The sequence below is a fragment of the Pinus tabuliformis genome, chromosome 1_1 (genome assembly GCF_031772625.1).
Source record: "Pinus tabuliformis cultivar Carrire ecotype Pingquan chromosome 1_1, CPIR1, whole genome shotgun sequence".
NCBI classification, from domain to species: domain Eukaryota; kingdom Viridiplantae; phylum Streptophyta; class Pinopsida; order Pinales; family Pinaceae; genus Pinus; species Pinus tabuliformis.
Window position 1 is genome coordinate 800,969,925 of NC_142297.1, and position 72,089 is coordinate 801,042,013.

General features: G+C 37.4%; 1 protein-coding gene across 1 annotated transcript; it reads right to left on the bottom strand.

Annotated features, from left to right (window-relative positions):
* Positions 1 to 23,596: 23,596 nt before the first annotated feature.
* LOC149216430 (TMV resistance protein N-like) lies at positions 23,597 to 28,735 on the bottom strand. The gene is made up of 6 exons (XM_089389953.1): positions 28,209 to 28,735; positions 26,997 to 28,098; positions 24,979 to 25,398; positions 24,686 to 24,889; positions 24,331 to 24,531; positions 23,597 to 24,247 (listed from the first exon to the last, which is right to left on the bottom strand). Exons 1-6 carry the CDS (start codon positions 28,733 to 28,735, stop codon positions 23,597 to 23,599), a joined length of 3,105 nt encoding a protein of 1,034 aa, XP_089246079.1.
* Positions 28,736 to 72,089: the final 43,354 nt, after the last annotated feature.

Here is a 72,089-nt window from a genome sequence, read left to right on the forward strand (position 1 = left end):
CTCTCTCAGCCTAACTGGATCCACTCCCCGGGGCTTTTCTCCCACCCATTGGGTCTACTCCCACTCCCAGGGGCTCACCCATTCGTTCCTTCTCTCTGAACCCTACTCGGTCATTGGTGTATATATAGTCATAACTCCATTGATAGGTGAACATACTAGGGATAAACACTAATGATCTCATTGCTATTACTTACATTACTATAATCATCAGCCTTTTCCGAGTACCAGCCTCACCATCTCGGTAGGCTGAGGTGTTGACCCAACAGCTACCAATGAATCTTGGATCTCCTAAAGCTTCATTAGGAATGGATCAATGTGTTTCCCCTTCTCAATCTCTGTGGATCTCATCTTCTACTCCAAGTACATCTTCCCTTATTCGGAGGATCCTTCATATATGGCCAATGCTTCCGACATTTGTCGGGTAGTATCCTAGCTGGAAATGTGACAAACTACATGATCTCTCACTCCATTGAGGATCAATCATTTAGCCTTCACCATTTCATCCTTGTACTTCTTGAGAAGATTTGAATCTACAGGTACATCTACCGCACTTTCGACATAGTTTTTGAGATCATGCTCATCCAAAAGGCATGAGATCCTTTCCTTCTAGATCACATAGTTGGATGCACCCTCCAACTGATCCTGATCTCGCAACCCATTAGTTGCTATCTTTGACAACGAAATGTCGAATTGCCTCCTCTCTCCTCTACGTTGACGTCGGGTTGGCCTACGCACTCCCTCGTCGGGTTGGCCTACGCACTCCCTGCTAGAGTTAGTAAATCTACTGCTCCTTGTTGTTGCTCAGCGAATGAGAATTCAAACTTCTTGGCTGGAAGTCCTCTAAGGAAGTATTTCCTCAACAGTGTCTCTCTTCTTCCTACTAACGTAATTTTTCCAGCAACTACTACAAAATATCTACATCCTAGTTGAAGATTTTCTCTGCAAGGAAAAATACTTTGCTCCCTTCTGCCTCTGGAGATCGAATTTATTTTTCGACTCACTCATAGAAATCGATTTCACCTCAAAACTTCGACCTTCTAGCCCAAGGACTACGCTTCCCGCTGGGGATTTGAATTGTTGGCTCTGCAGTAATTTCAAACTCCTATTCCTTTCTGCTTCTGAGCTCTTCTACTCACGATCTATGCTCTGATACCATGTGAAAAATTAGTTACCCAATTCCTACTGCAGCTACTGATGTTAATTCTTCTAATTGTTAATTTGTTTAGCCAATTTACTTGTTGTGTACCATGGAAAATATCAAATTAAATACATTGCAACCTACACAAATAAAAACCATGGAAAATAAATACAACACAAGAGAAAAATATACATCACAGACATCTACGCATTTAGTTTTGGACAAATGTCCCCGAAAAAACCCAGTGTGGGAAAACCAGTCCAGCAGCTAAGGGTTTGTATTATTAAGCAGTAGTTTTCTAAATACAATCATTGGATGCCTTGCTGGCTATCTAGTACAAAGAATATCACTCCCAGAATATCAGTGAGAAATACCTCACACTATCACCAACGATCCCAACTGATCCAGCCACAAAATGACTTGTCCCTTATTTCCTATGTGCTTTCTCTACACAGTCACTACGTAGGCCCAACGTCACAGCTTCTAGGGACATCATCAACCCTTCTGCTGATCGATTTGCTTCTGAGACTTCGATTATGTCCTCTCGAGCTAATACCCTGACTTCTGGCTTCAGAAATCAACCTCTTCAGCAAAAATATTGATCTCCTCAAAGCCTTGCATTGCCTCTACATCAGCCTATGCTACACAGCATGGCCTCTGCGCTGCCTCTCCCAAACCTTTCTCTGCCTCATCTGCTAAGTATTCTCAGATCAAGACAAATCTCCAACTGGAACTATCCCTGCCCTTCACTGCAAGAAATCACTTTGAACTTCTCTCTAGCAACTACCATGCTGCTCTCTTCAAAAATTCGATCTTTGATCTCTCACTCGATGTGTTTCCAAACGCCCATCAAGCCTTCTCTTATAATCCTTCTGTTGAGAACCAACGACCCATGTTAGATTCTAATCAATGGCTCAGATCATTTTGGCTTGATCCTCGTCTTCTTCTAGAAGTTTCACCCATAGTTAGATTAATACCCTTTAATTATTTTAATTCCCTAAGTTTATACTTAGGCACACATTAAAAAATAATTTATTATTTTAATAAAATCGATTCCGAGCGAAATTTTCCAAAACAATTTCTTGGTATTGTGGAATACATGTGTCCAAGCCTCCCTACAAATTTTGAGGCTTAGAGCACATTCAATATTACCAGAAATCAACACTTTATTAAGTACATAGCAACATGTGTCCTTAAATTTATTTATTTGTAATGCTCAAAATTTTAAAAGTCAATTTGAAAATGGTGTATATTTTTTTAATTTATTTCTATATAAAGTGTAATGAGTTTCTCAGTGTTTTATTTAATTAAGTTTTATCATTATGATGAAGCAATTTATTTATTTTTTTATTTGGAAAGTTTATAAATACTTTAATGAATGTACAATATTTTAATTATTATTATTTTTAAGCAAAGAGTTATAAATAAAAATATTGAGCCTTATAAATTAGTGATGGAGGCAATCACGAACAATTGTTTTCAATAAGTTGAAAATCAATTATTAAGAAGAAAAAAGTATTAGGACTTTACAAAATTATAAAATGCATTTTTTATAAAAATTTAGTTAACATGGTCCCAACCCAAGCAACACCATTCATTCAAATATGCCAAAAAAAAGTTTTTCCAAAAAGCACAAGTTATTGATTCTTACCCATATGAGTAATCATAAATGTTCCTTCTTTAAGAGTTTAATATTTCCTTTGAATGTGAATGTTCAAAAAATGTTGTCACTTCCTTCGCAAATAAAAAAACAAAATTCCTTTGTCATCACTAAAAAACGCCTTAAATTTAATATTCGTAGCTTCCATCATTAGGAATCCAAGCCAATAGGAAAAATAGAATACCATCACATGTCTCTCAAGGGTAGTACACAAGATCTACTTATTGTTCATTCTACCTTTGAATTTGAATGTTGTTCACCCAAATTTGTCACTTCCCTAGAAAATAAACCCACCATTAGATACAAATGTTGGGGGTGATTGATTTAGGTACAGACCAAAAAAAATAGGAACAACCACCATCTATAAATGGGTGGAATTCATAGCTTCATTGACTTGGATAGTAAAAAAAAATCAAGCTCCAATATTTACAATCTAAAAGAGACAATCCCAAACAATGCTCTTAGAAAAAAGGTCAATCATAAGCTCTTCATTATGCATGGATGAGTTCCTTGCATATCATCCCCTTTTATAATGTCTTCAAGCACCACCACTCCTTCGACTGTCCATTTTGTTTTCACTATTGCCCTACTCTAGAAGAAACCACCAAAGTAGAAGGTTTCTCTTTGTAATCCAATATTTTGTTTTTGTGATCCAACAATTTTTTTCCTTTTCTTGTAATAAAGACATTAGCCTCATTCGTGAAGTAATGTTGACTAGATGAATGGAATCTCCCATGAGGACTCATTGTGCAACTTGAGGAATGAACTCATTGTGCAACTTGAGGAATGAGTTGTTAGGCTCTAGGACCTCAAGGAAGATCAATCTTTATATAATATTTACTCTAGTAAAAATAAGAGCTTTTATATTTAGTGATTTAGTTTTTCAAAATGCTCTTCCCAAATCTTTTATTTCTTCAGTGTATCTTTGCACATTTAGTGGCAATTGCTAGTTTTTACTCATCTCTATATTAAGTAGTGAAGAAATTACATTTCTTCTTCATGCTAAAATGTAAATTATTTTTTTACTTTTGATTATTTTATATTTATATATAAAATTACTTAAAATTAAAGTGCAAATTGATGTATTTTAATATTCACCAATATTAATCCCCGGATGCGAGTGATGGCACGTCAGACAGGGACGAGCCACATGCCCAGCATGTGCCGCCCCGTGCTAACAACACAGCGTAATGGTTTTCCGCCACCAAGGGATATGGTTCAGCTGCCCAAGCTCTTGGCATTCAATGTCGAGCAGGGTGAAGCGATGGGGAGGCAAGACGCAGTTATTGCTTGCTCTTATCGAGGGAATGTTGCGAGTCTTCAAGGGGAAGGCGGAGCACTACAAGTTCATTGGTACGGTGAGGCAGGGGTGGTGCAGGATCAGAAGGAATCTGGACGGGTGGGCGCTCTACCACCTCACAACGCAGTCACAGTATACCGTCGCTGCAACTCAGGCGAATGCCTCAGGTGGGAGCGGCACTCTAAGGGCAATTGGGGTAAATTGGAGGCGAGGAGTGAAGATACCCACTCAGGCAAAGTCCGCTCTGAGGCTGTTATTCCTGTGCGTGGTCTGTGGCAAAGTTCGCTCTGTGTTTGTTCTTACGATTCATTTCAGATACTGCAATCCTTTAGCAGTCTCCACGGGGACCTCAAAACCACGAGAATGGTCCTGGAACAAGAGGAAGGCGACGGGGAGTCTATGGCAAAATTGCGAGAAAGGCAACCGAGCAGAAGGGGACCTGGGCGAGGTGCATCCTCACGCCCCCCTGCAGCAGATGAGCACCATCACTGCTGCTGCTGCTACTGCCATAGGAGGGCGAGAGCCACACCAATTCAGGCCGAGCAGTTCATGGAGGTTGGCAGCTCAAGTGAAGGAGAGCCAGTGCTTCCAGCATTCGGCTCAGTCGTTTTCACCTTGGGCAGCTCGAAGGATAATGCAGGTATCAGTGCTCATATCTCAGTTCTCTTTACTAAGGCTCCTGAGGGAAATGAAGGTGGAAAGCAACTAGTTGCGGCTGAGCCACTTCCAGAAGGCATTGGTGAGGAAAGTCCAGTGTTGCAGCCACCAATCGAAGCTGGCACCTCTGGGAAAGAGATCTAGCAAGCCCCTTCGGAGCTGGAACCTCAGGACATTGCAAAGGATCCTACAGACATGTGGGCAGGGGTCCCTGAAGGCCAAGGTTGGAGCTACATCATTGAGGAAGAGCCCGAAGACTGATCCCCAGAAGCACTCTCCGGCATACTCCTTTCTCTCTCGGCTCTGGTCTAAGTCAAAGGTCTCAGCGGGTATTTGGGTTCTGCTCGTTACTGTGTTTGTTAATTTTCAGTTCTCAATATTGTCATATTTATGTCAGTCTCGCGTCTGGACAAGGTTCACTGTAAGTTTTTTGATGGAAGCCCCTGCGTGGGCCGTCTCGTTACTGTTTAGCTCAATGTTGTTCCATGTTCTGGTATAGTCATGTCATTTTGGTCTTTGGCTTTAGTATGCTTTGGAGGAGTTTTGGCAAGTCCTGTAGGTGCTGCCCCTGCGAGGGAGCATTTTGTGTCAAGCTAAGCTATCCAAGGTGCCACAGCTGGCCCTGGATGGCCTGTCTCTCTGCATGTAAAGTTTACATGTAAATATTATATAATAGACTAGATAGTTTTTACCGAGAAAAAAAAAATATTCACCAATATTAATGGAAAGCCTCTTTGGACACAATAAAATAGATTTTCATCTACTCTATAATTTATAATATACAAAATCATTCCATATAGCCATTGGATTAATAATTTGAGTTTTGATTCAATGATATCAAATTATATACAACCTTATTCCATATAACCATTGGATTAATAGTTTGAGTTTTGATTCAATGATATCCTATTTAATAGAAAGCATTATAAGTTGGTGTTGGCGTTGTGATAAGAATATACGATCAATATTAAAAATGATATACAAAAAGACAAATAAGAGAGCATGTAAATATGTAAAGGGATTAAAAACTATACACACATAATATTTAATTATTTTTTTCCAAGTAAAGCATTTTAATATAATAAGCGATGTTTTTTCATTTTAATAAAAAGTTTTTCTATGTATCTATTAACTTAGAATAAATACTTAAAAATTAACCAAATAATCAATCACATTTATAATATATCTTAAATATAAGTAATTAATTCCGATTAATAAGTTTTTGAAAATGATCACATTTTTTAAAGAGTGAAAATCGTGTACAAATATTCAAGTCATACAATAATTAGTATATTATATTTAGTTATTCTTATAACTAGATTGTGCTATTATAAATGGATTAGTTCTTTTAAGTACAAAGTTACAAAGATATTAGTAGTACGTAATTTTAGTTGTTTAAATGATAAATTAAAAAAATTATATATGATAATTAGAAATATTATATATATAGAAAATTAATTGTAAATTTACATTACATTAATATTATTTTATTATTAATTTTGATAAGAATATCTATTTTTAAGGTCACAGTTAAGCCAGACACCAAATTGGTGTATGAGACTTCCTTTGTTTGTGGGACAAGGGACCCACTTCCGCACAGCGATTTTCCTTTGTTTATGGGACAAGGGACCCACCTCCGCACAGCGATTTGACTCCTAAGTCTACGAAGGCATACATACTATACCCCCCTCTTGAACCTGTGACCTCTTAGAAAGAAACACATGCTCTTAACCATTAGGCCCACTCAAGCTGTATAGATAAAAAGAAAAACTCTTTTATTATTTTTTATTATTCTATTATTTTTATAACTAAATTGTGCCTGCTTAAAAAAATTATTACCCACATATTAATTCATTTATATATTGTCTGTAATACTCTTAAAATGACAATTTGTACGCTATAAATAAAACTACTTTACAAAATTGACATAAAAACATATGTGATACAAAATACAGATAAAAAGAGAAACTCCTCTATTGTTTTTTATTACTCTATTATTTTTATAACTAGATTATGCCTACTTAAAAACATTCTTACCCACATATTGGTTTATTTATATATTGTCCATAATACTCTTAGGATGACAATTCATACACTATAAATAAAATTGCTTTACAAAATTGACCTAAAATGCATATTATTTGAAAATACATAAGTTCAAGTTTTCTTTTGTTCGGGTAATATGCTTTCACAAACTAACAAAATTGACATAAAAATGTATACTATTTGAAAATACATACGGCAAGATGAATGGGCATTATTTTGAGCTTCCTACCCTTTATAGGGAGGGGAGTTTGGTACCCTTTATAGCGAAGGGAGTTTGGTATTGGTTTTACAATCATAAAAATGTATACTATTTGAAAATACATACGGCAAGATGAATGGGCATTATTTTGAGCTTCCTACCCTTTTTAGGGAGGGGAGTTCGGTACCCGGAGTTCGGTACCCTTTATAGTGAAGGGAGTTTGGTATTGGTTTTACAATGCATTCCAATATTGAAAGTGAGAATATTCATCTACTAGATGAAAAACAAAAATTTTAGGCACAAGATATTTTTATATGTAACAAAGCACCTCACTCTTTAGCTTATAGACAAAGCACCTCATTTTTCAGCTCATAAACAAAGGTAAAATATTTCATAAGATGTTCTACAAAGCTCAAAATCATAAACTCAACCTATCATATTTGAACCTAGCTAGAAAAAATAACACTCAATTCTATCAATCACCTGGAATAAATACAATTTAGGAAACTAATTATACATATAAATAAATTTATTACATTTACACTATAAATAAATTTTTTACTCTGCCAATTATATTAACATCCTTTTCATATATATAATTTTTTCCCGAAATTCAAACAAACCCATTTGAAATTTTCTTCTTTCTTTTTATCTTTTATATTTACGCGTTCAATTCAAATTATATTAACATCCTTTTCATATATATAATTTTTTTTCCGGAATTCAAACGAACCCTATTCAAATTTTCTTATTTCTTTTTATCTTTTATAGTTACGCGTTAAATGAAACGAAGCAATTTCTCCAACTTTGAACGGACAGTTCACTCGACACTTTTCCTACAACCCTTCACACTTTTGATATCCCTTACATTTTCCGGTTTATTCATATGTTATTGACCTATGTTAAAAAGTTTGAACAAAGTGTGTGGGTGCATCTGTAATATATTCTTCATCCATCTGTAATATATTCTTCATCCATCTTTAACCAGAATAATATAATCCATGCTAACTTCCCACTGTTAGTTGTATGGTTGCTTAACCATTTTGAAACAAGGTCGCGATGCAGACGGCATACCTGCCGATAAAATAGTTATGAAGTATCCATTGAAAAAAGAATTTGACCAGATTCTGTTCAGACTCGGCGTCTTCTCGAATCAAAGTCTTTAAACCCTTCATTTTGATACGGGGCACTAATTTAACCAGATGAAAATTAAGTCACTATAATGGATCGGAATTACAAGCAAAACAATAAAACATCAAAAACCCATCTTAACCTGTTATATAACTGGCAATGGATCTTTATACCAACCTAAAATTGAATATCTTATTGTCAAATCCGCTACACAAGATCTCAATTTTAGGGAATGCCCATTTGCTTTTCCATTAGAAATAAACTAGCACAGAGTCATCTAAACCCTGGGTGTTACATGCACCTGGAGATTGTCTCCAGCCTAACACAAATGTGACTCAAATCTGGAGCAATTTGTCATAGCAGCTTCTCTCAAACCACACATTTATTATATACTGTCTACAGGTTATGTAGGGGTGCTTATCTTCCAATCTCTTACTATTCCAAGATTGTAAACTCATATATTTTTGTTGTTATGAATATGATCATCAGGTTGATTTGGGCTCTTGCAGCCTACATTCACCAAGATGGCATTTGATTAGGCCAAGTGGATACCTTCAAGCTTTGGATACATTCTGTTTCGCAGTCCCCCCTGTGTGCCCATATCACCATTTTTGGAGAGACATGGTGATCATAACTATCAAGTAATTAATCGTAACCTGAAATCCAAAGCAGGTATTAAATTTCAATAACTAGGTGTTACCTGAAACCCAAAGAAGGTATCAAATTTCAATAACTGAAGTGTTACTTGAAATCCAAAGCACGTATCAAATTTCAATAACTAAGAAAACATCTGGAACCAATTCACACTGCATGTTGGTTCTTCCAGGGCAGAAAACACAGACTAAAACTAGAATCAGGATGAAATAAGAAAATTTAAGGAGCTTCTAGAACAGTGTTACAAAACTTGTCCTAGTGAAAAACCCAGTGAGGCGAAAAAAAAAAATATGAGTTTGACTTGGACTCTAGCGTCTAGGAAAACTTAGTTTGATGAAAAAATTTAGTGAGCAAAAACTAAGAGTTTGACTTGGACTCCACAAATACTCAGCCAATAAATAAAAAGACTGAATTGTGGCTCATATAATGAGCGCCAACAAGATTTTTGATGGGTCCATGAGTCCAACTTGTTAACCCATCAAAAGCTTGCCAAATATTTGCAGGTTAGAGTTTGATCTGTGAGTAGTTGCAAGTCAATGTGAGTCAAACTCGCTGGCGCCAAGTCCATGTCAAGCCCTGCAGGTCTGGTAATGTTGCTTTATAGAGAGAGAGCCTCTTACAGTCGATGAATGCTTGAGGGCAGGTGCTGGAAATTGTTTCCAAGAAAGTTTTTGTCTGAAAACATTCTTCCTGTAAGTTTTTGGCATAAGGCTTAAGGGCATCTTTGTGTACATAATTATTGTTTACTCAATGGAATCATAATGCGGAGGGCTGAATACACATATTCATTTTTCTATCATCAATATATTTGATCACCATTTATGTCATTCAACATATCCAGTTATTGCCATGGTTCTGTTAACTATTAAAGACTTCTATTGACAATTTGTGAGATGCCTCTGCTGTTCTATCCCTTCCAAAGACTACACTCATTAGATAAGCTTAAGACGTAGTAATTTCCACTGTCATGAACTTGATTAAATATTGTCCTACTGTAAATGGATCTTTCTTAGCAGTTGCATGTGCGTAGCCATTTCTGCCATTCTCTTTCCTTATTTTCTTCCTTCAAGGATTGTATACTCATCTTTAACATAGTTTTTTTTAATAGATGTTTTTCTTGCACCCTGCACACGTGGAATAATATTGCCTACAACTAACATGCTGATTGCAAGTTCTTTTCTAGCTTTGGATAATTGCAACTGCTTCCCTATCCTTGCCTTCAAATCCCACTTCTTTAATTTCATGATATTTGGATTTCTTTTCCTTTCCCTTGATATTGTTCTCCACTTTTGAATCTTTTATTTTTGTTGTCATGTTGTGCACATCTGGAGGTACTGCCACTACTGCCAGTCCATAAAGAATAGATATTAGGATCTAATCTGCTTAATAACTTCTTCATTTTGTAAAGCAACTCTTAGGAAACCTTCTAAAAATTAGCGTCTGTTTCCAAACTTGCTTGACTTTAGAAAAAAGGGCTCCAATTTAAAATGGAGTATGCATATGCATATTCTTACCTGGATACTATAATAATATATTTCTCATAAATTGTAACCCATTCAAAATGTAATGCGACCCCTGGGAGTGTTGAAAATAACCGGAATTGAATACCGGGTATGACCTCTATAACTAAATCCCGAACACAACATCAAAATTCTGAGCTCAGCTAAGATTAGTGGAGAATCTATCAAAATCTAAACTGGAAACAAAATTTGTTTTTGGCTGTGCAGGATTGCCGATGAACCAAGGAGGCTTCTGTATTATTTCGGATACCATAAAAACCCTATTTACATTGATTTTGTTGTCAGAGGCAACAATTCTCATGCATGACAGACCATTCTCAAGACTCGTACTAATACTGCAGCTAGCAGGAATGGTTGGTCCTCGAAAGCATGGAGTGAAGTAGATATTCCCTATATATAAATGACCCTGTATATGATAATTTTTTGCTCTGGCACTAATTACTGCTGAGACTTTGAATGTCACTCTGTGGAATGGTGGAAAATTCTCATTGTATGATTTATGTTCTAGCGATTTCAGCATTTTTAAGGTTTATGTTTGTTTAGATTAAGTGTTCAGTATCTCTGTTAAATAAATGATGCATGTTATTTTAAACTCTATGATAAATGGTGATACTCTGATAATCTTGGTGGAATTGAAAAGAGAGTTCATTTTCGTTGCCCTGAATGATCAGTTTGTTACCAGAGCAGTTCTTTAGGTGCTATAAGAGAAGTCTTTTTTCAAATAAAAGCATTGTGCTTTCTTCTCTATTCTTTGTTCCTCTGGCAGCAAAGTTACCGCTCCACAGTTCATTGTAGAAAAATCATGGGAAAGGAAAAAGAATGAACTAGTTTAAAGTGGACAAGTCAAAGATCCAATAATTAGTCGGAGAAAAAACAGCGACTCCAAGAAATTAGGAAATTGGAGAGAGAGAATAAAAGCTTGCAGCCCAGGATCCAATAAGAAAGTTTATTTCCACCATGAAAGAAATCCTTTGCAATGATATAGACCCAGTGTGTTCAAGTTGCCCATCTCACTTGTGAAAGCATGAAGTGAGTCGAAGCAAGGTGCATACAATCCATGGAGAAGTCACAGACAAACTTGACTCCCAAGGAGTTGTTAGGTAAACTCAAAGCAAAATTGGAAAAGTTGCGGGAAGAAGAAAATTATACTGCTCAAAGGGATAAATAAGCAAGATGGGATGTTGGGACAATGATCAAAGGAACAAGGTAAGCATTTCCACTTCCAGTGTCAATTCCCATGGACATACTTCCTATTTATTTGAGAACTTTGAATTGCATATGAAGGGCTTTGGCTCCAAGATAATACAAAATATGGGATACAATGGTCAAGGGCTAGGCAAGGATAGCCAAGACAGAAAAGACCCTATTCAAGTTAAATTAAGGCCTCAATAATCTGGCCCTGGTTACCTTGGTGGAGTTTACGAAGGTGAGGATTCTAAAGAGGAATTTAAACTTCCATTTCCCTAAAGCATGCATAAATAAGGATGTGAGACCATTAATCAGAGGACTAAAGAAGAGTGTAAGGAACCTTCGAAGAGTGGGCAGCACTCTGAAGAAATGGTTCACTATCCCAGCAAGGAAGCAGCTCCAAAGAGTGCAAACAGCCAGTGCGTCATCATTGCAAAAGCCTTGTACAAGCTCCAAGATGGATGAATTAGGTAGCATCATGCACCTGAAAATGTCTTGCCACTTGGGAAACCAAATAAGAAAACACAAAAGCCTGAATGAAAAACAATAAAGTATGGAGAGCCTTTCTTTAAGTCTTTCCTTAGTTGTTCTCATAGTGGCAAAGGACAAAATTGTGTCAAACTGTTGGGACGTTCATCCTTGCATACACTGTAACAAGGGAAATCATAGGTTCCATTGTCTTGGAGGGAAAGCCAATGGTGAGTTGAAGCCCTCTAAAAAAGGTTCAAACATACAGAAGCCAAACCAAAGTACTCTTACTTAACTAGTGAAGACCAGGCACAGTTGGATATCACCTCAATAATGGAGCGAGTTTCACAAGGAGTTGAGAGGTATATATATCGTCAAGACTTCTCATGAAAACGAGATGGTGGGATATTTCTTTCCAACCTTGAGCTTGCAAAATGGCAAGAGAGGTAGAGACTTTTATTTTAGCATGCATGTATAATGTTGATTGGTCCGATTGGTGCATCACAGAAGTTTTAGCAAGCATATCCAAGATGACTTAAGCAAGGTAACGGTCGTAGTATGCATTTCTAGGGTCAATTTGGACTTGGCAGCAGTTGTAACACATCCTGCCTTGATTGAATTGATAGTTACAGCACCAAAATGAGTCGTGGCAGGGAGTTTTGACGCTTTATCATGAAGCAGAGTGATTGGAATCATGGAATGTGCCTAAGTTAGCCCCCTAGATATTGTATATCAACAGTTGGGAGTTTTGACGCTTTATCATGAAGCAGAGTGACTAGAATCATGGAATGTGCCTAAGTTAGCCCCCTAGATACTGTATATCAACAGTTGGAGCTGTAATTAGTAATTACCATTTTCAATGTGACTATTCATTTCCTTCACCAACCTTATTCAAACCAAGCAGGGTTTAAAAAAATTGTTTTTCAAACGAACGTTCTATAGATAATTTTTTAGGCACTTGACACAATCAATTCAAAAATTCAATCCCCAAATAGACCTAACCCACCAAGGACAGTAAATTCAGAATATCATACCCCAAAATAAAGCTAAGTCAATAGGCTAAATGTTAGATAATATTACTTACCTCATGTCTATATTCAAGGGAATTTGTGTGGTGCCTTGGAATGAAGGGTCCTAGTTTCGAAAGAATGATACTTCAACTTGGTCCTCTGTCTTCACGACCACACTAAATTCTCTACCTTCAATCCTGCAATCACATATTTTTGAAGTTCTGTTGCCGTTTCCATAATCGGGGAGCTCATTCAATCACAATTTAGGTTCAATACTGTAAACTTATGAATCAGATAGTAGTGGACCTCCTGGTTTGCTCCAGTTGAGATCCCAATACCTGCATTTACAATGATTTAAGGAAGACATTAAATGAGAAACACAACTCCTTTAATTAAGAGAAAATCCAGTTGAAATAAGATATTTTGGGGATTTGTGGACAATGATTGACATACTCTCAATGAGATTCGAAATTTATAGTCTCCATCATGTTGTCTCTGCTGCCATTTTCAATGTTAGTACCAGTTTTTGATAACGTGACTTTGACAGTACCATTGTCCCGAACATCTGTACAAAACCAACTAAAATCTTTGCTTCAAAATTCCACCAAAATTCAACTAAAGAAATGCGAACTTAAATAATCAGTATAAGTGACAAAGAACCAGGGAGTTGCTTGGTCAGTGTAAATACTCAAATTGACATCACTCGGTTCCATCTCCACCTAAATATGTGCAAACTGCAAAATTTTAACATAAACAAGGAGTTATCTTCAAGTCGATAAAAGTTCGATATGTCGATGGTGTTCCATGCTTGACTTGATATAAACTTATAACGGTTTAATAGCTTGGTATTTTCCTGTGGTCTGGACTTAAACGTGGGAGCACAATATATGTATTAGAAGGGATACCTATCACAATCTTGTGAACACAAACGGAATTAGAAAAAACAAAATGCCTAAGGAGTTGTTTATATGGAGGAAAAAAATGGAAAATTACATTAATTAAAAAGTTATTACTCCATCCTGGAAAAAGTACGTTGTTAACTTGTTTACTTATTCATTCTTGCACATAGTTAAAATGAAAAATTGTTGGAACTACTACACACCTACATGCAGACTCTTAGTTAGAGCATGGGATTGCATACAAGATTCCTTTTGCATGATTTACTCCTTGATTTGCTCCTTCTTTAACTCTGCAACTGACTAGTTATCTCCGGAACTTGTTGTAGGTGTTGAGTCTTCTCATTGATCACCACTATAGTGCATTACTTTGGGATCTTCACCCAGTAATGCTATATCATGAGCATTGTAACATATTTTCTAATGAATCATTCTTTTCTTCTTTCGATTTTCTTTTAGTGTTTTTTCTCTGCAAAGCTGTGTGTTCAACCTTTACTAGCTAGATTCATCTGTGCAGGTTTTCTAACACATCTACATGGTATCAGAGCCCACAGGTTGCTAGATAAAAGGCGCACCAATATTTTATTTTGCAGGTATTACAACTTGGAGATCGAAGATCGACAAAAAAATGGAGTTTCCCAAAGCATCGATCTTAACATCGTACAACTATCACGAATGGAAGGACCAAATGGCTCGATACCTTCGTCATAAAGGGTTGTACAGGATTACCATGGCTACAGAAGTGGAACCCACTTCAACCGTAGAGAAATCCAAGTACCTCAACTGTATGGATGAGGCCCACGGATCCATATGCATGTGCATCTCTCCAGAGTTACAGTTTCATCTATCTGCCTGCAATACTCCCAATGAGATTTGGAAAAAGGTTGAAGATCTCTACGGGAAACAGGATGAGATGAAAGGACATCTACTCGAAGTGGAGCTGCTCTCATTCGATCCACGGAACTATGACAGAATTCAAGACTTCTTCACCAAATATAATGATCTATTGCTGCAACTCAAGGGTTGTGGAATTGACAAATCCAAAGAGGAGAGTCGCCAAGTTCTCTCTGTTATGTCAAAGCTTGGACCAGAATACTCCGTCTTTGTGTCTACATTTCATTCAGTAAGGCTCACAACAGGTAAAACCTACACTATGCCTTCTCTCAAAGAATTTATGGAGTCCCTTATTTTTGAGCAAGATAAACTCATTGGCATGGGGAAAATCAAACCTCGAAAAGCGCATGCACTTGCTGTGCATGATGGCAGCCACAATAAAAGTCACAGATCTGATTCAAATCAGAAAAATCAGCAGCAAAAAGACAAGGGAAAAGCGCATTCAAAGAAGGAAGGGTACACCAAGCCCTTCAATGACTCCTCCAGCTCGAGAAATGAGAAAGGGAAGAAAGGAAACAGATGCACCTACTGTCAAAGAGGATTCCATCCAGAATCCTCTTGCATGAAGAAACAAATTGACCAAATGGTAGAAATCCTTCAGAAGCACAACCTTGGGGACCACATCCCTCAGGGCGCCAAGAAGAAAACTGAGGATCCGCTACACAGGAAAGGTAACAATTTTCATGCTTTAGTTGCAATTAATTCTTCTCCTGCTGCATGGATTATAGATTCTGGTGCATCACATCATATGGTTGCTGCAAAGGAAGTCTATTCCTCTTTGGATGCATGCAAAGGACCTCCCATCCTCATGGGAGATGACTCACCTATTGAGGTCACCGGAAAAGGTAGAGTGGAACTTTTACATGGAAGCTTTGAAGATGTGCTTCACGTTCCAAAACTTTCGGTAAACCTGCTTTCAGTTTATCAGATCACTCATTTCGGCACTGGAAAGAGAGTGGAATTCACTCCAGATGCAGTGAACATATATGATCTACAGAGCAGCTCCAAAATTGCAACTGGTGAGGTAAACAATGGAGCCAGACTGTATACATTTTCTAAATTTCTTGAATCTGAATCCTCCTTATTGCTTACACATGCTGATGATAATAGTAGGCTTTGGCAAGAGAGGTTTGGTCACTTAAATTACAGGTATATGCAGCAGCTAAGCAAGAATGAGATGGTGGGAGGCTTGCCAAATATTAGTTTCTCCAAAGAAGTTTGTGAAGGGTGTGTCCTTGGCAAACATCCCAGAGAAAAGTTTGACACCGGCAAGACTCACAGAGCATCCTCTCCTCCAGATCTGATCCATAGTGATCTCATGGGGCCTTTTCCTCATCCTTCCATCAATAAAGCAAGGTATGTGCTTACATTTATTGATGATTTCTCACGGTATACTTGGGTGTATCTTCTCAAGGCCAAATCTGAAGTTTTTGCGCACTTTGAAGATTTCAAAGCACTAGTTGAGACATAGTCAGAGAGAAAGATCAAAGCCCTCTGTATAGACAATGGGGGGGAATATGTTAACAAAGCACTTCAGAACCTTTGCCTTCAGTCCGGCATACAGTTGCAGTACACAGTTCCATACACTCCGCAGCAGAACGGAGTTGCTGAGAGAAAGAACCGATCTCTCAAAGAGATGGCTTCCTGCATGCTGCATGCTAAGTCATTGCCTCATAAGCTATGGGCCGAAGCACTTAATTGTGCTAACTACATCCAGAACATATCTCCTCATAGGTTTGTTAAGGATCAGACCCCCTTTGAGGCTTGGAGCAGCACTAAACCGGAGGTCACCCACTTCCGTGTTTTCAGCTCCAGAGCATGGGCCAGGATCCCCTCTGAAAAGAGGAAAGCTCTTGATCCACAGAGCATTGAGTGCATCTTTGTTGGATACCCTGATGGTGTGAAGGGATACCGTCTCCTAATTCCCTCTACGGACAAGCTCATCATTGAGCGAAGTGTCAAATTTGAGGAAAGTCTCTCTCATGCACCTCAATCACCGCATGCAGACACCTTTTATCTACCTCATGTTCGAGATGATGACTCAGTACACTCAGATGCAGAAACAGAGCATGCAGATGCCGAGGTAGAGCATGCAGATGCAGAGATAGAGTCTTCAGATACAAATCTAGTGCATGCAAATGATGATCCACATCAAAGTCCAGATCGGGCTTCCAGCAGTGAATCATATTCCCCTGTCATAAATCAGAGAATAAGGAGCTTAAGTGAGATATATGCAAAAGACCATCCAGCTGCTAGAAATGGTCTTGTGGGGGATAATTCTGATCTGCAGAGGACTAGCTCAAAGTTTATTGAGCCTCCTCTTGTCCTCACTGCCACTAAACCATCGCCATCCTGGCATTGTCATTTGGTTCAGTCTTCTGATCCACAATCTTATGCTGAGGCTACTGGGCATCCATCTTGGGAGTTTGCCATGGAGAAGGAGTATAACTCCCTCATCGAGAACCAGACTTGGGATCTGGTCCCCCTTCCTTCAGGAAGGAAACTTGTCCGATGCAAATGGGTCTACAGGACCAAGAGTGCTGCAAATGGGCAAATCACCAGACGGAAAGAGAGGCTAGTAGCTAAAGGCTTCCAACAAGTGCATGGCATTGATTATGACGAGACCTTTGCTCCAGTAGCAAAGATGGATTACATACGCCTTACACTTGCCATTGCGGCTGCCCGGCGGTGGGAAGTACATCAGATGGATGTGAAGAATGTCTTTCTTCATGGAGACCTATCTAAGAAGATCTACATGGAGCAGCCACATGGTTTCATTCAGGATTCATCTTTGGTCTGTAGACTGAAGAAATCTCTCTACGGCCTTAAGCAGGCCCTGAGAGCTTGGTACGCGAAGATGGATTCTTTTCTCTTATCACAAAACTTTGAAAGATGTAAGTCTGATCCGAATGTTTACATGCTTAGGACACATGATTCTCTTCTTATCTTAGTTTTGTATGTAGATGATCTCCTAATCACTGGCAGCTCGGCTTCAGCCATTGCTACAGTCAAGAGGGCCTTGCATGATAGGTTCTTGATGACGGACATGGGTCCATTACAGTTCTTTCTTGGTCTTGAGATTAGCCAGGATGCCACAGGCATCAAACTCTCTTAGGCTAAGTATGCACGGGATCTCCTCGAGAGATTTCGCATGACTGACTGCAAGCCAGCACCGACTCCTTTTCTGTCTGGGGTCCGCCTTGAGGATGGAGGTGACACTCCATTAGTTGACAACACTCTCTACCGACAGCTAGTGGGGAGCTTATTGTACCTCACCCACTCCAGACTAGATCTCTCATATGCAGTAGGGGCAGTTTCCCGATACATGCAAGAGTCGCATGAGCTACACTGGAATGCTGCAAAGAGCATCCTTCGATATGTGCAGGGCACCATCACCTTCGGGATTCACTATGCAGCAGGCACTGCATTGAATCTCCTTGGCTTCATAGATTCTAATTGGGCAGGAGACAACATTGATCGCAAGTCCACCTCCGGATATTCACTCAGTCTAGGATCTGGCCCTATCTGTTGGTCGAGCAAGAAGCAGGCTGCTATTGCTCTCTCTTCAGCTGAGGCCGAGTACAGAGGAGTAGTCAACATCACCATTCAGGCTCTGTGGCTACAACACTTCCTCACTGAGTTGGGCGTCCAGTTCCACCAGCCCATTGTCATCTGGTGTGACAACCAGAGCACTCTCAAATTTTGCAGGGATCTAGTACAGCGGCAGCGGATGAAGCACATAGAGATCCATATGCACTACATCAGAGACTAAGTACATGATTGGGTCATTGATTTGCAGTTATGTCACTCAGCAGAACAAATTGCAGACATCTTCACCAAGACATTCACTGAGCAGAAGTTTTGCTCTCTGCGTGATCGTCTTGGAGTGAAGGACACTGTTGCTTAGCAACTGTTTTTCTTCCTCTTTTCTTTTGATTACATTGTATTTTGAGGGGGGGTTTTTCCCACGAGGTTTTCCCTCTTTCCTCAATTTTAGTACAAGTTACACAGTATTTTGGGTGACCTTTGGCCTTAGTTACCAGGGCCCATTTTCTATTTTTCCCCATAGTGGTGTTCAGGGGGGGTGTTGGAACTACTACACACCTACATGCAGACTCTTAGTTAGAGCATGGGACTGCATGCAAGATTCATTTTGCATGATTGAACTACTACACACCTACATGCGGACTCTTAGTTAGAGCATGGGATTGCATGCAAGATTCCTTTTGCATGATTTACTCCTTGATTTGCTCCTTCTTTAACTCCGCAACTGACTAGTTATCTCCGGAACTTGTGAACACAAACGGAATTAGAAAAAACAAAATGCCTAAGGAATTGTTTATATGGAGGAAAAAAAATGGAAAATTACATTAATTAAAAATTTATTACTCCATCCTGGAAAAAGTACGTTGTTAACTTGTTTACCTATTCATTCTTTGCACATAGTTAAAACGCAAAACATGATAAATACATAAATGTGGCATAATAATAACCAATACTCCATGCATTATTTTATTTTTTCATTGCATTGTTTCATTCACGTTTGAAACATTCCATGCAATGTGTGTGTGCAAAACCTGTTTTACTCGTAGCTAGTGATTCAAATCTTGTTTTTCCCGTAGCAGTAACAGTTTCAAAATGTATTTATTATGATATCATGGAGATGTTTTAGGGATTTCTAATGAATTAACATTAAAGAGTTACAACGCCTTTATTGTTTTCAAATCATTTTCAATCTAGATCAGATATGGACATCGACAAATACACCCACATAAAGAGGTATTGATGGCCCAAAATCTATGACCAACCCCACATCTATTCTATCAAGAATCACATAGAAGGGCTACCAGAGCTACATTTTGAAACTGTTATCTCCATGAAGAACAAAGTGAAAATGATTTGCGATTATTGTAATTCTCTTGTCAAAGGTAATTCAAGACAAACAACAACGTTAGCGTGTGGGTACCTCATGGCTTCGATGCACAGTGCATGGTCAACAAGGGTTCTATTGCATATCTGGTGATGTTAGTGACAACAAATGAGAATGGAAATGACAGTGAAGACAATGGGCAGACAATGGGTAGCAACACCTGCAGAAAGGGAGGATACTTTGGGGCCTTGTAGTTTGTCATCACACAAGTCTACAAGTTATCCCATTCCCTTTAGAGTATGCTCGTGAATTTATAGAATTTAGCTAAACAAGTTATTCCGTTCCTAAGTTATGCTTGTGAATTTCTAGAATTTCGCTAAACGAGGTTGAATTAGCCCCTCAATTGAGAGAGAATCCGTGCTCTACTATATGCTTCTGTGTGATGCATCTGTTGGGATCGTGTCTCAGACTTCCAACATTATGGACCTTGTCAAATGTGAAGTGGCTTCCTCTGCGGGACAAGAAATGGCCAGGATGATCACCCATGACTGTTTTTGTTGGGAATATGTTCACCTGACTGGCTACTTAGTTCCGGTGAAGGTGGTTTCATGTACGCAGCCCAACCCTGCTTTCAAGCCTTCCTTTCCAACTTTTCTTTGCTTTCTTTACTTCCCTTGTCTAGATTTCGTGTAGATTTCTTGGTTGTACTTAATTGTACAACTAATCATGCAGAGAAGGTGAAGCCTCGGCCCTCCATCCATAAGAAGACTACACCCAGAAGCGTTAATGACGAGCCTTTCCTCGATGTCCGAGCCATGTGAGGCGGCAGGAGTTAATGACAAGCCTTTCCTTGATGTTCGAGCCATGTGAGACGCGGCAGAAGTGAATGGTGACTCAGAAACTCCTTGTAAAAGCTATATGCACTCAAATTGAAGTGAGAGGTGACTCAGAAACTCTAGGTAAAAGCTATATGCACTCAAATTGAAGCGAGAGGTGACTCAGAAACTCTGGGTAAAAGCTATATACACTCAAATTAAAACATGCCAAAACTAGCTGCACTTGAACTTTGGATAAAAAGCAATTCAGCGATCCAAAACATGCCAAAACTCGCTGAACTCGAACCTCGAATAAAATGCAATTCAGCAATCCAAAGGCAAATTCCAAACTTGAGATAAAAGCAAATTGAAATACATGTATGGAGGAAGCTCTGCAATAGGACCCCAACATGTATAGCCAATAAAAATTTAACATAAATTGATTAAATAATTCATAACTGTAAATATAAGTTATCTTTCAAAACTTTGGCTAAACAATTTGATGTAAAATAAAGTCAACATAACTAACACAAATTCCAAATTGGCAAATCTAAAGCGCTATTCAGTTACTGTGCAGTTCAGCTTAAGTACTTTACAATCACCGCTGGGAACTTTAAATTGTAAACAGACTTGTAATAAATGTTCGTCTTCAACCTGTAAGTCTCAAACAAACTTGTGATATTCGCTGTGGCAAACTTTATATTTCAAATGTTTGTATTAAAACTGTAAATCTGAAACAAACTTGTCATAAATAAATAAGGAGAATCTAAAGCACTAAATACATACACTGTGTAATTCACCTTAAACATTGTATATATACACTCTAGCGAACTTTAAATTGCAATCTTTGGTACTATTTATTCACTGTGCAGTTCACCTTACGCCTGGGGGCTGTGCAGTTCACCTTACGCCTGGGGGCGCATAGCCTGAGCAGCCCTGCGAGGTGAGCCAGCATGCATAAATTCATAAATTCGGGCGAATTTTCTCTAAGCACAGAGGTTAATTTGCCTTACGCCTAGGGGCGTACAGAATGCCGGGATTGAGCACGGTGAGCGGACCTGCGAGGTGGGTGAGTGAGCACTGTGAGTGGGATCGAGAGGGGTTGCAGAGGCAGAGCAGCTTCGACGGGAGCGCGAATGGAGCAAATGGCTCTTTTGGCGCGAGCGCTGGTTTGAAAATGCCCGCTGTGCTACCAGCTCGGAGGTGGTGGGTCCCCTGTTCCCGGAAAAGGCATGATGTGATGGGCCGTCCTGCTGCCAGATAAACGATGGATGCAGGTATGAAAGGCATAGGCATGCATGTTAAAGGGGGCGTCCATACGGGCATTTAATGCTCTATCGCAGGTTGGTTAGCTCTCACGCCCTCCATAGGTATAATAAAGAGAAATAAATCAGTGAAAAAATTGGCAGCGTTTCAATTCGGACTTATCTGAGGAACCGCTATCTTAAATCGTAACGAGTTATGAGTTACTTTTCATTGTAATCGAGTGGAATAAACCAGTTAAGAAATGGGCACTGCACAGCGTTTCAATTCGGAATTATCTAAGTAATGGCTGTCTTCAATCATAACAAGTTAATAGTCATCCACAATTCATCATTTATTGAGTGAACGTGATGGGTGCACTTAGACATATCGAATCAATTGTTGCAGTAATAATTTTACATGAACTAACAACATGCTACAAAAAGAATCTCTAAATTTACTGTAAAGTGTTATGCTTAAGGTGGAAGTTTCAAATGTGGCAGAACAAACCGTGCTACCGCGGGGTTGCTCGCTGTATTAAACCTTCATTGACTCTTTAGATTCCTAGCTGTCGTCATGCTCCTCAGATCCGTCGCAGTGGTAAAGCATTACTTCCGCTTCCACTTACTGGCTGTCGTCACCAACCTCAGATTCCTCGCTGTCGTCACCACCATCAGATTCGTGGTCTTGGTAACCCTCAGTTTCCTCGACGTGATGAAACATCATTTCCTCTTCCTCCCTTTAGTCAACACCCTCCGATTCCTCGCCGTGGTGCAGCATGAGTTCCTCTTACTCGTTGTCGTCCCCACCCTCAGATTGCTGGCTGTCATAATTGTACTTCTCCTAACTGTCGCAGAAAGACACCATCTGAACACTCTCCTCGAGTTCGGAATCATCACGTGAAGTCCAGACCCAACCTTGCCAAGGGAACATGAAATGATACCATCCAGGGGTGGACTCTGACAGGGCCATTGGAGATACAAGACATGAAGACTCCATCGCTCCAAGGGTGGACTCTGACAGGGATATTGGAGGTAAATAATGTGAAGAATCCATCATTCCATGGCTCATGTCCAGCGTTTCCAAATTTGAAAAACCAGGAGCTCCTTTTATTTCCCTCAATGCAGCACAACCCGCTAGATCAAGTCTATATAGTGTTGTTGGCAATGCTCCAACCTCTACCAGATGTTCACAACATTTGACACTCAGATGCCTAAGCTTCGGGCAAACACCTTGGGGAAAGGAAACCTCCAATACTTCTGTGCGGTACAGCTCTAATAGCTGGAGCTGAAACAATCCCTCACTCAACTCTAATGATAGTCTTTTAAATGGCAGTTCGCGTAAAGGACACTTGCATATTCTCATGTATTTTAAATTGTTCATCTTCAACACAGCTCGTGGTAAGTATTGGATTCCACAATTCCATATCATCAAATCTGTCAACATACTCAAACACTCAACTGAAGGCGGTAGACATTGCAATTTGTCGCAATCACGAAGCCACAATACCCTTAGATTTGCTAGGCGACCCAAAAAAGGCGGCAGCGCTTCCAACACAGGACTTCCTACACAAAGTACTTTCAAATTCCTCAAGGATACAAGATCACAAGGCAGCGCTTTTAAGTTTGTGCCCAACAAATTTAACTTTTCCAACGACTGTAGACAACCAATTTTGGCAGGCAATAACTTCTTGTGGAGACAAAATGAGAGATCTAAGCACTTAAGCTTAGTCATAATAATAAGTGTTTTTCTAGAGAGGGTCAAACTGGAGCAACCCTCCAAATGCAGGTGTTCAAGTTGCGAAAGATTCCCAATGCTTATGGGAGCTGTCAAATTAACGAAGGTGTTTGGTGGTATCTTCAAATTTTTGCAATGAGACAGGTCGATGTGTTTCAGTTTTGTTAACTTTCAAAAGGAATTTGGAAGCGTTTTCAAACTTTCACAGAACTGCAGATTGATGTGTAGGAGAGTTGTTAAATTCCCCAAAGAATCTGGCAGACTCTCCAAACCGCGACACCAAGCCAGATCGAGATGCTGGAGATTTGATAAATTCACGAAAGAATCTGGCAGCGTCGTCAAAGTCTTGCACTTAGTCAGATTGACATGCTGGAGATTTTTGAAATTCCCCAAAGAATCTGGCAGCCTCTTCAAACTTTCGCACCCGGCCAGGTCGACATGTTGGAGATCTGTTAAATTTCTTAAGAAATTTGGAAACACCTCCAAACTATGGCAATCCAGTTTGATGCGTCGAAGACGTGCTAAACTGCAAATGGAAACTTCGAACATACAAGCAGAGCTGTCCAGGACAGACCACTTCTGACGCCATTTCAAACCATTTTCGTCGTTAGGTACTTCTGTTATCACCCCCTCGAAACCCGGAAGGATCTTCAATTCAAACTGTTTTAGAAGTAGATATTTTAAAGATGGTAGATAACAGAAGTCCGGTGCTAGAGATATCCCATTTGCTGCAACCAGTTCTAGGTGCTCCAGCTTCGGCAATGACTTTGGAAACTCTACATGTGGAGCAAAAAGAATTAACGCCCGCAACTGGAAAGGCGCCTGCAATGTTCACATTTCAATCTTAAGAGAGATAAAATCCCAATGATTATCTTGTACAAATTATTACAAGTACATCTATTTACCTGAGATTCGCACTGCCACAATCTTTGCAATTTGCTGCTCCTTAGCTCTAGATATTTCAAAGACGGGAGATTAAACTTTTCTGGTAACGTTGCTATAGATGTATTTCTTGCTACAAGCTTTTCTAGGTACTCCAGCTCTAATGACTTTGGAAATTCTACAAGTGGAGCATAAACAATTAACTCCCTCAACTGGCGAGGTGCCTGCAATGTTGACGTTTCTACCATACATTACAACGTGTACATCCACTTAACTGAGTTTCTAAAGCTTTCTTAAATATTCTCGTTTCAATCACAAGAAGGATAAAAATACAGTAATTATTCTCATCTGCGCATTACGACGTGTACAGTTAGTTACCTGGAAATCGCTTTGCCACAATCTTTCCAATTTGTCGCTCTCTATCTTTAGATATTTCAAGGAGGGCAAATAAAAATCTTTTGGTAACGTAGTTAGATCCTTGCATTTTGCGTCAAGCTTTTCCAGCCACTCCAGCTGCCCTAATGACTTTGGAAACTTTACAAGTGGAGCGCAAATAATTAACTCCGTCAAGTGCACAGGTACCTGAAATGTTCACGTTTTGCTCAGGTATTAAAGAATGCTAACACTACAGTGATTCTCAATTGCAAATTACTACATATACATCTACTTACTGGAAATTTACTTGTCCACAATCTCTTCAATGTTTGACTGTACACTTCAAAAACTCTTAAATCGTGCATTCGAATCGAAGATGGCAGAACATCGTAGTCACAGTCAAACCAGCGGAGCCATATGAGCTTCGATGACTGCACCCGAGTCAATATGCTTTCTACATCATTGCCCCCTGCTTCAAGAAGTTGCAAGTTTTTCAATTGCCACACCTCAGGATTGGACCTTTGAATATCGCCGATGGATCCTTGAATATTGTAGTCGGTCATCCTTAATCCGAGCACTTGTGTTATTGCCCATATGCAGTTTACAAGCAACCGTTTTTTCAATCCCAACACCTCAGAACTGGACCCTTGAATATCACCTGTGGATCTTCCAATCTTGTAGTTGGTCAACCTAATTCCGCGCACTTGTGTTGGTTCCTGTTTGCAATTCACAAGCAAAAGTCATATGTTGCAAATTACACCGGATAAACAAATCTTAAAAAGGGACAGAATACTGTCAAAGAAATATATTCCAGATTCCCTTTAGATACACATGATGAATGATATATATTCTAGATTCCCTTTAGATACATATGAGGAAAGACTCCAGTGGTATAAAAAAAAAAATTATGATATTAAGACATTCCTAGGAAGCTGAAATGTTTTAATTGGTTAGTTCTTCACAACCAAGTGTTTACTTGGGATATATTAATCCATAGGGGATTTCAAGGACCAGCGCCCTATGCTTGCAAGCCATGGAGGACACACTACCTATTTTTAAAATGTCCATTTCTCACAGCTATTTGGGATGGAGTTATGACACTACTCAACATCAAACGAACAGGGATTGATTGAGGGATGTCTATCCTCGTGGTTCATTCACATAAGAAACACTCTACATTACTCTTCTATATATTCTCGGGATATCGAGACGCAGAAACAAAAAAATCTTTGAACAATGAGAACCAGATATCAGGAAAACAATAATAAAAAGTACTGCATAATAAAAACGCTACTATAATTATTAGAAAAAGCCATAGAGGTACCATCAAGTATTTTTGAACAACCAGAACCAGATTTCAGGGAAACAATAATAAAAACTACTGCATACTTTGGGGAGATTGGACTAATTATTAGAAAAAGCCATAGAGGTACCATCAAGTATATCGACACCGGAAGGAACTCCCAGCTGGTTTTTTTTGTTGGGGCGTGTATACAAAGCAAAGAAAATGTGGACACTGGGCATATATTGTAATGGTATTTGGTACATTTTACCACTTTTGGTGGGAAGGAGGAAAGGGGGCCGAACTTATTGCGCTATGGGGAACATTACCATGTGCAAAATGGTTGGGCATTGAGAACTTAAAGATTTACAGGCATTCAAAAAGTGGCATAGAATGGGTAGAGGGATCATTTCAGTTTAATTCATTGATTCGTACTGCATGGATGAGCCGCATTCAGATTTTGGAGCAGACCTTTTATCACATCACATACAGGCATTTGTATCGTGAACAAAATGGGGTTGCAAACATGTCAAAAAAAAGGAATTGCAGCAAAAACATGTATGATTCACTTTTATGCACATCAACCAGGTTCAGTTGTAAATGAAGGAACTATAGAGATCATGTACCATAGCATTCATAATATGCATTTTGTATAAGTTGTAATGATTCTTATTAGGCTATGAAAGAGATAGTACAGAAACAACCAGAATCTTATTGAGACTATGAAAGAGATACTACAGAAACAATCAGAAGGGTTATGCTAATAGATTTTTAAGTAAAATTATAAGTAGATTTCGGGGATATGATATGTAAGTAAAATATTGTATTAAGTTTTAAATGGAGTTACAATGATAAATCTGTGACAAAATTGTTTATTTGAGGAAGCAAATCAGAAACCATCTACGGTAATCCAGCTATGGTAATCACTTTTATTAATGAAAAATGATATTTTTTTCGGCTGAAAAAAAATAAAATCTTGAAAATGGTTGACACATCAATATGTTCGGTTGATTGGTTGATTGAAGCACATACCGTTGATGATTGCTCCAATTGTTCTTTAATATCTTGAAAGTTATTTATCCGATGCCGAAGACGACGTGCCATTGATCCTGGAGAATAGGCAATGTTTCTTCCCATGTCTCTCAGGTGATCGTGCATTCTTATCATATTTCCACTATCTATTTCAACCAGACACTTGCTTTCCAGATTTCGAAACGCTACAGAACCACTCCATCCTGATCCGCGCCATATTCTTATCCACCTGTCCCTGTCTTCTCCAATGCAAAAACAAGCGATATCTAAAAATATCTGTTGTTTCTCTACATTGAGTGAGTTGTAACTACTTCTAAGTCTGCTCTCTATTTCAGCTGGCAGTTTGTTAATTCCATCCAACAACTCTTTCCAATAAGTAATGTTGTCGTTTTTTCCACACAGAAGAGCCCCTATCACTTTCAACGATAACGGCAATCCATGGCATGCCTCTATAAACCCATCTACCAAATTTCCAAATCCTGGTAGTGGATCTGGTTGAAAGAAAGCATGAGAGCAGAAAAGCCTTCGAGAGTATTGTTTGTTGAGCCCCTGTAACTGATAAATTGATGATTCTAATATGCCTGCACTTTCAAGGACACCCCTGTCGCGAGTTGTAACCAAAATCAAGCTTCTGGAGTTAAGGCCATTCTTAATTGGTAAGAAGGCATCCAGTTGATCAGCATGATCTACGTCATCTAGTATTACAAGAGCGTGACAAGATGAGAGTTGGTTACGAAGTATCTCTTTCCCTTCTTCCCACCTCTCAATTTTGATTTCCTTATGTTTCAAGTCTTTAATTAGTTGACCTATTTTAGCAGCGTTGTCCTTCACATCAAATAAAATGGAAGAAATCTCGTAATTTGATCTCTTAACCTTGAAAAAATATCTAGCCAAGGTCGTTTTCCCAATTCCGCCTAAACCCCAAATCCCCACAACTTTGGCCCCCGCTGCGTCTTTACTCTGACGCTGCTCTGATAGCACTGTCGTTTCCAATTCTTCTAACTTTTGTTCCAAACCAGTTGGATATTTTGCCACATCCAACGGTGGTGGACAAATTAGCAGCACGTTTTCCACCACTTTACGCAGTAGCTCCTCTTTGTCCCTGAATATAGTTCAGACGTTAAAATAATGAGCGAGAAGAGACTAGCTGAATTGTCAAAGAAATCAAAACTTTAAAATGTTATAAAGATTTGAACAATGGCGGATCCTCACCCGTTAAACGCATCCAGCTCCAAGCCGCTTATATCTGCAACATCAGAAAGAACCTTTCTCCATTCTTGAATTGTTCGGCTGCCGTGTCGTTTCTTCTTTTCGTGTGTGCGCAGGGCTTTAGCGTACGGTCCATCTTTCTCTGTGCCCGTCCACTCTGTCCGCCGGAGATGCTCAGGCTTAACGTTGTAAAATACAGGAATAATAGTTTTTCCTGACTTTACCATTGAAAGGAGTTCATTGAGGCACCATTTCGATTCCGCATAGCAGGGAGAGAAAAGTGCAACATGAACAGACGCGGCTTCAATAGCTGATTCGATTTGGGCAGGTATTTTCTGTCCAACCTGCATTTCCGGCTTGTCAAGAAAGACCTGCAATCCTTTAGCAGTAAGGATACGGTAGAGATCGGTGGCGAAAGTAGCCTTGAGATCAGGACCACGATGGCTGATGAACACATCGTAGTACTGCTGAGTATGAGAAGTGGACACATAACGGGCCGTGGAGGAGAAGCAGGTTGCATAACGCGCCATGGAGGAGAAGCAGGCTGCAGCAAGAGATTGGAATCTGGATGGATTGAAATGAAAGAATAAGATAATGTGCGGGCACAGAGATATAGACTATATAGAAATGTGCGCTTCCCTGCCTTCCTCTGAAAGAAAATATCCACGCGTTTGAAGAAGATGCCGCATATGATGTGATTGTCGATGTCGTTTCTCATGAGGGACTTGCACCACGGCTCCGCGATCGGATCATCTTGTCTTTCCTTTTTCTAATGCATGGGAAAAATCTTAATCTTTTATAATTCAATTATAAAATTAGGAGTGGGACAATATCAAATGAGCAGTGCGAACAGTCATGAAATAAAAACCGAGTATCTTGGATTTATTTTTCCCTAAAGGCTAAATACTTCATAGTTCGGCTTTGGGTTGTGTGAGTCAGTCAACTAAGTAATATCATATACAGGGCCTTCGGCTTCGGTTTGTGTGAACTTAGCTGGCTTCCATTTAATGGCATCGATTTAGTCGTTCAATGGCCTTCCCGACGCAGCACGAAGCCAAACATCCGGTTTAAAATAAAATTATACCTAAACAATTAAGTCAAATTTTATTTTAGAATGAAAACATAAGATCATGCACAGATCGATTTTAGAATTTTTAATTACAAGCTTTCGGTGTCGGTCACGAGATCAACTGTAAGAAATATTCAGTCACGCGTGTCTCAGCCTTTGAGAAGGTAAGGCGTTGTATATTGAGGTCACATGGTTTTTTAAAAAATGTGATTATGGGGATGTTTGAATAGATATTTTTTAGAGTAGAAATTGAGTTAACATTATCAAAACATTTTAATTATTTAAAATCTTAGAAGTTTTATAACAATAGTTTAGATTTCTCAAAAATTAATTTTGTTGTAATAATTTAGATTTTCCAAAAAATTTACTAGATTTAATTTGAATATGTCATATTTTTAAAAAAAAATTGACAACAATTTTATAAATCTAGATTACAACTATCAAAATTTTAAGAAATAGCAACTTTTTACACAATTTTCTTGTAACTTTGCATGACAGAAGCAAAGTTGAGTTCGATTTAATGGCCCTTCTTCATGCATTCAGGGGCCTTCTGGAAGCCAACTAATGTACAAGGCAACCAATATTTACAATGCTATTGACTCATTATGAGCTTACACGGCAACCAATATTTATTGTGCTATTGACTCATTAAGCACTCTTGGATTTAAGCAAGTACATTACCCGGCCTTCTAGAAGCCAACTAATGTACAAGGCAACCAATATTCATTGTGTGAGCGTACAAGGCAACCAATATTTATTGTGCTATTGACTCATTAGGCAATCCTGGATTTAAGCAAGTACATTACCCAGCACTGTGATTAATGGGTCAATAACATCGTAATTATTGTTTGATAATGTACAAAGTTTTAGGCTTTGGGTTGTGTGAAGTTGGCTTCTATTTAATTGCCCATATTTATGGGTTCAAGGGCCATCGCCAAGGCAACTATAATATAGGGGTTGTTGATAATTTACAAGGTTTTAGGCTTTGGGTTGTGTGAAGCTGTATTCTATTTAATTGCCCATATTTATGCATTCAAGGGTCATCCCCAAGGCAGCTATAATATAGGCATTGTCTACCAACATCACAAATTTTCTGGGACGGCAAATTCTTGCGAGAATCCGGCCAAAAAATTTCGAAAATTCAGAATGCTAAAATGTTTGAATCATTTTTTTGATGGTGAAAATAGATTCAACACCATCAAGAACTTTGATGGTGAAAATAGATTCAACACCATCAAGAACCCCTGTGCATCCAAAATTTTAAAGTTTGACAACTGTAACTTAGATTTTCAAAAATCTTAAAATTTGACAATTGTAAACTAGACTTTCAAAAAATTCTACTAGGCTGTATCATAATCTTACCAAAATTTTTATTATTTTGCAAACTAATTTATAATTTTTTTAACCTACATTTATAATATAACTTATAAGATAAGATTTTCAAAAATTTCTACCATATTTTATCGTAATCTTACCAAAATTTCTATTATTTTCTAAACTAATTTATAAATTTTTTAACCTATTGTATAATATAGCTTATAATATAAGGTCTTGGTTTATGAATGTTTTAAACTAGATTTATAATATAGGGTCTTGGCCTTCCCCTTGTGTGAAGTTCGCTTCTATTTAATTGCCCTAATTTATGCGTTCAACGGCCCTCCTGAAACCACCGTGACACAATCTAGATTTGTTTAAAGGGAGTTTGAATTTCAGATGTTTTGATCTATTTGGTTAGTGATAAGTTTGTGATTTTTCCATATTTAAAATTTATTTTTAATTGTGAAAAATGAATTTAGCTTAAAAGATTTGGAAGGTTTGAATTGTGAAAACTACTCCATCCTTGTAGTTTGGGAATGTTGATTGTTGCTCTTCCCATAACTTGTTCGATCATGATTTTTTGAGTCACCGTATATGTGTAGCTTGGGGTTTCCAAGGAAGTTGTTGAACCATAGGAGATCCCAAAGAGCTACTGCTTCAGCTTTTGTATTGGTACCATCCCCACATCTCTAGTGCATCTTGTATATCAAATCAGCATTTATTGCAATCCAAAATCCACATGCACATTTGTTTCCTTGTGCTGCCCCATCAAAAAAACCCATAGGGTAAGAGTAATGTAAGTCATTCTTCATTTTGGATTTCTCTTTAGAGCATAATGACTGTGCAGAATAAAAAGAAAGATTTGTTATTATTTTTTCAGTGATTATAATGAAACCATCCCTATTATTTTGAAATATGTTTCTGTTCCTCCATTTCCAGACTTCCCAGAAAAGAAGAAGAGATATAATACGCCATGCAGGTTTCTGGGAGCTCCACCATTTCAGGGACTCTCTAATGCAAGGATGCTGAATATAGGGGGAACCTATAAGAGAAGAGATTATTCAATTCTGGGTCCTGACCCGAATCTGTCCATATTAGCATATTTCATACAATTCCTAAATGCCCGTGGCATCTTTTTCTGGGGCCAAGCCATAAAAGAATGGCAAGGAAACCTTCCTATCTGGAAAAATGTAGAAGATCTGGGTTTAACCGATTGCTTGAAAGAAGAATGGAAGCAACTCATAGCTTATATGAAACATCTAGGCATTTGTAGATCTAGGGCCCAGGACAAAATAATTTGGTCGGGGAAAATGCAATCAGACAACTTAGTGGTGAAAGACATCTACCAAACTTTAACAAGAAAATTTGTGAGGAGAGAGGAGAATCATGCCCTTTATGCCTTCTAGAAAACAAAATCCCCAATCAAAGTTATTATTTTTAGTTGGCTTGTCTACCATCAAAAGAATCTTGTTTGGGAAAACCTGCAAAAAAGAAATTGCCATGGGCCGGGCATTTGCCGCATTTGTAGAAATCACTCAGAAGAAAATGATCACATTTTCCTACATTGACCTCCCACTACTTGGGTTTGGAAAAAAATTCTCTTCTCTTATAGGTTTCCCCTATATTCAACATCCTTGTATTAGAGAGTCCCTGAAATGGTGGAGCTCCCAGAAACTTGCATTGCATATTATACCTCTTCTTCTTTTCTGGGAAGTCTGGAAATGGAGGAACATAGACATATTTCAAAACAATAGGGATGGTTTCTTTATAATCACTGAAAAAATAATAACAAATCTTTCTTTTTATTCTACACAGTCATTATGCTCTAAAGAGAAATCCAAATGAAAAATGACTTACATTACTCTTACCCTATAGGTTTTTTTGATGGGGCAGCACAAGGAAACAAATGTGCATGTGGATTTTAACCAGCTCAAGAAAAGATAGAAAAGATAGATCAACGCCTTAGAATTCAGCCTCTTCGAGGGGGCAACCTCCTTTACATTACATAAATGAACAATTCTTGGATGATTCAAATGACAAAACCTCCTTTCTATATATAGGAGTCTAAGGAGTCACAATATAATCCAGCCGACCTAACAATAATAATATAAAGCCACAAAAATAACAATAGAGGGATTCTATGGGCACATTAATAACAATATGGGGGCAATGAGGGCACAACAATATAAATAAGGGGTATAACTACAATAGTAATGGGGTAATCACTAGTATTATAGGGACCCAACATGCCCCTCTCCTTCAAAAAAGTGTTGTCCTCAACGCTTGAGTAGTTCTGGATACTTCTGCATAAAATTCTCATCCTCCCATGTGGAATCTTCAGCGGATAAGTTCTTCCACTTGATAAGATACTCTGAAATTGATCGATTTCGTAGCTGTCGAGTTCTTGTTTCTGTGACTGCTTTCGGTTCCAATATAATTTTTCCTTCCTCGTCAAGTTCTGGCAATATTGTTTGAACTGGGAGCTTGTCGCCTATAACCTTCTTTAAACATGAAACATGGAAAACTGGGTGCAATCGAGAAGCTGCAGGAAGCTCCAATTTGTATGCCATAGTACCAATCTTTTGCAACACCTTGTACGGACCATAATACTTTGGTGATAATTTATTATCCTTCTTAGCTTGCTTGAGGGACATTTGCTTATATGGTTGTAGCCGTAGGAATACCCAATCACCTACATCAAAACTTCTTTCACTGCGATGTTGATCTGCCTGTTGTTTCATTCTATTCTGTGCCAACACGAGGTTATCCTTTAAGAGTTGGAGGACTTGTTGTTGATGTTCGATGTGATGTTCCACTGCCTGAACCTTAGAATTTTCTCTTAAATATGATGTGATGGATGGTGGTTGATACCCATAAAGTGCCATAAATGGGGTCATTTTTGTTGCTGTATGGAAGGAAGTGTTATACCACCATTCAGCCAGAGGCAACCATTTGACCCATTGTGTCTGTTTATCAGATACAAAGCAACGAAGATATCCTTCCAAACATTTGTTTACTATCTCAGTTTGCCCATCAGATTGAGGATGATAAGATGAGCTATGAGCTAACTGAGTACCAAGACAAGAAAATAATTCTGTCCAAAAATTTCCAGTGAAAATGGGATCTCTGTCACTTACAATAATCTTTGGGTTTCCATGTAGCTTTTGAATTGTTTCCATAAATGCAGTAGAAACTGTACTGGCTTTAAATGGATGTGATAATGCACAAAAGTGTGCATACTTGGTAAGTCTGTCAACTACCACCATGATGACACTCTTTCCCTCAGACTTGGGTAAACCTGTGATAAAATCCATTGAAACCTCCTCCCAACGTTGGCTTGGAATGGATAAAGGTTGTAATAGACCCGGTGTCTTAATTGTTTCAACTTTATTTTGTTGGCAAACCAAACATTCTGCCACAAACTTTTGAATATCTGATTTAAGGCCATCCCAAAAAAATTCCTTCTTAACCCTGTGGTAAGTTTTTAAAAATCCTGAGTGCCCTCCTAAGGGAGAAGTGTGCAATTCCATAAGAATCTTTTGTTTTAGCTGGGAATTCTTACAGAGGTATAAGCGATCTTTGTACCATAACGAATCATTTTTCCAGCTAAATGTATCAGACGTACTGGAATCTTGTTGTAGCTTTCGAATAAGTGCCCACACTTCTTCGTCATTCTTCCATTCCTCCCTTGCTTCATTTATCCAATCTGGTTGGATAATAGAAATAGTGCACAACAATGCTTCCACATCCTCATCCTTTCTTGAGAGTGCATCTGCCACCACATTTTGCTTCCCTTTTTTGTAGATGATTTCAAAGTCATAACCCAACATCTTTGTGACCCACTTTTGTTGCTCTTCAGAGGATAATCTTTGTTCTAAAAAGTATTTAAGGCTATCATGATCCGTTTTTACCTTGAAGTGTCTTCCCATTAGGTAGGGTCGCCATTTCTTAAGTGCATGGAGTATTGCCAACATTTCCTTCTCATAAATAGCTTTGCTTAAAAACTTTCCCTTGATTGGACGACTTTCAAAAGCAATGGGTCTTTCATCTTGCATTAGAACAGCACCAATTCCATTTCCTGAAGCATCACATTCCACAATAAAGGTTTTTGTGAAGTCCGGTGTAGCTAAGACCGGTGCTTGGCACATTGCCTCTTTAAGATGTTCAAAGGCCTTTGTTGCTTCCGGAGTCCATGAAAATGCATCTTTCTTCAATAATGTTGTTAGAGGTGCTGCTATTCTCCCATAATTCTTAACAAACTTGCGATAATACCCTGTCAACCCAAGAAATCCTCGCAGATGCTTTATGGATGTGGGGATTTTCCATTCCTTAATGGCTTTAATTTTGCTAGGGTCTACCTTAACTCCTTCATGAGATACAATATGACCCAAATATTCCACCTCCTGGACTCCAAAAAAACATTTGGATCTTTTTGCATATAATTGTTTCTCCTCCAATAGTTGTAGCACCCTGTCAACATGTTCAACATGATCCTTCCAAGACTTGTTGTAGATTAGTATATCATCAAAAAATACTAACACAAATTTTCTAAGGAATGGTTTGAAAATTGAATTCATCAAACCTTGAAATGTTGAAGGTGCATTGGTAAGGCCAAAAGGCATGACCAAAAATTCATAATGACCCTCATGAGTTCTAAATGCCGTTTTCGGAATGTCTTCAATCTTCATTCTGATTTGATGATATCCTGAACGAAGATCCAACTTGGTGAAGTAAATTGATCCATGCAATTCATCCAGTAATTCATCAATGACAGGAATGGGGAACTTATCTTTAATAGTGAGCTTGTTGAGCTCCCTATAATCTGGACACATGCGCCATGATCCATCCTTCTTGTGCACCAATACTACTGGAGCAGAGAAAGAACTTTGACTCGGTTGAATTATACCAGCCTCTAGCATTTCTGCAACCATACGTTCAATTTCACTTTTTTGGACATAGGGATATCTGTACGGCCTGATGTTTGGAGGAACACTTCCTGGAATCAGATGAATAGCATGATCATGATCACGCATAGGTGGGAGACCTTTGGGAGTCTCAAATACCTTGGAATGATTGTCCAGGACTTTTTGGAGATCTGGAGAAATAGATGATTCCAATGTGGAAACATCTAGCGAACATAATTGTGCAATTACACCTCTTTGCTCCTTTTTTAGAAGCTTTGTCATACCATTAGAGCTGATTATCTTTCCTGGTTTCCCTGCAATACCCCTTAATTCAACTTCCTTTCCTTCCGTAGAAAATTTGATGAAAAGTTCTTGAAAATTAAAAGCTATTGTACCCAAGGATTGTAGCCATTGGACTCCTAGTACAACATCAGCACCTCCCATTGGAATGGAAAGCATTGGGCTAGTCAATACATATTCTCCCATGGATAGCTTGATATTATGGCACTTTCCAGAGCAATTTATTGTTCCTCCATTTGCAATCATCACTTGACACTCTGGTGCTGGATATAGGAAGCAATTCAATTCTTTTGCTACCCTACAATGAATAAAATTGTGGGTGCTTCCTGAATCAATCAACACTATTACCTTTTTCTTCTTGATTTGTCCTTCTATCTTGATGGTTTGAGGAGTGGTAATTCCCGCCAATGCATTACAAGATATGGTCGGATTTATTTGTTCTTCATCTAGGCTTTGTTCCTGGAGTATATCCTCTTCTTTTGACCTTTCTTGCTCCTTTTCTTCTTCCTCTTCACAATCTATGTAGAATAATTTCTTCTCAGCACACTTATGACCTTTAGTGTATTTGCTATCACAACTGTAACAAAGCCCTTTTGCTCTTTTTTCTTCCAATTTTTGTGGTGTCAACCTTATAGGTTGTGGAAGACTAGGGGCAACAACACTTCCGTCTTTATAGTTGTGAGTGGTATGCTTCCTGGTTGCCATAATTTTGCTTTCCATTTTTCTTGCTAACCTGAATGCCTTCTCTAATGAATCAGGTTCCCAAAGTCGAACATCATGTTGGATATTATCCTTTAAAGACCCTATGAACACATCAATCCTATGCTCCTCTGGAATATCTTTTACCCTTATGTTCAATTTTTGGAACTCCTCAATGTGCTCCATTATTGAACCCTTTTGTTTGAGACTTATCAATTGGCTAAAAAAAGTGTTGCTTTTTGTATCCTCATAATGTGCTATCAATTCTTCCGTAAAAATTGCCCAAGTGATAAATTGTTTACGAGAGCAAAGCCATTGATACCATACAAACTGATTTGGTTCCAAATATAAAGTTGCCATACGTACCTTTTGTGTGTTTTGCACATTATTGAGATCGAAGAATTGCTCCATCTGTAATATCCATGTGGCGGGATCCTTGCCATCAAACTTCCTCATATCGATTTTTGGAATATGGTGGGTCTTCGATCCAACATTAGAGTCTATGGAATCATGATTAACATTTCTTTTGTTCACATCATGAGTTTCCTTTACAACCTTTTCACCATTAGTAAGTATTTCTTGTAGAAAATTTGTCAAATTTGTCTTCAAATCTGCCATGTCTGTCTTCAAATTTGTCCTCAAATCTGCCTTCATATCATCCATCTTAGCTTCCATGCCCTTTATCTTAGATTCCACGCCATTTATCTTAGCATCTGTTAGCTTTTGTGAGCGTGACATTTGTTGCACTTGTTCTTGTAATTTTGATATATCATGTAGCATTTCTTCCTCTTCTTCATGAGTCATGCTAGAGCTTTCAGGTTCCTTACTAGGTGTTTGCATTTTCTTTCCTCGGGGCATCAGTTACCGATAATAATGCTTTACTATGCCCTTTGAATTCCTTCAAACCAAGCTTATGCAAAAATTAAAAAAAAAAATTAAAAACTACACACCTTTTTTTTCTTTGTAGAAGCCTGATATTGAATCTGATGTATCTCTGTAATTTCGAATCATCCAGTTCTGAAATTGTGATCTGTAGTAGCCTTCTATGTCCTCTTTCCAATGCCACTAGTCTGATCCAAATTGGATTCTCCAAGAAAGAGTTATGCACAATCTCCCACAGTGACTTGATTATAGACTAGTTCAGTAGAGCGAACTTGTATGAAGTGCCACGTGTCACTTTTTCAACCTTTGACTCTGAAAAATATATAAAAGAAAACTATAGTCCGTCCTCTTTCTGTACCTTCTTACGAAATTTCAATCCGATGATCAGAAAGAAAGTTATGACGATTTTCCCCAGGTCACCTGTTTTGAGTGTAATTCAGGAGTCTGCAAAAAGACCAACTTCCTCAGATCATATCTCCGAAAATATCGCGTGAAAAGCTCTGAAATTCGGACCCAAGGTTCAGCGCGATTTCTTCTCAAATGGGTTTTTTTTGTGACTTCTGAAACGTCACAGAAAAAACGTTATAGCGAAAATGCCACGATGACCTGTTTGGAGCAGCGAAACCCTAGAATCCAAAGCTCTGATACCAAATGTTATGAAACCAGCTCAAGAAAAGATAGAAAAGATAGATCAACGCCTTAGAATTCAGCCTCTTCGAGGGGGCAACCTCCTTTACATTACATAAATGAACAATTCTTGGATGATTCAAATGACAAAACCTCCTTTCTATATATAGGAGTCTAAGGAGTCACAATATAATCCAGCTGACCTAACAATAATAATATAAAGCCACAAAAATAACAATAGAGGGATTCTATGGGCACATCAATAACAATATGGGGGCAATGGGGCACAACAATATAAATAAGGGGTATAACTACAATAGTAATGGGGTAATCACTAGTATTATAGGGACCCAACAATTTTGGATTGCAATAAATGCTGACTTGTTATACAAGATGCATTGGAGATGCAGGGATGGTACCAATACAAAAGCTGAAGCAATAGCTCTTTAGGGTCTCTTATGGTTCAAAAAATTCCTTGGAAACCCCGAGCTACACATATACGGTGACTCAAAAATCATGATCGACCAAGTCATGGGAAGAGCAATAATCAACATTCCCAGACTACAAGGATGGATGGAAAGAATTGATTTGTTATGGAAGTCTCAGGATAGCTTCACAATGCATCACATTGAAAGAGGTTACAACAAAGATGCAGACATAATAGGATTACAAATGAACAATGATGACTGGCTATTAGAGATTATATGGGAGCAAGCCATATTCAACATGGAGAGCTTCCCCAATCCGTCTTAACCTTTTCAAGGCAAGTCTAAAAGTATTTTTTTTTTTGGATAACAAAAAGGTTTTTTTTTTTGTTTTTTGAAGATATATTGCTTGGCCATTGGGCGAAATCGATGTCCTCTACGAGGTCTACTTTTACAACTCCTTGCTAGATGGTGTTATTACAGGTCAAATCAGTCTTCATATCCTTGCGAACCAAATGTATTTTTTGTATATGAACATTTTTTCTCTGTACTAGCTCAAACAATGCTACAGGTCATACAAGTGCCTACAGACTTTCTCAAGGGAGGGGACTAATACTACTTTATATGTTGGTTGTTTCATCAATACAGAAACAAATGGTGACTGTTATATATTCCTTTAGTATCTACCATTGGATATGCTTCTCTCTGCCACAACAGTTTAGAATAGTATCATGCTTATATGTAAATTATGCTACGCTAATGTCTTTCTGGCTCTTGGTTTCCCCTGAGTCACAATTAGTATCTGATATTTTCTGAGTTGTTCTTAGTTATCTTTTCTAGAAATACTAGCATCTAGAAAGATGATATATGTATAATTCCTTCCAATATAATATAAATATCAAGCTTTTTTCATACTGGAAAAAAATATATGAATTCAACCCATTCTTATCAAATTGCTTGTATCATCTTTTCTTTAAAATTATGTTCTAAAAGAATAATTATTTCATTTTTCAAATTTAATCATATAAATTATGTATCAAATGGTAATGGGATTCATATTTCAATTTTGAAAGTTAAATTTAATTCTTTAATGTGACGTTGAGTTCATCTCTTTGAAAATGATAAGGTAAAATTGTGTGTTTTTGTCTAACCAGATTTTATAGCATTAAAGAGAGGAACAACATTTCTACCCATGAAAATTAGGAAATGTTTCCAATAGCAAAATAAACAGAGAAAAATAGTCCAGCCAAAGAGACAAGGCACAAAAAAAAATTCGAAAAAAAAAAAATTGTTTTAGTATTTCTAAAAATATATATTTTCAAATTTTTAAATTTTTTTATATCAAATGGAATTAAATTTGAGTTTAAATCTGAATTTTATAATCATGATTTATTGTCATGTCAAATTGTAATGGTCTTATTGAGCCGAGAAGCTTATTTTACAACCTAGTATGATCTGAGACACTCATTTTACAGCCCAGTATGATGTGTAACCTCGGTCCATCATAAAAGTTAATTTTGCTCATGTCTACTGAAAAAGAATAAAAAAAATCTAAAAAAAAAGTTAAATAAGTATACACAATATTTAAATGATGTCAGTTCATAAAAAAAAAAATTGCACTAGAAAAAATTGGATCCTTCTAGGCTCATGTTACATCGGTATTTAACAATAGGGGAATTTTGAGGTCTAAAATGGGCCTCCAAAGAAAAATGTACAACTTATCTCCCTAAGGTTTTACTCAAATTTTGAGTGGGAGTACTCGTTGGTGAAAAAAAATAATTACTCATCCAAATAGTACCCATGTTGCATACTTTTGATGGATCCTGCTACACAAAAAATGATAAATACATGAAAAAACGTGATTGCGATCACATTTTTAATGTATTTCTCATTTTTCGTGTAACAAGGTCCATCGAAAGTATGCAACATGGGTACTCATTGGATGAGAAATCAAATTATGCATCCAACGAGTGTTTCTGCTTAAAATTCGAGTAAACCTATAAAGAGATAAATTGAAAATACGAGTTGAAAAAATGGTTTTTATTTTTGCCCTCTAAAATTTGATGATATCATCTAATCTTATTTTATTATTTCCACTATTATTTTATAATTTCCTTAGGAGGCCCATTTTAGACTTCAAAACTCCCCTAATGAATGGATCTTTCATAATTATAATACAAGAAGACAATAACACATTTTATCCACATACTATCTTGAAATGGAGGTAAAGAAAGTAGAAATAACCTTAAGCCTCAATCCAAAGCACTCACTTCCTTTTGGTGTATTGCAACAAAGTTTTGAGCCCATTGTAGATTCCAATGTGGAGTTTGTCTGAATCAACAACCTTATTAATAAAAAATCTATTTCCATTATCAAGAAATGAGCACCCAACTGTTCCAAGCTTATCTGTGTAAACATTTGTAGTTTCTACAACTCCTCCCACAACTTGTTATCTGCTCAGGAAGTTAGGTCACACATAGCTTTGATGGGAAATTCCAGTTTCTAGATATTATATGTAGAATTCAATGAGCAAAAGCAGTGACCAGCTTGTTTGTTTCTTTTTTTTAGATATAAGTTACAATGATGATAAAGAAGTTTTCGTTGTTAAAAAAAGGCTTCGTAACCTCAAAATCTCTACACCTTCTTGCTTTCAAGTTGATATGCTTTACAAAACCATATACGAGAAAAAACAAGGGATTCCTACATAATAATTAATACACGTAAGCACTTGTCCATGAAGCCATTGCATGGAATAATCTACTCTATCATGTGAATAAGAACCGTGAGGGTATATGACAATCAAACATCGACTTGCACATTTTTTTAGGAGTATCACCACTGCAATTTTTAGTAGAAACATCACCTACTGTATCATGTGAATAAGAATTGTGAGGGTATATGACAAAAAAACATGTATTACATGTTTTTAGGAGTATCACCACTGCAATTTCTTGTAACATCGTCATTGCAATGTTATTTTAACTAGTAAAAGTCCACATTATTATTACCAGTTTGTATCATGTGAATAAGAACTATGAGGGTATATGACAAACAAACATTGGATTACACCTTTTAAAGAGTATCACCACTGCAATTTCGTGTAACATCATCATTGCAATGATATTTTAACTAGTAAAAGTCAACTTTATTATTACCAGTTTAGATCTATCTAACACCAGATTTATCATGTGCCGAGAGGGATCAAAACGCTTGAGGTGGTAACCTTATTTTTGGAGTGTAGAACTTGAGGAAAGATTTGCACCTCGAGGGATTTGATCCCTCTAGGTACATGATAGATCCGGTGTTAGATGGATCTAGGTTGGTTCCAGTTGAGCGTCACATTTTTAGATCATCATTATTATGTATATGTTTGAGATTAACTTCAAAATTCACATTATATTTTCTTTGCTTGGCATGGCCATATCATTCTCTTCTTTAATTTAGTTTGTGTTGCTTGCCTTGAATGGTTTGTACATCTGTTTTTGGATATTTTGAGTGGTTGGTGTGTTTACATGTTTGGATTTGGATGGTAGTGTTTTTAAATGTTACAATTGTTGTGCTATATTTTTATGTGTATGTCATTGTCTATTAATAACTAGTTGGTGACAAAGAAGAGAGACAATATTTTCAATAGTTTGCAGGAGTATTTATACTACATATCCATTTCATTTAATTTTAGGCATCACAACTTCTTACAAATAATTAATTCTTAATAGTGTCCCTCTAGGTATTACTAAATATACCTTGATGGGTAGTTCTGATAATTTATTATGTCGAGATTACTCTTGAAATAATTTGTTTCATTGCTAATGTTTGAAATAATTTATTTCGTTCAAGAATATTTTGATGATTTTTTTTATCTATAGTTTATTTTGCAAAGTCAAAAAATAATGTATTTATGATTTTTTTTAATGAGTGGGGAGATTTATAAAATCTTTACATCCAAACAATTATCATATCTCTTTCCAGAATATTTTGATTTGTATTGAAATTTTATAAATATACCTTTTCCTCTTATAAATATTTTGAATACATTGTTGTAAGCAATTATCTATTAGTAATTTTGAATATATGTAATTGTCTATTAGCAATTATTTGGCAATGAAGAAGGGAGATGATCTTGTCAATGATTAGTTTTCACCTTGCATGAGGATTGATTCTACACATATATTTCATTTTAATTCTAGGTCAATTAATTCTTAATAGTGTCCCTCTAGGTATTAGTAAATATATCTTGAAAGATAATTTTTTTAATAACCTATATCCTCAAGATTAACATCTAATGTATCTAATGCAAGCAATCAAATAAGATTATAAAACAACATCTACACTGAAATAAATTCATCCAGTGCAAGAAAACAAATGAGATTAGAAATAAATATCTATAATGAAAACAATGCATCTTGTGCAGACAATCAAATAGGACTAAAAATCCACATCTACACTAAAATGAATACATCTACATTGAAATCAATGGATGTAGTGCAAACAATCAAATATGATTAGAAGTCATCATCTGCACCGAAATAAATGCATCTAGTGCAAGAAATCTCCTTCCCTCTCTCCCCCCTCCATCTAATTTTGAAAAATATTTTTAATAATTTACAGCCTCAAGATTAACAACATCTAATCCATCTAATGCAAGCAATAAAATAGGATTAGAAATCAATTTATCTAATGTAAGAAATCAAATAAGCCTAGAAATCAACAACTACACTAGAATCCATGCATCTAGTGCAAGAAATCAAATATAATTAGAAATCGACATCTATGCCAAAATTAGTGCATCTAGTGAAATCAATAAAATAGTATTAGAAAACACCATCTACACTGAAATCAATGCATCTAGAGAAAGAAATCAAGTAGGATTAGAAATCAACGTTTACGTTGAAAATAAATGCATCTAGTGCAAGCAATCAAATAGGATTAGAAATCATCATCTACACCGAAATCAATGCATCTAGTGCAAACAATCAAATAGGTTTAGAAATCACCATCTATACTAAAATTATTGCATCTAACGCAAGAAATATTCTTCCCTCTCTCCCCCCTCCACATATATCAATATCTCCTTCTTTGTCTCTCTATCTAACCCCCCCAAACACACACACACACTCTCTCCATATCTATTTACCTCTCGCTTCCTCTATCTCTCTCTTCTTCCCTCACTTCACCTCCCATATATATCTCTATATCCCTTTTCCTCTCCTTTGTCTCTCTATATCACCACCAAAACATACACATTCTTTCTCCATATCTATCTATCTTTCCTTCCCTCTTCATATCCCTCTCCCTCTCTCCCCCCCTTCTTTCCCTCTCCCCCCCTTCTACCTCTCTTCCCTCCTTCTCTCCTCTCTCCCTCTCCCTCTCCCTTATCACTGCCCCTCTCTCCACATTTCTATCTTTATGTCTTTCTTCTTACCTCCATCTCTCTACCCCTCCCTCTCTCCTTCTCTCTCTCACATCCTCTCTCTCTTCCTTCCTCTCCCTCCCTTTCTTTCCCACCTCCCTCTGTCTCTCTCTCTCTCTCCCTCTTCCTTCCACCTCTCCTGTGCCTTTCTATCTTATCCCAAAACATACATACTCTCTCTTCATCTCTCCCTTGTCACTCTCACTCTCTCTCTCTCTCCACTTTTATCTCTCTATGTATTTCTTCTTAATTCCCCCTCTCCCCCCCTCCAACTCCATCTCTCTGTCCCTCCCTCTCAAGTCCTCTCTTTGGTCCTTCCCATCTCTCCCTTTCTCTCCTACCTCCTCCTCTCTCCCCCCTCCATCTTTGTGTCTCCCTCTCTCTTACCCTTCTCTCCCTCTCTCACTCCTCTCTTTCTCTCTCTCTTCATTACTCCTCTCCCCTCTCCTTCATTCTATCTCCATCTCTCCCTTGTCACTCCCTCTATCTCTCCACCTCTATCACTCTATGTCTTTGTTCTTCCCTCCATATATATCTAGAGTTAATTATATATCATGATATATTAATATATATTATAATATAACAAAATGAATATTATATTAAATTTAATATTTTATTAATCCAAAGTTATTAAATTTAATAATATATTAATATTAATATTTTAATATCAATATTATATTTAATGATGTTTTTTACATAACATGATAACAAAATGTATAACAAAACTACATCAAATTAATATATATAGTTTTTCCTTTTAAAGAATCATTTTACAAATATTTGATTAAAAGAAGTATTAAAAGATTTTGGAGCAGGTTTTTTTGTGTTGAATTAACCTTTTTTTCTTTTGATTAAGAAATGGTATTGGCTTGAGTAAAGAGTAAAGTTGTTTAAAATTTTATCTAATTTGAAACTTTTATGTGGTAATTTTTTTTGTTAAAGGTAAATTCACGTATATGATAAAAGAGCTATTCGACACATTAGCCATTTAAAATTCAAGTGAATGTTTTGGATGACATTAGAGAAAATTATTTTTCTTATTTTTTGAGGACTTGACATACTTACACATCAGGGTCATACTGAGATGTATAATATGTCCCTCTAAGCAAACATCACCATCCAATTAAATAAATTTATAAAAAAATATGTTTTCTATATTAATAAAGTTTCCTTATTTGAAAATATATAAAGTAGGCTAACATCAACTTTATTACTAAGGTTTTCTTATTTGAAAATCTACCAGTGTAGATCATCTTAATCGCGAATCTATAAAGTTAGGTAAAAGTCAACTTTTTTACTAAGGTTTTCTTATTTGAAAATATATCAGCATAGATCATCTTAAGCACGAATCTAACATGAGTAGAGAGAGATCAAATTTCTTCGAATGCAAATTTATTTTAGAGTGCAAAAAACAATGTGTAATTTTTAATTGTTTAAATTGTATTTTAAAATGCTATAGAGATTACATAACATATGTATTGAGTCATTTTATCTGCACACATTAAAATAGTTTTTTTTGTTATTAATATATTTTTAAGTATACGTCAATATTAATTCATATTAAAATATTTTTTTCATAACCCACAATGGATATTTTATTCTATACAACATTAAAATATTTTTGTATTTAGAGAATATTTTATTTTTATTTTAAGAGGTACATGTGTCAACTCCAAGTTGTGCAGTTACACATCCCCTTGGCACTGGGTTGTAGAATGAGCCTCTTATTCTATACAACATTAAAATATTTTTGTATTTAGAGAATATTTTATTTTTATTTTAAGAGGGACACGTGTACTCCAAGTTGAGGATTTACACATCCCCTTTACATCCCCTTAGCACTGGGTTGTAGAATGAGCCTCTTGGCTCAATAACGTTATCCTATTTCATATTTGAAGTTGTTTTTATTTTTATTTTTTTAAATAATATTGTATTTTAAAAATAAAAATAAAAATATGAACGCTAAAAAATAAAAAATCATAAACAATACAACTCAATTTTAAAGAAAAATTATATTTATATTTTGTGAATTAAGAATATTATTAAGTACATATTAGGCATTAATTTAGTACTCTAATTCATTATGGGAGAGATGTTGTCTCGTGACAAAATTATTAATATATATATATATAATATATATATATATATATATATATATAGAGAAAGATCCTATTTCTTGGATATATGCTTTCTACTTCCCAATATGAGGGAGACATGCATTTAAAAATATACTAATAACAAAAAAAACATTTTAATGTGGAAAAAGTGAGCCATAAATAGAATATTTCAATGAGAGTTCCTATCATTAACAATTTTACTCGTGTATTACTCAAAATCAATGAGACCTGAATTATTTTGATACTCAACAAGACACATGCCCTCACATACATACACAAAGCCATCATAGATCCATCTTAAACCTAGATCTATCAAGTGCCCATATGAATCAATGTTCTACAAATGAAAACCATTTCTCCTAAAAAAAGATTTGCACATCTAGAGATTTCAATCAATATTCTACAGATGAAAACATTATTCAAATTTTGCACAAAAAAAGATTTGCACATCTAGAGATTTGATCCTTTGATCACTTGAAAAATTCAGGTTTAACATTGTTACACAACATTTTGTCATTGTCCCTGTGCTCCTTGTTCCTTGATCCTGGAGGACCTCTATAGTGAACCCCACATGCTTGGCATTCATGAAGGAACTCCCATTATGTCCCTCTTCATGAGAAGATCATTTCCCTTTTGCACCATTTCCCCTAAAACTTCTATTTTTCCCAGTTTACAAGGTCGGAACTAATGACCTTTGTCTCCCCCGCACCGATGTGCAGAGATTAGCACTATTTCCCACCTCGATCGGTGCAATTGAGCTATGTTCCAGTCACGCCGGTCCTGTTATGGAAAGTTTTTTAAATTAGAGCTGAAGCTTCCAACTTTGGAAGCTCCGTAACAGAAGTCTGGTAAATGATTTGGTTGGATGGAATTGAGGATGATAGTGCAGGCTCCTTTCCCCTATAATGATGGAACTACCTCATGGGATAAGTTCTTCTCCCATGAGAAGAGGATCCATCTCCCATCCATATTTCCTATATAAACCTCCCTTCTTCCCAAGCACAAAATAGTCACAGTGTGAATGTTATACTCACAGTTAGAGTGTTGGCTGAGTGTGAGTAAATTCATTCTCTCCCTTTCCTGAATGCTTGGTCTATGTCTATTTGCACCCTTATGCTAAGATTGTGCTTAGAGGTTATTCATTTGACTTGGAGAAGGAGTGCTTGGAGAGTTTATGACTTGGACTTGGATTACCACTCAAGGAGAGCCTTTCAACATCAAGGCTTTGGTTGTAAGCTTCCCTTTATTTTCTAATAATATACAACTGTTTGTTCATCTTCCCAAAATGTATATGTTCATGTATCATTTAGCTTGACATTCCTTGATAAGTTTAGTAGGATGTTATTAGATTTTATATTTTTTTTGGCATGCTTTGTTGTCTTGATCACTTGTGAATGTGCATAAACACTGAGAGAAGCAAGAACAATCTCGTGACATAAGCATCTCAGGGTCCTCAACAAAGGAAATTAGAATAGCATCAGAACAAGGTAGGCCATCTCCTTCGTTCTTATTTTGAATTGTAACTTAGGAAGATGTCTAGTTGATTGTCACTTCAATTTATAGATCCACTCATTGGGCTAGTGGGATCTCTCTATCTGCAGAGAGTTTTAAGCTTGTCAACATTAGTCCTAAATCCTTGGTTGGACAAATGCTCTAGATCCCTTGGTAGGTTGAGTTAATAGTATTAGAGACTTGGTTGGACAAACACTATGGATCCCTATATCAATTGTGTGTTGAGTTACTATTCAGGGAGCCTTGGTTGGAATAAATTCTTTGGAGCCCTGGACTGCTTTAGTATAGACCAATCTGATGATGGTTTTGTGATTTCCATCCATAAGTTGGAATCATTGTTGATGGGTTGAGGCTATTTGGCCTTTAGAAGCCCTAGATGGTTTTGATTGATGTGTTTTATCAGATCCCACATTCATGCTTGGAATCTGGCACAGGGATCACTAGATGAAGAGATATTTGGCTCAACCATGTCTATGGTTAGGTGGTTCATGGAAGTCTCGAACCTGGTTGGACTTTACATCATATATGATGTCATTTATCCTAGTTAATTTCATGAGTATTATACATGTTTATATGTGGATTATATGGTTGTTTCTTCCTTCGTATTTATGTTGCTATTATGTTGATTATGTACATGTATTATGACAGTGGCTATGTATGGCTCTCATCATGTTTTTACTTGTAAATTAATGAACAATGTATCTATGGCCTAATGGATGAGACTGCAACTAATGTGTTGAGGCATCAATGCCTTTTAGTGATTCTCATATGAGTACGAGACCTCTATGCTCAGGTATTTTGTTTAAACCTGTAGATTACATATTTGTGATATGTTTGAAGAATTTCTTGTAATGGCTAGTAGGGGTCCAGTCATGTCCTTGTTCAATTACTTGCATTTGTATCATTATTTTGTTGTTATCTTTCATTTCTAAACCTGTCATTGAGTTTTGGCCAGTGACATGGGCTCTGGGCCTGAAAAAGTGGCACAAATCTCGGAGTCATAGGAATAATTCTAAGGAGAAAACTCCCCAGATCCATGCATACCCATGTTGCAGGAGCATCTAGAGCCTCCTAGACACATGATTGTCCATAACAAGGGAGTGTATAAGGGTTTAATGGTCTAAAAACTCAGTTGATCTCGAGAGTTGGTTACCTAAGTGGTTGGGATCACTCCTAGGAATTTTTTTGTTGATGTGGAAGGCCTATGTAATGTGTTATGTTGGTTCCACTTCCTTAACTGACACATAGGGAGTTGAATCATATCATAGTAACTTCTCTTCACATGTTTACCCCTGTTGGCCGGTTACTTAGGTAGATGTGGGAGGAGGCTAATATAGAGTGGTATTAGAGAGGGTTTCGCTCTCTTTGGGTGGTGTCTGGTTTCCATTCTTTTTGGGTAATATCTGATACTATAGAGTGGTATCAGAGCATGGTTCACCCCTCAGACTGGATGGGTTGTGTGTTGGTCATGCATTCTTGACAGTTTCATATGTGTTTCTTTTGTTTTGAGACCATGTTCTTGTTGCATTTGTATGTTATGGGTTATGGTTGCAGTGAGGTCACCATGGGAAGTTAGTGGTGTTATTGTGCAGTGTGTGATCATGAGTGTTTGGTTGATTATGCATTGTTATGCACGTTAGTATTCACATGTGGTCAAGTGTACAGTGATGTCATTTTTGTTGTCATGCATTAGGGCATGATATGTGTAGTTGATATGGTCATACATTGATGAATGGACTCTATTTAGAATGATGGTTATATGACTATATACTTATGTGTTATATTATAGATGCTCTCATTTTTATGTTATACATGTATTACACTGATTTTTTTATCCTTTATATGAGTTATCCTCCCCAAATTATGCTAAGGTACGTTGGTTTTTTGTGATTTGGTTTAGCTTACATGATATACCTTGTAGGAAGAATATCAAAGATGACTAGCAAGATGGTAGACTACAGTTCCCAAGGCTCTCCCTATGGATGAGAAAGGTGTTGTTGGGCATTCTTCTAATTTGGAAGACACACTGAGAATATTAAAGGAATAAATAAGGAGTTGTAAGGAAAACAATGACAAAATCATATAGGAACATGAGAAACAAGTAGAGCTAAATGCAGTGATAGTTTAGAGTTTGTAAGAATTGTAGCGATAGGGGACCACTTCAGATCAGCCATGAGTAGGAGGATAGGACTAATGGGGCATGTGGAAGAAAGTATCGTGGTGAGTACAAGTCAGATAGAGATGACATGATCAGAGATGGCAGGTCCTTGGATAGTCCGGATAGGGGAGGCGATGGATGTGGGCTCTATTCTAGTTTTGGTTCTGACATGCATGATGATTGGCCTCGTTATCACCCTTACAGGAGGAGTGACCGAGGATGTTTTCTAGATGAGTTTAAGAAAGCGAAGCCATCTACATTTGATGGAGAGATGAAGAAGTCACAAGATGTAGAAGCATGGCTGCCTGGCTCAGGAAGTTCTTCAGGTTGTATGATTATTCAAAGAACATGAAAGCCAGAATAGTTACATTCAGTCTCAAAGGTAAAGCAGATATTGGGTCGGAATATGTGAAGAATGTTAGAGGTATTCATGAGGAGGACTTGACTTGGAATGAGTTCGAGAAACTATTCAAGAAAAGTACCTATCAAAGAGATACTTTGAAGATGAGGAAAAATAATTCTATGAACTAAAGATGGGATCGGTGACAAATGCAGAGTACACTAGTAGGTTCCTAAAGCTACCGAGGTACATTCCTTACCTCAAGGAGGAGAAGGCCAAGATTCAGATATTCACTAGTGGATTACCAATTGCATTCAAATATAGGATTGAGTTTGATGAGCCTAGATCATTAGAGGAGGCCATTCGACAGCTATTTAGCATTATTATCAGAAATCAAATCACAGATCTAAGACTAAGATGGACTGGAAAGGTAATGCAAAGAACAAAGGAAAATGGGACAAGAAGCGAGCAATACCTCAAGCTAAAGATAATAAAGAGAATGCAACATCGTCTAAGAAGTTCAATTCATCTGACAGAGGATATGGACTTCGATCTGAGGAGAAGGATAAGAAGCCCATGCGGTGTTGGACTTGTGGAGGAGAGAATCATAGGAGAGATTGTCCGTGATATCAGGGTGTGATATCACATATCTACAGTGCTCAGGTGGCACAGGCAGTGATAGATGTTGGGCAAAGTATTCCTAGGATCTATGCAGAACTAGATAACAGAAAGGCATACCATGAGGCGTCTATTATCAAGATGGATGGTAACCTTTGTGATCAAGTTATTTCCATTTTGATTGACCCTGAATCTAATTATAGTTATGGTAATCCTGACCTAGTGGATAAGTGTGTTTTGAATAAAGAAGTGCATGTAGAGTCTTGGTTAGTGTAGTTGACTACAGGTATAAAGAAGTGGGTTCATCATTGGGTAAGATCTTGTACATTTGATTTGAATGGTATACCCACCTCAGCACATTTGAATGTATTATCATTTGGATCATACAGTATGTTGTTGGGAATGGATTGGTTGTAACTTCATAGAACCAAGGTGGATTGTTACAACAAAGCCATTGAATTATTGGGTGACAATGGGGAACAAAGGGTCTTGTGGGGTAAGAAGAAAGAAACATTAGTTAGAATGGTGAGAACTATGCAAGCCAAGCATAGTTGTAGGAAAGGGTGTGTGTTATTTGTAGTGCACATTTCTAATGACAAAGGTAGGGAAGTTTAGGATGCAGATGTTTTGAGTAGCTACCCAGTTCTACAGTAGTTTCAGGATGTATTTCCTATAGATATTCAAAGTTGCCACCTCAGATCAAAGTAGAATTTTCTATTTAGTTGGTTCTAGGGGAAGCTTCGACATCAAAGGTGACTTACAAGATGATTACGCCTGAGTTCGTAGAGTTGAAGCTACAGTTGAAGGAAATGTTGGACAAGCAATACATTAGGCCAAGTGTATAACCGTGGGGCACATGAGTATTTTTTGTGAAGAAGAAGGATGGCAAAGTCTTTAGAAAGGAAAAATGGCATTTTGGCACATTTATTTATAAAAATAATGGAAATTAGGGGAAAAGGGAGGTTAAAGGTCACAGGTTTCATATGTAAGGAAAAAAATGAAGGAAAATAATGGAAAATGAAGAAAATAGAGGCCTCATTAATAAAAAGGCTTATGAGTATCAATTCAGTTTTGGAGCTCTCTCATTATTCTCTCTCTCTCTCATAATCTTGGAAACTTAGAGTTTTCTTGAAGAACTCTTTGAGGATCATGGCATACTTGGAGTTTTGGAGCAAGAAGGGAAAGGAAGAGCAGGAAAGCGCAAGAGGACATTGGGATTAGTATCTACAATGGGTTTTTCTTGTAGGCACTGAGTTGCATGTATGTTTTCCTCACTAGTTTTGGCATGCGTGGAATATGCATGTGGTTTATTGGTTATTATTTTTCATTGGCATGGAGGTTTGCCTAGATTGACGATGGATTTTCCTAGCCCTTCCATTTCCTAGATAGTCATAATGTTGTGGGTTCATTTCTTTGTTTTTTGTTTGGTTCTCATGTTTCCTTTAGCTGGGGTTAAGTAACTAGTTCCTAGAGCCTTGGTTGGACAAACTCTCTCGAGCCATGTAACACCTTTGGTTGAGTTACTAGTCCTAGACCCTTGGTTGGAAAAATTCTCTAGAGCTCTTGGTGGGTTGAGTTACTAGTCCTAGAGTCTTGGTTGACAAACGCTCTGTAGCCCTATATCATTTGTGGGTTTAGTTACTAGGCCTTGAGCCTTGGTTGGAACAAACACTCTGGAGCCCTGGAAGGCTTGGGTAGAGACCAATTTGGTGATGGTTTTATGATGTTTGACCATGAGGTGGAATCACTGTTGATGGGTTGAGCTAGTTTGGCCTCTGGAAACACTAGATAGTTTTGAATTGATGTGTTTTATGAGATCCCATATTCATGTTTGGAATATGGCATGGGGGTGACTAGTTGAAGAGAGATTTAGCTTAGCCATGTATATGGTAGGGTGGTTTGTGGAATTCCCAAACCTGGTTGGCCTTTGCATCATTAATATGAGGTTATTTCTCCTTGTTAATTTATGAGTATTATATTGGTTTATATGTGGATTATATGGTTGTTGCTTCCTTGGTATCTTTGCTACTATTATGCTAGTTATGAACATGTATTATGACAGTGTCTATGTATGTCTCTCGTCTAGTTTTTACTTGTAAATGAATGAACAATATATCTTTGGCCTAATGGATGAAATTGCATCTAATGTATTGAAGCATCAATTCTTCTTAGAGATTCTCATATGTGTATGAGACCCCTATGCTCAGATTTTTTGTTTAAACCTGTAGATTACATATTTGTGATATGTTTGATGAAATTATTGTCATCGATAGTAAGGGTCTAGTTAAGTCCTTGTTCAGGTAATTTCATTTGTATAATTATTCTATTGTTATCTTTCATTTATGAACCTGTTATTGAGTTCTTAGCAATGACCTGAGCTCTTGTCCTAAAAACGTGCCACAAATCCTAGAGTTGCGGGAACATGTCTAAGGAGAAATGTCCCCAGACATATGTATACCCATGTTGTGGGAGATTCTGGAGCCTTCTAGATGCATTCGTGTCCATATCAAGGGATCATTTGGGGGTTTAATGCTCTAAAAACTCAGTTGATCTCAAGGGTTGGTTACCTAAGTGGTTGGGATGACTCCTAGGAGTCACGTTGCTAATGTGGAAGGTTTGCGTGATGTGTTCTGCCAACTCCACTTCCTTAACTAACACATAGGGAGTCAAATCATATCATAGTAACTTCTTGTCACATATTTACCCCGGTTGGCCTGTTACTTAGGTAGATGTGGGAGGAGGTTGTTACATTTGTTCTTCTTGTGTTCACTTGCACTACTCTGACAATATGAGTTAGATAAAATATAAACAAATAAGAAAAATAAGAGGTTATAATTTCATAGCATGAAAGTAATTCAAATGTAAGAGAGCTATATGGCAGTGACACATGTTGTATAAACATGTTTAGTAATATCACATTTTCTAGTGTTTGAACTTTATACATCATTGCTACAGGATTGTACCATATATTGTATAAATGTTCTAAGTACTGACATATAAATGAAAGAGTGCACCATTTATCTATAAAAAAGATACTACACATTTTTCAGCTTCAATCGAAATGATCTTGTAGAGATAATCCTGCATATCATGCAACAACTAGAACAATATCTTACAAGCTAGACAAGGATTCTATTTTTAACTAGCTCATTTGAAAAGTAATGTAAAATCTATTTGTAATGGGTATGCTAAAAGGATTGCAAGATGAACACCTAGCAAATTCTTTCTATTTCCATGTTATCTTATAAATATTAAACATATGTATTAGATAATCAATGGAGTTTGACATGCAGATAGGAAAAATTGTAGTAAAAGTGAAAGTGAAAGTATTGTAAGTGAAGAAATATGGAGAACTAGCTTTGAAATATTAATTTAATGTGAAATATGGGAACATAAACACAAGTATAATACATATTATATGCAATGGTACACAATTATAGCTTTGCTAAATGGTGAACTTTGATTGATTTATTAAAATAAATATTAAAATAGATGAATTTGTAAAAGTTTAAAATGCATAGTTGTTCAAAATTAATTGTGTGTTTGGTGAATAAAATATTCTATGGGCATCCATTCTCTTACACATACCCCACCCTTCGCACATTGTTCATTCGATACAAATTCACAGCTCCCACACATACCTCGTCCTCCATAGATCCTTTTTGCACACTTAAATTTGTGGAATAATAAAAGATAAATATAGTAGAAATAGTTGTCTTGCTATCAATGATAGAGCACTAGTCAAATAAATGCATCCCTTTGCTTGCCCCCCACCCTTCTCTGGCACACAATGAAATCTCCCCACAAGAAAATATTTGAATAATGAAACATGCTAAAATTGACCCAATATCGTTAGTTCAAAGTAGATGTTGAAAATGACTGAAAAGTTGATGGTTATTGCTAAATAAATTACATTGTGTGGAATGCTTAAAGATTACATTGAACCTTAATACTAGTTTACCGTCTCTAGAAATCAAGAAAAATCAGAGATACATGACAAATTCAAAGATATTTTGTTTAATAAGACTAGTTTTCTAATATGAAAAAGAAAGAGAAATCTTGTGGGAGAACTATGCCAGAAATACTATGCAAGATAAATTGGGAAGAAATACGCAAAAGTAGCTTTGAAATATTAATTTAATGGGAAATATGAGAAAATGAAGAAAAAAATAATTGATATAGTTAGAGACAATGGTACACATTGATAAATTTTCTAAGAGGTGTGCTTTCTCCCAGACATACCACGTCCTCTGCACATTCTTCGTTTCTCATAGCTAAATTTGTAAAATAATAAAATATAAACAGAATAGAAATAGTTTCCTTGCTGTGAGTGGCAGAGCACTAATCGAACAAACACCCCCCCTTTCTCTTTATAGTTTTTCTTATTACATTCCAAATTGAAGTTTATGTTTCTAGCCAAATTAAATTTTCCTTCTATGAAGTAAAATTCTCTATGCATTCGTGTTCTCCCGCACATACCTCATACTTCATACATCCTTTAGTCCACATAGATTCATAGCTTTATGCAACTGCTATTCCACAAAGCTAAATTTGTAAAAGTCTTAAATCCAAAAAAAAAAAAAAAATCATCTCATTTGATTATTATTATCACATTGTACAACTCAATTTTTTTATATATCTTTTATGTGTTCTGTAACATGTAATGTTATATATAGAAAGGAACATGGAAATGTATATAGACATATGAAACATTACACAACAATGTTTTTCTTACATCTTCTGTAGAACTACTGTCCCACACAAAAGAGGTAGTTCATTTAATTATTGCATAAAATTCCAAATAAGAGCAACACAATTCCATTTTTGACAAGCACTAGCAAACGTAAATTTTTATTAGCCTTGCGTTAACATTTCTTGAATAGTTATTCACAATTACTTCGTGCTTTGAAATTATTTCCACTCTACAACTTGCCCCATTTTTATCAAATTTGATATTACAAATATAACCATAAACAAAGCTTACATTGCTTATGCAGAGAGTTTTCTATGAAGAGATTTCATTGTGGGGAGAGATTTCATTGTACAAAGTTTTATCCACACTCTGTGTAACCTTTACTCAATTAACTAGCAATATTTGGAATATGGAGATATGGATTATCTCTATTTAATTAGCCACATTTCATTTTTTGTATTAGTAGATTGTAGAGAGTGAGAAGGTCTACACAATGAAATATTGAAAGCTTCTTCAACAATATCGCACAAGACTAGTGGTTATTTTATTATTAACATATTATGGGGAGTGCGTAATTTTGTAAAATGAAAGCTTGAAAGCTTCCTCCACACAATGGACTTCCTCCACATTACCACACATGTGCATTTGTGTTAATTTTGAGATTATATGGTAATGTTAATATTTTAATGCTTTGAAAGTCATGCGTTTAGATTTGATATCTCAATGCTTTGAAATAATGTCATATGTAATAATGTTATTTTCTTTTGATGCAATGACAATTCTAATTGAAAAATTAATATATAGATTAGTTTATATTTTAAAAGCATATCCAAATTAATATATAAGATAAGTAGATTTACTTTTGATATGTTAATTTAAATATTAATGATTTCAAATAATGAATGTGGTAGCTTTTAATAATGTGTTTTTCTTTAATGTTTTAATTGTAATCCATTTAAAATATTTTGGAGTTAGAACACATGCAATTTGGCTCACCTAATTTATTATTATGTTTATCTATATGTAATTAGACTAGCTTCATTTTTTATTATTAATAGATTATGCGGAGTGTGGAGGTTTGCACAACGAAAGCCTCACTTTCCTATGACTTCCCCTTTGTTTCATTTCACTGCCTAATCATTTATTTGGGTAAAGACTAGTTCTCAAGTTGGGCCAACCCATCATGTTGTTTGGGCACACCCCTTACCATTCGAGCACCTGAGCGTGCCTAACACACAACACCTTTTCGAGGTGTGAGTGTGCAACTGAGTGTGCCTAGGTTGCAAGTTCCCATGTCATTGTGTATTGCACGTCACCCAATGGCTTGATTCATGAACTCACATTTCCTTGTTCTATATGTTGTGTCAATTGTTGCTCATGTCACCTGATCATGCCCATCGCACATCTCATTTAGCCCATGCCCGTCTACTTCGTCCAACCCACAGAGGCTTCACTGGGGGAGAAATACCATACCATGCAACTTCATATTTGGGAATATATTTTGAGGAAAAAATGACATAATATATTGAGCATATAATAGGGGGTAAAGGTTTTTTATATTCGCCGGTAAAAAATCTAGTTCAAAGTTAATAAAAAACTATAAAGGGGTGTAAAAAATGTTAATAAAAAAATGGATACCTATAATATTTATAGGTTCATTGAGTGAAGCCCCTGTGGTCCAACCAATCATCACAACATGCGGCCCATGCATCCAACGTGCCACGCCTACACTCCACACCTCTCGCATCCCATGACTTGGGTGTACATAGTTTATAAGTTTCCAAGTATTATCATGAGTTCCCATTTGGCCATAGTGCCAACTCTTAGAATTATAACAAAACACCAAGTTTTTTTGATATACTGTATGCAATGTGAAACTGTGCATTCATACATTTTTCATATTTATACATTCTACTTAACATACTTAATAGTTAAAAGGGGACTTCATTTGATATTATATACTAAGGCTACAGTGCAAATGTGTAAACAACATTTTCCTTGTATGGAGTGCAAAAGTGGAATTGAATTTGCTTATCTCTGCATGTAGCTCTTGTTACAACATCCCCATGTAGAGCCCTTTAACAATGTACCTTGGAGACTAAGGTTATTTTTCTATTTTTGCAAGGAGAAAAATACACTACACAATAGTTTAAAGGTCCATCCAATTTTCAGGAAATGTTATTATAGTGAATCAATGAGATCATTACCTTTTTTTTTTTGTGATTTCCTCCAATATGGGTTTCATGAAAGCGTCTAGTTTTCACTGGTTTTATTTCTGGTATCGGTTTTGCTAGTGTGTGAAGTAGTTGTCATGTATAAATATAGGCCAACCACGTTTGCATTGTAGAATCTAAGAGTTTCAATAGGCTTCAATTGGTTTCATGAAAATATTTGATATACTTGTGTAGATATTTGCTTGCACAAAACTTTCACTATGTGGAAATATCTTCACAAGCAAGGCTCTGTACACTACTTGTTCACACAATAAAATCTCTGTACAATGGCTATCCATATTCAACAAACTTGATAATCACAATAAATGTATTAACTTTTTTTATTTAATTATGAGGTGGGAAATTTCATTCACACTGTCAACAAGGTTTCATTTGGAACACAATTCAATATATATGAAAAATTTGTTATCACCTAATAGTGTTTTCCAACGTGGTGACAAGTTCCCAATTTTGTCGGGAGGAAAGATTCCTCTCATTGTGCGGAGACAAATTTCTTCCACACAACAGGAGGAAAATTCTTTCTAAAAATATTTCACTATGGGCAATGTATTACCCCATTATGGTATAATGTGCTGAAAGCAATATGTGCAGCAAAATATTCATTCATTGTTTATGAAATTTCTCCACACAATGAAATCTCCTCACCCAATGAAAGTTGTATGCACAAAGCTCAACTACTAAATAATTGATTAAAGGTTGTGCAATATGCATAATGAAAGATTTTCGTACAATGAAATCTTTTCACACAAAACTTTCGCATTTTTTCCTTTTTTCCTTTTTTGAACAATATCGATTCACTTTCTATGAAGCTCTTCTTCTAGTTAAGATTGAAACATTTTATATCAAGAAATTATATTCCCGAAAATCAAAATAACATAAAATCATATATCAAATTTATTTTGAAATTATAAAAAGCTTTCTTTATGTACATTAGGGAGATATGGGGAAAGCGCAAAAAAAACATTACCTAGAGTGTCACAATCTAAACAAATTTAAAATATTAAGACAATTAAGAATACTCAAAATACATAACAAATAGAAGTACTTGAAAATTAAAAAATTGTTAACTACAGTTCTATTTTGGTTATTGGCATACTTGTATCCATGACATAATAAAAAATCTCAAAGCATAGATCTCTAACATTAAGCAATACAATCACAGTAACAACAATTGTATCAAGTTTCAAATTTCAATATTCATATCTATGATTAAAATAAATACAATTCATGGAACACACATCTAAAATCCAAAGTTATTCTTGACTATTCATTATGAATATGATGAGTGATGTATTCTTTATTAATGTTTATTAGTGGTGTCGCATAATACAGATGCACAAAATATCTTCTTCAAAACATTAAGAACTTTGGTTCTCAACAAGAATCACTTATATCGGTAATGAAAAATCCTAATAGCTTAGTTCATTAGCTCTTTCACTATGCTATTCTAGAATCTTCTCTTTAACTATGTGCTTCTTCATTACAGAAAAGTAAATGTGTTTGTCCCAAAGGGAACTGGGATTAGGCTCTTGTGAACTGTAATATGGAAAAAGGAAATTGCATTGAGAAACTAGACTAGGTGACATTAATAAAATTATTAACAAATACTGATGACTAAATACTAGCAAACAGAAAAAGAATAGGTGAATATTTAAGGACACTTATAGTATGCGAAAGAATATACATTAATTGTTTCACTATCGATTTTCTTACACATCCATGGCTTGTTGAACCAATGTGTTCAATGTAGATTTAATGAAATATTTCATTGGACTGATTATAATCTCTATTTTAACACTTTGATTGAATATTTCCTTCTCGATCTCCATGGCCTCTTCTTGTAATTGAGTAGCTAAGACAGACTTCTCATCATTAATACTAATAAATCCAACTAGCCATTTGTTAATTTGTTGTAGATAAAAATTGGTTATATCATCAAACTATTTTTCTATTGAATCTTTTAACTTTTCCAATTCAATTGTTAACATATATTTTGTGATCAATTCATAATTTTGTATGACTGTGGGCCATCTAGATCTTAAAAATTTTCACCACCTCTATAAATGCATCACTTAATCTATTATTTATGCTTTCACATTCAGAAATAATGTTTTCTATTGTATTGATTCTTTTGGACCATGCACTTTTTATTTGCATCATTCGATTAAAATTTCGAATTTCTCTATTCTTTTGTCTAGATCAGGCAATAATTCAAGCCTTTGAGTAAAAGAAAGTAAGTCATTGTCAACAAAATGCTTTTTTTATTAATATTACTTCTCACCAAATCAAGAAATGAGTTGATTTCTTGTGCTAACTGTAGCAAATCAAAAACCACTTTCAACACACATTCAATGATTTCTAATATATGGAATATATTAGTGAAAATATGACATTTGACTCTATTAATGAGTTTCAGAGATTTAATATATCCATCATATGTGCCAAGAGTGGGAATGGTAGATAACAGTGTCCGTATTGGGAGTGGAGTCATCAATAAAGGACTCAGATTTAAAGCATTTTCTAGCTCTTTTATTGTTGTTTTTAATACCAGGTTATATGATTCTCGTTTCTCAATAGACGTTGCAAGTGCATTCCTAGTAGCTTTATGGAATTTCATCAAGTTGCTGGTTGTAATTCTAGACATATCACCATTCCCTTCTATTTTATCAATAACTTTCTTACTATGCACCTTTACTTTTTCAATTTTCAATGTTTTTTGTTCTTGTTATACTTTGCATCTTGAAAAGTGATAGAGCGATCATTGAAACTAGAAAATTCTTTGGAAATTTGCTCCATTATTTTCTTTTTCATTCAAACAAGTACTAACCCAATCAAGTAGTGAACCACTTTCAATTTCCACATTCATAGCTTCTTCAATGCTTCCTTTTTGCAAGGGACTTTTGGATTTTTCCAATTCAATGATGTGAATTTTATTTGGAATAAATGTCTGGTAGGCTCCTTATAATTCACACTACCTAATGGTTGGCCATGAATCAACTTTTCACTTTCAGTATATTTTCATTTTATTTCATTCAAAGATGAAGGCCTAATTCCAAATGTGCAAGCTGAAGATTGTGCAGGGTTTCTACCTCTTTTTGCACTTTGTTTCAACGTTGACACTCACTTATTCAACAATTTCTCTAGTACTCATTGTTGATTCTTGATTATTACTTGGAGCAATGTGACTCTTTTTTCTTTCATTTATAGGTCTTTTCAACAAGATATTTTGTTTAATTGCACCTAGATGTGCGATAAATAAAGTTTATGGGTCAACGTCTCATCAAGATTCAATTTCTTTTGAATTAAAACAACGCAAAGACTTCACAAGCTCTACAAGGTGGCTTCCATTCTTCATGGTTACTTGTCCAATGGTAAATTGAAAAGAAATATTTTTTTTTTTTTGTTCAAATATAACATTTTAATCGTAGTATTTCCTGCATAATTCAATAGCAAAATACTTTTCTATAACAATTCTTCGAAGCAATAATGGTTTACCTTGAAACCTATTAACACGAATGACCATATTATTTCCTCCTTCTTCATGTATCCATTTTCCCCACAGCAAAAATTATGCTTTACTAAATATTCAATGGGACTCTTGTCCATTTATCCTGCAAATAACTTTCTTTACAAAAATATCTTGAATTGGACAAAAAATTGAAGTAGCTTCTTACCTCCACAATATGGGATACCAGAACTACATCGATTCCTTTTTAAAATTGAAGTTAGAGTTATGCAACAAGTCATCAAAGACATGAATTGAGATGAGGGTTGTTATCAGATACACCATCATGAAGAATCTACCGCTTTTGAATAAATTCATTAATTGAAAATTCAATTCATCTAAAATAAGGTCAGCTGAGTCAAATACACAATTTTTTTATATAAATAATAGAGCACAGAGAGAATGGATCTTGCGACAATGTCTATAGTTTCTTGGCCCACTAGATGAGCACAAAGCCAACAAAACTCTCTAGACAATTAACTACAAAGTAATATCTAGAAACGAAATATATGGAGAACCTCAGAAGTGAAATGAAGTCTTGAATGATGTTCAAGCCACTTGCCTATGACTCTAAAATTAATTTTTTTTTTTTGACAGATCTAAGCATATATCTAGAATCAGTAGCTTGAATATGCGCTTGAATGCCTATGGAGTCAAAGAAATAGGAATATTTTTTACTATTAGCATAATTGTTTTCATCTTTAAATCAAAATTATGTGCACACATATAAACGATTTCTCTTAAATAAAACACTTTTGGGATGCATGCATCATTCACTAATCTGCTAGACCAAATCTTACCACTATTCTTCTCTTGCATGAAAATATTCACATATTGTTGATATGTAGTTGACCACTAAAATATTTGATTGATAAGTGCAAGTGGATTAATTGTATCAGTGCAAATAGCTTATTTCCTTCCCTTGCTAGCAATTTTCACTTTATACTTTGTTAATCTGTAATGTTTTCAATGCCCTTTAGGTATAGATTTATCGATATGCTAGATGATCACCACATGTTACTATTCTACATGTGAAATCTCTTTTACATGAGACTTTGAATAAATAGTGATTCAAAATGGAAAAGTCGACGTTTATGCGAAATAGTATAAATAATTCACATAGACTAAATAGGACACAATTCCATTCATAAAATGATAGAATTTTCAGTATGATTTTTAGAAAACCCGATATAGATTTTTTGGAAAACTAGATTATGGTTGGAAAGCTTCAGGATTTTTGGTATCATGGTGATTGTTGATAGTACTAAATTTTATTATTTTTCCATTGTGCTATCTACTACTATTCTACATGTTTAATCTCTTTGACAAAACATTTTGGATAAATAGCAATTCAAAAATAGAAAAGTTTACATTTCTAAGAAGTAGTGGAAATAATTTAAAAACAAATATCAAAATTCAGAAACCATTTACTCCATGTATGAAATAAATTAAATGTGAAACATTTCTAATAATGACAACTAGCCTACAAGTCATCAAGAATCACACCAAATACTATATCGATGTCACTTTACAAGTAGTAGCATTTATCATTCCAAATTACTTGTTGATTTGTTCATTCACCAAAAGAATACCAAATTGTTAATGTCACTATGTCGAGTACGAAAATGAGGAAAGCGTACTCTGGACAATGAATTTTTTTTTTTCAATTTTACATAATGATAGTTTGTAATTTCATTCCTTTTCCATTTGTAGTGTGCCCCTTCCACATTGATTAAAATTATTGTTGGGTAGTGGAGGCCCTACGTAATGGTTTTGGGACCCAAAGTCCACAATTTTGGGAAAAAGTATGGTAAAGACTCCGCGAAGTGCACAGAGCGCAAATTGTAATGAGTCAAGTCAAAGGATTTTCCACCCAAGAATAATTTAAAATAATAGGAAGTGAGTCAGCCTGGCCATGGTTCGTGGACCATAGGAATGTATAAATAGAGAAAGGCTCTATGGCTAGAAAGTAGTTTTTTTGAGAAGTCTTTGTCTTGGATCTTTGTGTTATGGGTTTGTGAAGACAGTATCATCTGCGTCTGTAAGTTTGAGTCAAGGGTGTTGGTAGATAGATAGAGGCTCTGCAGCTGTGTTCCTAGAGGCCTGGTAGAGTCCATAGCTATGTGCGTGGACCCTTGTAGCTAAGTGCACAGGGCAGATCTGGTTGTATTGACAAAAGATTTTAATAAAGATAAGTGGTTTACGAAGTATCGCAGATCTATTGTGTTCTGGTTTATGCATCTGTTATATGAGTTTATATCTTTTTATAATTGCATGCACTAGGTTTTATTGTTAAATGTTTGCTTAAAGACTGTACCAAGAAGATCAGATCTTAATAATTTCATTAATAAGAAAGTGCACCCGTGCGGATCTTTGTGATAGTAATCTAGAGTGGCGCGAGGCCACAGAACGGTTCACAACCCCTCGAGACCACATCAAGACATCCCAAGGGTGCGGAAACCTAGTTCTAGCACCCTCCCTTGCTACCTTGGGTGAGACCACAGTCTGCGCTCTGTGGGATGTTGCCGAAAGGACCGGTAGTTGCGGTATTTGTTTGGCTAATAACTCTTCCGAACCTGGTTCAGGGTCCAACAAGCCAACAAATGGTTCCATTTTCAAGACCGAGATCTGCCTAAGGGATGTCTAATGTTGGAACACTGGAACCCTACAAAGAAATAGCTTGAAGATTGGTTGGATCAGAAGCTTCATGAGTTCATGGTACAAGAAAATAGAAACCCACAGATATCTGAGGAAAGGTGGTTGGATCGCTACATATACATAGAAATCCACGAGATATTCTTCATGTCGTTCTCGAAAGAACTGTATGAGTGGATCGCGAGGCTAACTGACAATATGGGAAGGTGCAGACTTGATCACCAATAGTGTGGACTCCAGCGCTGGTGCGCAGGCTAGGAGCATCTGAAGGTAAGATCGTGAGGGTGGTAGATCATTGGTTAGATCGGGTAATAGGAGGGTTTATCACTAAGTTCATGATAGACACCACTGTAAGTTACAGTGAAGTAGAAAGGTGTTTTCTCCAAGGACCGCAGGGTAAGTACATCAAATCATTGAATACTTGGATTAAAATGCTGTTATGTGAGAAATGGGTTATACGAATCCATTGATGTCTAGGGTAACATGGAGTGGAAGAGGCTATCGAGGGATCGAAGGATTAGAAAACAGTCCCCTGATTTCACGGTCACGAGAAAGCAAAGAGGAACTTGCTAGGTTCTCTCCGAGAAGTGCAGTCGAGTTGATAAACTAGTGCATTCCACGGTTACCAAATCCACCCACACCATCACCCACTTCACTTACATCAACCCCGCCTTCATCAACCACATCTCCACCTACCCCACCTCCACCACCTCCAAGGGTTGGAATGACAAATGTGATCAAGTTGCCTGTATTTAGTGGCATAGGAAACAAGGCACTAGATCAGTTCTGTTTCATAGCAAAGGTAGTATGGGAAGCCCAAGGCATTACGGATGATAACCTTAAAAATGCCACTTTGGTGAGCACACTGTAGGATCGCGCGCTGACATGCTAAATAAAGTACTCTAGCGCATCCGAATGCAGGAATAGTGGCAATTCAGGACGTGCTGAACAAAGAATTCAGCCAAACAAAATCGGAAACACAGTTGATCATTGGGTTCAAGGAGGTCGCGATGATGCCTTGTGAAACCCCATGGGATCTAGATCAGAGATTAAAAAGTACAATCCATGAGGAAAACATGATGCTAACGGATGCGCAGCACTACACATCGTTCATGGCATCATTGACACCACATATTAGGACAACGCTATCATAGCAAAAGATCTCAACCCAAGTTGAACCATTGGAGACAATGATGAGGTTGCATGAAACTCCAATACAAGATCTGGGGTTGGGAGTTTAGAAAATCCACGCACAACTACAAAACTTATGCTTAGAAATTCAAAGTTTGAAACAAGATAAAGCACCCCAGTTAGAGGCACATGCAAATATATGGTGCATAAAATGTAAAGGCCAGGGCCATGATAAAGATCACTATCCGATATTCACAAAATATCAGGCAGGAGGGGGCCCAATGCCATTGTGACCAGAGGCACAAGTAGGGTCGAGCATGGCACCCTCGCTTTGGTGCACAATCTGTTAGGTGGGAGGAAACCACAACACAGACAACTGTCACTTATTGTCAAAACTGATACAACCCCCTCAGCAACTATTTTGCAATTTTTGTAGATCGATGGGCCATGATGAATGCAATTGTCGAAGTTATGAGTTGTTGATGGAACAAACACCTACTTATAGGATGCAAACTAAGGCGCAAGGTCAGGATCTAGCTGCAGTGATAGCGTGGGGTGGATTTTAGGGATGCAGACAGGGATGGCGAGGAATGGGACCTAGATGAGGCTGAAGACAATTAATCTACTACAATTGTGGAGGACCTGGGCACTACATGCGAGATTGCACGAACCTGACCAGAACATGCTGCCCATACTATTACCAATTCAATCATGACGCAGTAGATTGCCCCACACTAATTGCACAAATGTGGGAAAAAGGGGTGCTCTATGCTACTCCCACTTAGAACATCCAGATGATGAAGGCGGAACTGCACAAGGAGGATCCTAACATGAACATGATGCTTAGAAGTGGTGCGACTACAGAAGAAGATAAGGTGAAGCAACCTAAGGAGAATGCACAGGTTCATAAGGCTGCTATAAAGAAACTTGAATTTGATTTGGAATGCGCAAAGGAAACCTTTATGGAAGCTAAGAAGAGCTTCGTGGAGCCTTCAACTTCGGGTAGCAAGGATCAGACTGAGTCGGAGTTTGATACTTCTATGTTAACTATCTCTTAGGGACATGCATGAAGCTACTATGGGACACTAGAGCGATGAAGGGATTGCAAGAATTGATAACCAGATGTGTAGGGTCCAGTGAACCGTGCATGATCAGGAAGCTAGGCAAGCATGCTTTCCGCACAGGGAAGGAGATTGGTGACTATGACATGGATCAAGTCGTTCTAGACTTGGGGTCATATGCAAATGTCATACCTAAACAGACATGGGAATGCATAGGTGGGCCCACATTTTAATGGTCTTCTATTCAATTATGGATGGCGAACCAGCAAAAGATCTTACCCATGGGGAGACTACAAGGAGTCACAGTAGATATAGAAGGTGCGAACACACAAACTGACTTTGAGGTAATAGAAATTGTGGATGACAGTAACCCTTACTCAGAACTATTAGGGATAGAATGGGCCACAGACATGAATGGAGTCATTAATCTAAAAGATCGAAAGATGATATTTGAGAAAAAGTCTTTGCGCGTAGTCGTTCCACTAGATCCGTTCAAAGAGGTGTGCTACATCGAACCCGTACATTACAAGGAGAGTGATGAGGACTTGGATCATATCTACCAGATCACAACACAAGATCAGGATCAGGTGAATCTGAGAGCGGACGGGAGAATCTCATGGGAATGCGATAGTTCTTGTACATCGGACTCTGATGAAGAGATTGAGCGATGGCAGAACCGATTGCATGAGGTAACAATGCTAAATTGTAATATGATGACTAGATCACTATGCCATGTAACGATAGAAGCAAGGGAGTGGCTAACTAATGAGGGTGCAACAAAAGTGAAGGAACTAGTAGAGCACTAAAAACCAGTGAGTTTGGAAGAAAAGCGGGGTACACAAACGGGGTCACCGAGTGCCACAAAGACTAGGGGAGAGTGGTGTGACTTTAGGAAATCAGCGCGCGGTTGGATTAGAGGACAAAAGGGGGCGAGCATCCATTTGCAACATAGGGTGTGGGTGCATGGTGTGCTAATGCCTAACCAGATATGAAGCAAAAATCCAAATTCACCACAATGATGTAGCTCGCCAGTTGTCCGCAACAAAACCAGCAGGAGGGCGCATGAACAGCATAAGACGATCCACTGGGACTCTACGGATACCAAAGAGGCGATGGACTTATAACAGGAGGGAGACGCAGGTGCGCTTCTTAATCGTAAGACAAAAGGGAACCCAGAATGAGCGAAGTAGCATCAGGCTGCATGAAATTAATGATAAACAAGCATAGCAGAGAAGGAAAAGCATGATGTTTGAAAAAGGAATCAGCAAAATAATACAGGGCGTCACACGAGAGGGCCGTGTGAATTTGTACATGAGGAAATCCAGTCTAGCTAGGTCTACCTTGGCAATAAGACGAGCTGCAACCCTGCTATCATGGTTGTGACTGCACCAACGGAGGAGTGTACCCCATACAGCAGCACCTATGGAGCTAATGGATATGAAGGCACTCAAAAGGTGCCCGCAGCCTGGGCTAGCAAGGATGCTGAGACATTGCACCTGGGGTGCAACCACCTGACTAGCTGTGGAAAGCATAGTCTCAGCACCCCCCTGTAGTTGAAAGAAGGTGTGGGACTATAAACAAGTTTATGGAAGGTTAGCATGGAAAGAAAGTTCCGTGCAGGGCCAGTTGGATAGTGCGATTTTGGTTGCGCCAAAAGGGCTATGCTGCTGTGTGGAAAGGCTGGCAGGTGACTGTTAATGCCACTATTCCTAACAAGAAGTTCTAGCTATGGCAAAGAGGAGTGGGCGACGGGTCATTAAGATAGAAGTTCCGAGATAGATACGAAAAGATCTGCCGCTTAGAGGATATTGATGAACTGGAAGTGGAGGGAAGGGATATATTCAAATCTATGCACTTCTATAACATCCTTTGGAAAACACTAGGAAATGTGGGTTCTGAACTAGTGACAACTAGCAAACACCCTGCTACCAGGCACCCCATGAGTACCATGGAAAGAACCCGAGCACGATTTGTAGAAGAGCTGCATCCAACCTAGGAGGAGCTAGATGAAGTGGCTATGACCCCCAAGATTCCAAGTCCTAGGCACACCATGGCCTCGAAAAAACAAGCAGATGAAGGGGCCAGACATGGTATCACTGAGATTTAGTAAAAGGTCAGTAACCTAAAAGGGCAAAGAAATCACCACCGAACCCAATGAGGACAACGAATATTTGCAGGCCCTAATCACTCAGATTGAAGCACAAGATGAGGAAGAAGAAGATGCATTCCAAATACCTTCATTATCCCCATATGTCTCTCCATGGAATGGGACGGCCAAGATACCGAAAGACCTAGACACTGCAAAGAGTACACTACAAACCCTGCTTCTTCCAGATGAGATAAGGTTAGATGGTTTGCCACTGGGCCGAGTACCAAGTATCAAGTTTGAAGATTTGGATCTAGTGGACATTGACAAGTTCCCCCAATTGGCCGTAGACAAATTACTCCAGCAGAAATGGTTACTGGGTGTGGAAAAGGCGGGCTTACTTAATCTAAGGTGGATACCCCACTATCACCGCATGGCCATCACCATTTTTGTGATCTGACAGTTACTCTGTCTAGTACATGATGGGTATCTCTGGTTGGAAGAGTCGATTCAGATCACATCTGATTTAGTACACCAGATTACTCACCTTCGATTAAAGGGAACGACCCCACAGTCATAGCCGAAATAAGTAGTGATGTGGGCCTTGCAGAAATAATGTAGGATAAATATAACCTAGAAAAAGGAAAGCATGGGTATGTAATAGTGAGCATCAACGATTGAGGGGTGTGAGTCACCATCCAGTTACTAGCTAGTAAACTCATGAGGAAATGCCATGCAGATGAGGTGCCAACTCCTATTATTGCGCTTGTGGAGAAATGTGCAGAAGTAGTCGAGTTCAACTGGGCACAGTTCCTATGCGACGAATTTCTGACAAATTGTAAGGAAGCATAGGAGAAAGGTAAGACTTTCCATTATGCATGGTTGCTACTATCAACCCTTTTGGTTGCAAGAGAATTTTCTCAGGATAGCCAGTTTCCTAGCATTGAGCACAGCCTACCTGAAGCAGTGCAATTTACCTCACTCTAGGCTACGAAGGATGCCACGAGGGTCTGGGAGATCAAGGTATTCTGGATATTCATGGAAGCAATTATGTAGGCATGGATCTCTCGTAGACTGTGGATGTCCCCAACAATCTACAAAAATTTGCAAAGCACAGTCGAGTTCAAAGCAGACCTACACAACCTCTATATCCGGGCGCGGAAGGATCCAAGGCAAACATGGGTCAAGCTCCCATTCATTGCAACCGACGATGAAATTTATGAAGTATTGGCAGCATGGCCCTCAGAATGATGCGCCCTGGACAGGGACGCATTAGAAAGGATGGCTGCACATTAGCAAAAGAAGGAAATCTAGCAGTGACTCACTAAACTAGTGGAAAGGACACATTAGGGAAAAAAGTCCGCTTCACTACAGGAGACAAACCAAGAAGTAATTGCCGGAGAAACCTCGGAGGATCAAGAAATGTCCTCAGAACAAGTCTAGTAGAAGGAATCAAAGACACATGAATGCACCGAATTTACCACAACAACGACCCAAGGTAAAGGGCTACGCAGCAAGGAATTTCCACATGCATGTAAGAAGTCCAAAACAACTAAGACTCTGGAGAAAGACTTTCTTGACAGTAGCGAACCAGCGTGCAATGTCACTACCAGCACATGGGAGGAGCCGATGACAGAGGAAACAACTGTGTTGGGGGAGCTTAGAGCGCAGCTGCGAGCATTACAGGTGTGACCCTCAGGAGGGATGTTACCAAACCTAGCAGATGATACAACCGCAGCCGAGCAGATGGTGCATATTCACACAATGAACACTTTAGTGTTGCCAGCAGGTGTTGTCTTAACCGAAACTGAGGATGACAGGCGAACTTGGGGGTTGAATTTGGCCACTCTGCCCTAAGAAACCCTCTACCAACTACAAGATGGTGTAACCACTAAGCTACGTGCCAGGGAAGGCCATGCACTCCAAATCTTAATGGAGCATAAGGTAAGTCTGGAGTAGATCAGCCTACAGTGTGATGACTTGGTCACCCACAACTAGGAAGTGGAACAGGTCATGGCGACGGCTTGTAACAAAGTACGAGAGGTGGTTGTCCCAGTGGAACTTCCAATAAAGGACAAGATCTATTACATGGCCACTGGATTCTATACGGCCCAAGAGGAGGCCACAAAGGCTCAGTGGGAGTTAAATTTAAAAATCGCAGAGCTAAGACTGAAGCCTTAACCACCCACAACCCCGAAAGTTTGAGAGCAGTGCCACGGTGAAATTCAAGCAGGTTGGAAGTCATAAAGTGCATGGTCCAAGATTGCTCGAGATTGTTGGATCAGTCCTTACTTACGCTCACATCTCTACAGGACGACCCAACGCTATAGCAAGTAGAAACAGAAGTGCTAGATTACAGTGGGTGTATGAAAAAGTCTGGGGGACTGTACAAACAGTCGCCATCACACAACGGCTGGCCAGAATAAGGGAGGACCAGGCTCTCAAGACACAAGTTGATGTGGCTTGGCAGAAGGAAGCCATGCTTAAAGAATGCATCCAACCTTTGCTAGATGAGGCATTCGTGGTCTCTTACAACATCGAGGGAAAGTTAGCACACATGCAGGAAGCCTTTGAACCTAAGTAAGCAATGAAATCGGATATTGATATGTCAGTGGTTTGCATAAAATCGGTAAAGCAGCTGGCAGATGATTTTGTTGCGAGGGTAAGTGACACGCAGAAGTTGTTGGATGACCTTTGCGCAAAGATTTCCACACTAGTCGAATGACTCAGGATGAGCCACATTGATTGTGTTGAGGTCCTGTTGGGTAGAAGAGGCCCCGTGTAATGGTTTTGGGACCCAAAGTCCACAATTTTGGGAAAAAGTATGGTAACGACTCCGCGAAGTGCGCGAAGCACGAATTGTAATGAGTCAAGTCAAAGCATTGTCCACCCAAGAATAATGTAAAATAATATGAAGTGAGTCGGCCTGCCCATGGTTCGCGGACCATGGGAATGTATAAATAGAGCAATGCTCTATGGCTAGAAAGCAGTTTTTTTTAGAAGTCTTTGTCTTGGATCTTGGTGTTATGGGTTTGTGAAGACAGTATCATCTGCGTCTATAAGTTCGAGTCAAGGGTGTTGGTAGATAGATAGAGGCTCTGTAGCTGTGTGCGCAGAGGCCTCGTAGAGTTCGCAGCTATGTGCGCAGACCCCTGCAGTTGAGTGCACAGGGAAGATCTGGTTGTATTGACAAAAGATTTTAATAAACACAAGTGGTTTCTAAAGTATCGCGGATCTATTTTGTTCTGGTTTATGCATATGTTATATGAGCTTATATCTTCTTATAATTGCACGCACTGGGTTTTATTGTTAAATGTTTTCTTAAAGACTGTAACAAGAAGATCAAATCTTAATAATTTCATTAATAAGAAAGTATGCCCACGCGGATCTTCACAATAGTAATCTAGAGTGGCGCGAGGCCACATAACGGTTTACAAGCCCTCCAGACCACATCAAGACATCCCAAGGGTGTGGAAACCTGGTTCTAGCACCCTCCCCTACTACCTTAGGTGAGACCTCAGTCTGCGCTCCGTGGGTTGTTGCTGAAAGGGCCGATAGCTCTGAGATTTGTTTGGCTAATAACTCTTCCAAACCTGGGTCAGGGCCCAACAAACAAACAATTACTGAATCACATTAATATCAGTTCAATAATAGTAATGTTTATTATGCGCACTAAAAAACATTTAATTGAATATTTGATAATTATTATTTAATTCAAAACATTGCCAATGAATGTTTTTGTTACACTAAGAATTAAAGATTTTGTTCTTGGCTTCTCACACCTGTTCTCCCACACAAAAATAATTGTTAACACGCATTAAAACTACACATATCACAAGGTTGTAATATGAAACCCATCACAACCTGTTCTCCCACACAAAAATAATTGTTAACACGCATTAAAACTACACATATCACAAGGTTGTAATATGAAACCCATCACACCTGTTCTCCCACACAAAAATAATTGTTAACACGCATTAAAAATACACATATAACAAATGCATATAGTATTAAAAAACTTTGTGTAAAGAGAAAACATTAGACATTTCACTATTCTACAAACGTAATAAAAAATAAATGATTAGGTATACATCAAATTATTAAAACTTCAAGGAAAAAACATTGTATCCAATTGAAA

Excerpts from the sequence above, each read along its gene's own strand:
- LOC149216430 (XM_089389953.1), bottom strand. The coding sequence starts at position 28,735 with ATGGCGCGTTATGCAACCTGCTTCTCCTCCACGGCCCGTTATGTGTCC. Across the intron at positions 28,099-28,208 it reads GAGCTGGATGCGTTTAACGG|GGACAAAGAGGAGCTACTGC; the intron begins GTGAGGATCCGC and ends AACTATATTCAG. Across the intron at positions 24,890-24,978 it reads TGTGGACAAGTAAATTTCCA|GTACCTGTGCACTTGACGGA; the intron begins GTAAGTAGATGT and ends TGAACATTTCAG.